Source organism: Physcomitrium patens, chromosome 21 (genome assembly GCF_059467195.1).
Source record: "Physcomitrium patens ecotype Gransden chromosome 21, ASM5946719v1, whole genome shotgun sequence".
Lineage (NCBI taxonomy): Eukaryota > Viridiplantae > Streptophyta > Bryopsida > Funariales > Funariaceae > Physcomitrium > Physcomitrium patens.
In genome coordinates, this window is record NC_143430.1 from 995,876 (window position 1) to 1,049,824 (window position 53,949).

Sequence of the window (53,949 nt, forward strand, 5' to 3'; positions counted from 1 at the left end):
GGTCTCTGGGAGCAGTACCATCCGCCGCATCTTCATCATCACTATCACCTTCATCATCGGTATTTTCTGTAGCTTCATCATCGTCCTCCTCATCATTCTGGACTTCACCTATTGTCAGGTCGATGGCAACCTCTGCCTGATTCTCAGCCGATCTTGCAATATCCTTAACACCTGCTTCAGCAGCTTCGACACCGCTGTGGGATCGACTGGTATCAAGATGTTGAGCACCATGAGGTTTAGCAGTTTTTTCAGCATCTTTACTGAGTTCACCGTCACCTCCGTCGTCGCTGACAACTTCACTTGCAGACACCTTTTTGACATCTTCAGCACGGGCCACGTTATCTGATGATAACCGAACTCCTGAAAGGTCCTCTTTCAGACCAGTAATGGTTTGGTAGTAGATCCCCTCAGTGTCCTGGCCGCTTTTCATTCGCTCCTGGTCTCTTTCGTAGTCTTCGACTTGGTCCAGAGATTTCGGAATGAACGACTGTACGAATAAGACAAATAGAAATTTTGTTAGCTAGATCTCCGAATACCCTGGAATGAAGACGTTTTGCACGTACTTGAGGCTTACTGAACAGAGCAGAAACAGAAGTAAATCATGAAATTCAGGTCTTAGTTAGTGCGAAGCTGATTAGTAATTGTAACAAAAGACGAACCTGAATAAAGACGGCCTCGGCAACCTGCTCCTCAGCTGTCTGTTCTGATGACCTGTTCTCAATTTTCTCTTGGATCTGCATATAAGCTAGAAGTTCAGCCACGCAACACGAAACAAATACCATACCAAGAAACTTGGAAATCACCGAAGCGAACTAGACTAGGAGTAAAGATTTGAGGAAAACCAAATTAAGAGTGTAGAAGCTGCACCTTCGCAAGATAATCATCAATTTGGTCTTCAGCAAGAGTTGGATCCACACAAAAGTCAAATAGCTCCCTAGTACTCATCACTCCGACACCGTTTTTCTTGAAAAAGTCCTATATAATCCGAAATATATCCTTGTCAGTACTGGATCACTACATAATTTTGAAACACATCGTCTTTCATTGAGTTTCCTAAACCACATAAAGAAAACAGCCGTATATCTCCAAACATCACATCCCAGACAAGTCAATCACGAAAATCATCCAACAAAGAATCTCCATATCATCGGTAAGTATTTCTAAAGCTGTAGCATGAGGTCCATTCCTAGCTAGCATTCCAAATGCGAACAACTCAGTGCATGTCATCGCTTAAGATAGAGAGGAGACATACCGATACGTGTAAGCAGTCTTCCCTTAGAAAATCCAAAGCACGGGGATGGTCCAATTCAACAGATTGTGAGACATCAATGATGTATAGATGACCCTGCAACAGTGCTCAATGATCAGGGCCCCATAGAGCGGAACGTGCATGCATATAATCAAATTAACAACAATTCAACAAGCAGACATGATAAAGTTGACTTAATTATAATAAGTGCACAAGCGCAACACATAGAGCCTCCTCAAATGTAAGGAGTGTTATGCTGGAAATACTATAATAAAATTAAGGCCATCTCCAGTCCGTACCGAGTACATAATAAGAAGCACCGAGTAGTACCTCATGATAAAGTATGTTGTATTCACTCAAGTCTCCATGTACGAGCTTACATACTTGATACATTTTACGCATCGTCAATACCATCTGCACATACACGTGTAATTAGTATATAGGGTAGGTCAAAAACATGTTTAAAGCTCTCAAAAATTCAACAGCTTCATTGAAAAATAAGCAGTGAAAGGCACGAGAGCTGCAAAAAAAACATAAGCTTGTTAGCAGGCATTCAAGTCCAGAAAGAATGGGAGCCAGGACGTTAGCGCTCGAGAACTGGAGAAAATGGATTCCGTACTTCAAAATAACATTCCCTCATTTTAGATTCAGACAGGACAGCGTCCTTCAGACGTGGAGCAGCCCAACCCTCTTTTCCTGTAAGCATTGCACAATCAACTGTCAACTTCCAATCCTTCGCCGCCTTGTGTTGCTTTATAAGTATTAAAACACCAAAAAAAAAAAAAAAAAAATCGTACATTTACTTTTCTCATCAACAAACACAATTGGATTACTAACATCATTCGAATTTGAGAGCCACAAGTCATGAGTACAGAAGTGAAACTAGATACGGACGTTGGAAGGAAAAGCAAGGATACCAATAAAGGTCATAACAAGCACGTGTAACCGAAGAAGAACGGGAGTTGGGCTCAAAATTCCAGCAGTATTTAATCTGCGTAGTTGTTTCATCCGGTCAGAATAAACCAAAGTTAGGCATAGAGATGGATTTATTAAAACTTGAAAAGTAATAAATAAGCAGTTTTAGCTCCAACCAGATTTGTAACTGAAGATTAACATTATAGAATCATAACCTCGATTATCTATATAATGCGCATCACATAAATCATACCGAAGTAAAACATTATATTATAATCCCGAATTGACAGTACAAAGTTGCAACTCTTGAGTAGGCAAAACCAGGGAATACATAAAAGATCGATCAAAGTACCTATTTAAATTACGCATCTCCTTCTCAGCCCAGGTCTTGACCATCTTTCGGGGATTGTGTTTGCTATACCCATGTCGAAATCTAAAATCTCCTTGCACATATCTCTCTCGATCCCTATTCAGGCCCAGTAACAAATGCCGTGAGAAAAAAGGGTGACGCTGCTTTCATCCTTTGTGGCAGACCACCCAAACAGAAGAAAAAAAACATCTACGAAAACAGAATGGCAAAAAAATTCATTACTTTAAATGAAAATCTAGAGAAACCTAAAATCCTAAGCCTTCAACACCAGCATTGGCTAAATGATAAGAACAGCGGGAAATACTGAAAATTGGAAAATAAAGACGGAAAATTTAGCAAAGAAAGCTTACTTAAAAACAAGGATAGAGGTTTTGTAGACTTTCACAGCTAGTTCCTCTCCTGAGGAGGTGGTTGCATGATAAACATTGGCCTGAGAGATAAACACATACAAATATTGGAAGTCCGCATCATTCAAACCCGCATGATTAACCACAAAACTATTCAATTCCTCAACCAAAGGCAAAACGGCGACCACAGAGCTCGACTCAACACATACACAAAGGTATCACTTATACCTCTTTTCCAGTCGAAATGCATCCATTAAGCTCCTTGAACACTCCACGATTCAGCATCTTAAATAAGACCATTCGCGTCCTAGGATCAAGGGCCTGTCAGCATGAAAAGCATGCAAAAGAGAATTCAACAATAGGTTCAATGAAAAGTCCACAGCGTAACACCTTCACGACTAGAATCTACAAATCCTAGAAAAGGAAATCAACTCACCTGTTCCACGGTGGCTCTGTCTTCTTTCCCCTTCACATGTATTTTGCCTTCGGCTTGTCGCCGCATACTGTCCCTAACCGAAGTTGAAACTGAGTTGGCAATTCCCATGCCGGAATGCTCCTTTAACATCGCAATCTCGGTCTCCTCCATCATCTCGATGGACCAGGATGTCGATGGACCAAGATCTGCATTAGGTGTCAAAATCTCAAAAATTTTGTTGAGACCATCAGAGCCATGCTAACAGAAGCGAATTCTGAACATAATATGTCAACGCCAAAGCACAACACAAAGCAGCTCTAAAGCTTTGATCACTGTTTCGTTCCCAACAATCGAGAGGCACTTTTCCATGAGTACTGGCAAGGTATACAAAAGTACACGGAAGGAGCACCAACCATTGCCTTCATCTTCATCACCGCTATCGTCTTCCAGGAAATCATCTCCGTCGACCTAGTCACAATCACTCTCCTCGATCAATAGATACCAACAAAGACAGCACCCCATTAAGTAATCCCCCTAAAAACGCGACACCGTCATGGAAAATGAGCTGAGAGTGCAATGATCCCAATCTAAACGGGAGAACGACACGACAATAAGAATACACAATTTTCCGAGGAATTGAACTTTCAGCCTTAGCACTCACAAGCTCCTCTCAGCACCAGTATTCTCTCACCCTTCCCGCAATCATTCTCTACCAATAACAGCACTTCTCCACGCCAGTATCAAGCGCAAACACGCAATTCTCTGTACCCCTCAATTAGGAACAACTTACCTCTTCGCCGATTTTTTTCTCGAGCTCCGTCACAGGTTCCTCATGCTGAACGTCCCCCATGGTTGCGAGCTACCTGAATCCAAAATGCGCTGAGCGTCAATCGCGATGCTCCAGACAGGGCAGCATCCCAGGCCAGGGTTTAGGGTTTTAGCTATCCAGCAAGTTGTGAGATCCGCGACAACACCACTCGCATCCCATTCTTCCCTCTCTCGCTCCCTTTAGGGCTGAGCTGGATGTATATTGAACGGATGAAGATATCACCATCCATATTTTCCACATTCATTTCCTCTACGAACTGTGTACGTTTCTGATACAATTTGTCCACTGTATTTTATACACTATAGATACGGTGTCCGAATTGTGTTTTGCTGGACCGAGAATCGTTCGTTCGCAAACGTTGTCTCAAATGCAAGCAATTAGGGCTTCTGTAGTTTTGCAGGAGCGTTCAAAGTCCTGCACCTTTCAGCCCTGCTCGTGGACAGCTTTTGATTTTTTTTCCTTGTAGAACTGCGGTGGTTTGTAGGGCGAAAGAGTGACAATCTGACAGGCTGCTGAAGGTGTTTATTGCGGGCGCAAACTCATCGGTAACAGGTTGCAATTACAGAAGGACAAAGAAGAAGAGGAAGCAGGAGGTGGGAGTGGAGGTGGTTAGAGATAGAGACTGTGTAGATTGTGAAGGAGGGGATTTGGTTGAAATATCCATGCGTGTCGAGAGTGTGCGATGAAGATGAAGAGGTTGTGTGTTTATCCGTAGGGCCAGTGATAGTGGCAGTGAAGAGAGCAGGCGTGTAAGTGATTGGGAAAGAACGGAGTGGGAAAGGGCAAGAGCGCGGGAAGAGATGGAGGCATCGACGTCCTCTGCGATGATAGCGCGCCAGACATGGGAGATAGAGAATAATATCGTTGCCACGGATTCGCCCGCAGCTACTTCAGATTCCGATGCCATCTTTGAGTACGACGAAGCGGCTCAGAGCAGCATTCAGCAGCAGAAGCCTTGGACTCGCGATCCCCACTACTTCAAAAATGTCAAGATATCTGCCCTCGCACTGCTCAAGGTTTGCCAGACTCCAATTTTCCCCCCTGTAAACATCTGTTGCTCCCGGTCTAACCCTAATATGTTGCTCCTCACGTGGAATTCGCTAGGTGTTTCTCTGTAGAGATTCGTTTCAGCTCTAATCTGATGTCGCGTTCGTAACTGGGATAAATGCCTTGGCTAGTGTCACACTCGAGTTTCTCAATCCAGAGTTTTGGAATATCTTGCATGTTTTGTTCAAGAAAACCAAGAACTCCGGCTTAAGACTCAATTTTATGAAGCTTATTTTAGTATCAACTTGAAGCAATCCAATTTGGTGATCTATCGTTCCAAGAAATTTATAACTGAGGCTTAGTGCTCCCAGTGGCATTTACACCTTTTTGTTCTACAGGCTGTAGCTGAGGTACTGTGCTTGTTAAAATTGTGGACTAGTTATTCTTGAGTTAGGTTCAACTTAGACCACATCATTATTGAATCGATAAGTTACTATGGCTCGCAATTCATGTCAAATTTGTGAGTGTACGATTACGACTGCAAGCTGCTATACTGCTAGCTCTATGGACAGGCGTCTGTCGGTATTGCTATCTAGCTAAAAAACGAAAGATTTGTAAGATGGAACTTGCTTACGTCATTGTTCTGTCGCTAATATTTATGTAGAAAATGTGATCTCAACGCCTACTTATTGTCTCTTCCTCTTGCGCAGATGGTGGTTCATGCACGATCTGGTGGCACGATTGAAGTCATGGGCTTGATGCAGGGAAAGACGGACGGGGATACCATTATAATCATGGATGCGTTTGCTTTGCCAGTAGAGGGCACAGAGACTCGGGTGAATGCTCAAGCGGATGCGTATGAGTACATGGTCCAGTACTCTCAAACGAATAAGCAGGTAGGTTTTGTCTGTCGTACACATCACCTTTCTACCTTGTTGCAATTCGATCAACTTTACTCACTTAGCTTGAATGTTGTTGGAGGACAATGGATGTAACCCATTCTGCTCCAATCGTGATGAGACTATATTAACATTGGATATTCACGCAGGTGGGGAGACTAGAAAATGTGGTAGGCTGGTATCACTCGCATCCTGGCTACGGTTGTTGGCTTTCGGGTATTGATGTGTCCACTCAGATGCTGAATCAGACTTACCAGGAACCCTTCTTAGCCGTGGTTATTGACCCAACGCGCACTGTGTCCGCTGGAAAAGTTGAGATTGGAGCATTCCGCACCTATCCTCAGGGTTACAAGCCGCCAGATGAGCCCCCATCTGAGTATCAAACAATTCCTTTAAATAAAATTGAGGACTTTGGTGTCCATTATAAACAGGTCATAGTCCACATTATCACGTCATTCTCCATAGGCTGACAAGGCATTTGCCAAATTTTAATACCTTTCCAGCACTAGTATGTTTTTCCATCTTATGTGCCTGGCAGTAGTTTGACGCTCTCGACTTCATATTGAAATTTCTTGAACTTCCACTTGTAATGCTCTGTGATTGTAATTTCAATTTGCTATTGGAGAAGAAGCTTATTTGTGCTTACTGTATGCGATTGCAGTATTATTCTCTTGATATAACCTATTTCAAGTCATCATTGGATTCGCACCTGCTGGATCTCCTCTGGAACAAATACTGGGTCAACACTCTTTCATCATCACCTTTGCTTGGCAATCGGGACTATGTCGCAGGGCAAGTGGCTGATCTTGGTAAGCCACTGTTGAAGTATCTGTTTTGCCAGGGTCCTCAATGTCGGAAAAGTTTTTGATTGTCGATTTTCTGGTTGTGGATTACGAAGGTTAGTTGTTTTCTGTGTTATTAATTTTGTCATCAAATTCAGACGATGCATTGCTTATTGAGCAGGTTGGTGCTAAAACTGGTTTGATATGTGGATGGTGATGGTTCGTATTTGACTAAAAGGTTGTCAATGAAGAGTACTAATTTCAACACCTTGAATTGGATCTTAAATCTAACAATGCGGTGTTTCTCAGCGGAGAAGCTGGAGCAAGCAGAGAGCCAGCTAGCTCATTCTGGGCGCATGGGAGGATTCTTCATGCCAGTACAAAAGAAGAAGGAGGTATGGGTTTTTATTTAAGCTCAATTACTCAATGTATTGATCAGATTGTTGATATTCTTTGAGCACCTGTAGGAGAGCTGGTCATTTCTGCCAGTACTTCTGATTTATTTGGGCCGAGATCTGAGGTCTTGCTGTCTGGTTATTCTAGTTTACATTGAGGAATTCTTGGTAATTCATTGTTCCCGTACTTCATGTTTATTTGTTATTTAAAATAATTGTTTGACTCGCTCTTGCAGGAAGAGTCCCAGCTTGCAAAAATCTCTCGCGACAGTTCCAAGATAACCGTGGAGCAGCTGCATGGGCTAATGTCACAGGTCATTAAGGATACTTTGTTCAACTCAGTGATGTCAAGTAGCAACGCGCCTGTGGCAATGTCAGCTGAAACATCTATTGTAGCCACAGATTCCTCTGGACCAGAACCTATGGTGGAGGCATAGTTCTGTGAACGAGTGTGTATTAGGGTTGTTATTCCATCTCAGGACAGGCTTCGTCTGAACTTTAGCCATGGCAATGAAGAATTGCCACATAAATGATGTCTCCGCACCATTGATGTTGACTTTGGCATTACGAAGAAAGAGGCATTATGATGTATCTGTCTTGAACGTGGAACGCTAACCATTACTTTACAGTCGAACTCTACTAGTCCTTGGCAGGAAATTGGAGACCTGATGTTGCTGGTATCATGACGTGTACACTTTGATTTCAGAATCTCTTCATTTCGATTTAAGTTGCTGTAGATATTTTCGACAATGGTCAAGTTCGATGACTTAACTAAAACCGTACATTTTTTATTTTTATTTTTATTTTTATTTTTGTCTCTTCGGTGCTTTCCAAAGCATAACCACTTTAACACTTGACTACATAACCCCTGTTGATCATGCTTCTGTCTAGGCAACCTCCTATTTTTTTAGCTAGGAAAACAAACCTATTGGCTCTAAGCTGGAGCCCTCGTTCCTTGTCGATTCAAAGCCATCTTGCTTGTTTTTCATATGAATTGGTATATCAGTTTCGATGGAATTGCATGGCCTTAGAAGCAACAGTAACAGACTGAAATTGTACACAAGTGGATTTGGAATCTTACAATATTACATTGGAAATGTCAAAATACATTTCAAGCATATGTAAGTTGTCCTATGGTTCATTTGTAGATGTGATGCATAATTTATTTATTTGTAAATTCTTTTGCTCTTAAGCAATTTACGTCATGTAGAAACTAAGGGTCTGAATGATTTTAGGTGCAAAACATCACCAAAGACAATGTTACAGAATAGATTTATCAATGCATTCAACAGTAGAACATTTTCAATTTACTCTCCTATTTTAATTCATTTGTGTGAGGGGTTAAAATACACTCTAGTACATACAAGTTTTTTCCTACGGTTTCTATTGTGGTTGGGGTTCGTAATTTATGCGTTTATTAATTCTTTTGCTTTTGAAAAATGTGCGTAGTTTAGCCACTAAATGTCTAAATACTCCAGATACAAACTAACACCCAAGAACAATGATTATAAAGTGAGTTATTTAGGCAACTAATATCATACCATTTTAAATTTATTACTATTTGTTTATCTCATGTGTGCAAGGCGTCAAAATGCACTTCAAGTACGTACAAGTTGGTCCTATGGTTCTTTCGAAGTTGTGATTCATGATTATTTATTTATTTATTTATTTTGCTCCTAAACAATGTTCATCTTTTAGCCACTGAAGATCTACGTGTTCTAGATGCAACCAAGAACAATGATACAAAGGAGAGTTATTAAAGTGACTGATATTAGACCATTTTAAATTTACTATTTTTAATACATAATTTGTGTGAGGAGTCAAAATACAGATCATAAACCCATATTCCCTTTTTTTTGGTTTTCCTAGAAAAGAACCCCATGAGAGTCATAAACATCATATACATGTAAGACATTATATAAATCAAAATAAATATTGTAAAAATAATGTTATCAATTATGATTATTACATCATACGTACATATATAATAACTCTAACATCTCTTGAGTCACACGACGACACATCGTTAAAATAATCTATGGTCCAGATCGGCTTCAGGTGTGAAAAGGGAGTAACTACCTTAGGGGCCAATACGAGCGGTACCTCGAATATAGTCACCTGAATTAAGAGATCTCGAAAGCACAAGATCTCAATTTTCGAGACCTGGATGGCAAGGGGCTACCGTGGTCTCCGCCGCTGAGCGGAGACAAGGTGGGGTGAGGGAGAGGGGGGGGGAGCGGGGCTACCGCATCGAAATATAACTGCTTTGGACAAATCTCGGTGGCTTAATCCGCACTCCACTGTGCCCGAAGCCGAACCCACTTTGCCAGATTTTTATAACACTCTGTAGATTGCCGAAAAAGTGTCTTGCGTGATACTGAGGCGGAGTGCCGTAGACAGGGAGACGGAATCGGCTGGCGCGGAGACGGTCTGCATTGTGTGAACATTCTGGGTTTTTGGCAATGATTTGTAGCTATTCTGTGGTTGTGTCATGGTAATTTATCAGGGCAGGGAGTTTGGCGTGCTGCGTGGGTGTTGAGATAGAAGGTATGAGCTTAAGGGGGATTGCTATGTCATCTTTGACAGCGGCGCAGTCTCGTGGTAGTGCTGTTGCTGGTGCTGGGTCAGTGGTTTCGATGTCGTTCACACGAGCTTTGAGGAGTGGAGTGTCGTTGGCTAGCGTGAGGAGAACTGGGTTGTCGTCTTTGGGGTCGGTGGGGTGCTGTCGGTTGCGGATGCCGGTGCCAGTGGCGGTGAAGCAGTTGAGGACGTATTCTCAGGGTTCGAGGGTGGCGGCGATGGGGGGTTTCCAAGGGCACGAGGTGGAGCTGGACACCACGAACGAATTTCCGAGGCCCAGCAGTGTGCGGTGGTCGAAGGAGATGGCCAACACTGTGCAGTTGATTGGGAATGTGGGACGGGATATGGAGATCAAGTACTTGGACACCGGGAAAGTGGTGGCTAAGACTAGTTTGGCTGTTCAGAAATATGGTCTGAAGAAGGACGAGCCTCCTAGCTGGTAAATTCCGGTCTGCACAGCAATGGCAATTAGATTTGGCATTCATGAAAGCAAATGTTAGGGTTTAAGTTTAGAGTCGTTGAAATTAGGTTTGTATCTTTGGCATTGCCGAAATTCCTGAAAAAGATAGGATTATAACGACTAGCTACTATGTCAAAAATGTCTCATGCTTATTCAGTGTAGGCGAGAGGACATGTCAGTTATGGAGGTTGGAAGTATTTGACTTTCAGAATTGTTGTGGTGCAGGTTGGAGATGGAATTCTGGGACTCTCTTGCTGAAATTGCTGGCCATCATTTAAAGAAAGGAGACCAGGTGTATGTTGTGGGGAAATTGACGGTGGACCAATTCACGACAAATGGAGTGGTCAAAAAAACGGTTAAGGTGGGGAGTCGGTTTGTGATGATGTTTGTCATTCGCAGTTAGATGGTAACTCCTTTCTGACTTGCTCGCGTTTTAGGCCCCAGTTCATTAGGTCAACAACTTATCCATTCAGGAATATGTGGTATCCAGGTTGTAGCGACTGACGTCCATTTCGTAGAAGGTAGTCGAGCTTCAGCGACTGGCAATGCGCAAAGTGGTCGTAGCTTCTCATCACCTTCCTGGACACAAGCACCTCCAGCACCATCTCAATCTCAGTCACGTTCTGGTTCGCATCTCGAGAAACTCACTATTGATTTGATCCTGGAGTTTTGTGAGGATAAGAGCATTGTATTTTCTTTTCTTTTATTTCTTGTAGTTGACCATTGTTTTGTCTTAGTGGGGTTGACCGTATGAAGATGCTACTAGTTGGCTTCACTTAACTCTCTAGAGGACCTTCTGGGTACAGGAGCAGATATGTATGCTGCAGCTAATGCCGAAACAGAGAAGCTATGGAATGAATATTTTTCAGATCCTAATCAATGGTGGGATAATCGAGCTAAAAAGGTGAGATGGGAAGACGTGTCTGTCATTAATGCTGATATTTTGCTCCTTGTTGCTAGAGTGTGTCTTGTAGATGTATATCTTAACTCATTCTGTATGGAATTCTGAATTATGTGCATTGCTTTCTTTGTTGCCAATGTGGCAGCCCAGCCCAAAGACTCCGGATTTCAAACATAAGTCTACGAACGAGGCATTATGGATAGTGAGCAAGAAGACTCCATCGTGGGTACCAGGTCAGCTGGAGAAACTGGAAGCAGCAAAGCAGAAATTTATTGCGAGTGGTGGAGGGATGCCGCGTCAATCAAACAGTATTTCCGGGGTAGATTTCAAAGATTTCTGAAGATGGTGGATCTTTGATTGTGCAGTGTTTCTTTTGTCCTGGAAAGTTCTATACGGGTTTTTTTTTTTAATTTTAATTTTTAATTTTTTTTTTTGACTATCTAACCTGTGTTCTTGTGGTTACCGTCACAAGATCACTCCATGTTAGTGACCAGGATCAAATTTGGTGTTCACATGCTATTACCATAAAACTACTTAGCTATGGTACATGATGAAAGTTTTTAGGTCAAAATTGGTCACTTCTGGGTTTTCGGGATTGCATGTATTTAGAAAAGACACTATCTTTTTCTCCTCTTGGTAGATGTTTAAAGGTTGAAATTTCGATAATGATCTAATGCATGCATAAAAAGGTCTGTGACCAATTTTGATGATACGAATAGAAACTAATACGAACAAAAAAAACAAAAAACAAATCCATTACATCTCACAGTTTACGACTTTGTCCCAACTTGTGGTATGTGGCTCATAAAATTACAACTAATTTTTTGGTATTATGGCAATGGAGCCGATGTGGTGGAATGAGTACTCAAAAGCCACAAACTTGAATATGATAATTTCTCAAAATTATTACCTCAAATTAAACAATCGGATCAATATTTATAGTTTAGTCATTCGACCAGGTACTACAATGAAGGTTTAATATTTGATAATTTATAAACTAACTCGGATGTTCAGGGAAACAATATTCTTCCAAGAATGCAGTGAATTAAAGAATCCACCGCAAAGTGCATGTCTTCCAATCCTATATTATTTATCCTACAAATTACAAACATTATGGAGACAACTTGTATAAATGATTCCGTTTCATTATTCATTATTTGAATTTTGTCTTCAATTCATGTCTTCAAAGCAGAGCACTCCAAGACTAGCTGAATTACTCGACCAAATTTCTACCTCGGTTGGAAATCTAGTCCGTGTATACAACCACAGATGTCTGGAGACGTAAGAAATGCATTTGAAAGAATCCCCTGATAGAATTCTAACGGACGATGCAAATTCTAGAAGAGCCCATCTGTTACCTCTAATAAAAATAATAGGTTAATCCAGCGTTTGCATACCCTCTAATACCCATACTCATAATCAGTTCGTAGTGTTGAGGTGTCTTGTCCTTCAATTTAGTAAAAATATACATGGGTTTCATTAAGAGCTTCACAATCTCCATCTTCATCTAGGTATGGAAATGCTGCAAATGTGATCGACAGGAAAATTAGACCATGCAGGAACTTACCCATGCAATTTGCAACAGCTGTGAGAGAGGCTACCCATCCTTGAAAATTAGCAGTATGCACCACAGTATGAGCAGTGTTTAACTTGAGGAGATTGCAGTCAAAACGTGTCCGCTAGGGTATTCTCTCTGCTGCAGAGATGCTCCTCTACATCGATACCAATCTACATAGCTCGTCAGGCTTGTAAAGGATCACCGAGTCATCACTAAGAGATCAGTTGAAGAGGATGCTACATATCTATGCCCGTTACTACAAAACTTTAAACCACGTCAAAACCTTGACTCTAAATGTCACATGCGGATGTCATTCACCACCGCCGTGTTCGCTTTCTGTTGCTTGACTGCGGCTTGATGACGCTCTGGTTATCTCGTAGTATCAATCCAAAAGGCAGTGCCAGTATATCGAAGCCAAATGAGATGTCAACTAATTCTGCGTTCCAGCAGACGAAGTTTGAATATTTCTTGCTTCCGTTTGTGAAGTTGTAGATACTCCGGCAGGCAACCAACATGAAGGCTCTCTAGAATTCATACCTTGCACAAGCAAAATGGGTCCAGGTCGACATTACGGGCTCCTGCACCCTCGTCTTGCAATCTGGGCTAGGGTTTCATATCGGCATAACAAGATCACCAAATGATAGGAAGCGGTCACAGCACCCGCCTTTCGGTAATTCGAATGAATCAGATGAAAAAGATGAGCACACCGAGGACTACGGCAGCAATCACAGCGTACTTCAGCCCGGAGAGTGTGATGGCTGCTGCTACAAGTAACAGCTGCCAGCCTATCAACGCAGCGGCATAAAGAAACAGCCCTGTCAATACGACCGCCAGCACATTCTCCACACTAGGCTCCAACACATCCTTCCACTGCAAATCCCCTCTTCCATCCAAAAACAAATCAAGCTCCTCGAGCTCCCGCTGCCCCCTCGGATCCTCCTCCCACTCCTCACCGAACCCTAACCTCTTAAAGCCATATTCCCACGCTTTCTGCCAAATCGGCCTCCGTTTCGCACCCTCGGAGGGTTTCTCTCTCCCAACCTCGAGAGGCCTTGAATTCCCCTCATCTCCATCTCCTCGCATAGCACTCACGAAAATCCTCCTAGTCGCAGCCCCTTTACCCGAAATCCGCAAGCGCCTGCCATGGCTATCACGAATACCCTGACCGCGAAATTGACGAGAAATTAGCAACTCCTGCTTGGGCACGGAAGGTGAGGCAAATCCGCTGCTGATGTGCAAGGATTCCATAGCGAGCTCTCAACGAGATTGACGACTGATCACAGGACAAGATATCTGACATGCAACTGTCTCGATCAACGACAACCGCTACGCTTCATCTGTATCAGTTATCCAAAGACTAGGAGAAAGAAGGTTCCTTGAGTGCAAGAAACCAAGCAAATATGTTTCATTGTCACCCCCAAAATTCTCGGCCTCCCTGCTCACAATGTTATCAAATAAGTGCTCTGTGGTTGCCACGACAAACTTTGTGAGAGATTCTAACCTGGACCTACACCTCGATGAAATCTAAGACAATTCGTATCTTTACTCATTCATCGTCACTCATCCAACGACGATTGTCTCCGTGCAAAAACCGACGATAGAGCGAAAAAATAACATAAAATAAAATAAAATAAAATAATCCAGTTTGGTCATCTGAACAATCCGAAACTGCTGCGTCGAAGAGTTGCGTCAACACATTTAAAGCAAAATTATGATAAATTTTGTCAGATAACCTCGAGGACATCTTTCTATAAAACAAGTTTGGTATCTTGAGTACAAATCATTTACGTGTTGCGCAGCTCTCGCGCTTACCTCTCTGGCCTGTGCGAGTGCAGTATCTCGATGATAAATCCTGCAAGTGATTCATGTGGTTTGGAAGGACTGAATTTGAGCAGTTCATCGTCAGGTTTTCTCAAAACCACAAACGCATTATTTCCGTTACAATGCAGCGTTTGCACTGAACGCGTGGATTTTCTAGGAATTAAATAGACATAGCTAGAAGCTGACTTGAGCAAGCTAAGAGCGGGGAAGGTGAATCTCACGAACATGAACATCGCAACCGACAATGCGGATGCACATTTCGAAGAATCTGAAACCCTTCCCCCTGAGAGCAAGCTTGTAAATTACCGAAACAAATCCCACGACAAATACCCACCTAGATTTCTGTGAAGCAAATCATCGTACATGACAAGATTGTCGATTATCCCACTCGATTGGTGGGAGATTAAAAATGCGGACGAATGCGCGCCGAACGCTCTCGCCGACACTCGCTCCGACACGTTATCGATGCCGACAGTCGACGACGGTGTGTCCATGTATACCAAAACTGCATGTTATTTGTTCGTTTTTTATATTTTGTACTTTTTAACACGAACTGGTGTATGCAAGATGCTTTAAATTAATGAATTATTAAGCCAGACAGGTTCTTCTTAGGGCGGATTGAAGAGTAGCCAGATCAAAATTATGTATTCGTAATGCTTTTGGTTAATCAATTATTTTAGGGGAATGTTAAATAGACCTGCTTTTGATGAAGAATATGGTAATGAATGATGAATGTGGTTGGTTTTTATTGAAAATAGACCTGCTTTTGATGAAGAATATGGTAATCAATAATGAATGTGGTTGGTTTTTATTGGTTGCAGATCCAATAGTGGAGAAATGAATCTAGAAGTCATTTTTACTTTAATGGTTAGGATGGGTGGGTTGATTTAGTAAAAATTTGGGTCTATTTGACATTCTTTTTATTTTAAGGCATTCATGTCCTTCTTAGTGTGGATTAAGGAGTAGCAACATCAAAATGGTCTATGTTAGATACTTTAGAATAATCAATTGTTAATAAGTAACTAAGTTATTTTGAGGAGAGCTTAAGGAGTAGCAATATTAAAATGATGCATGTGTAATGCTTTGAATTAATCAATCATTATCAAATATCCAAGCATTTATTATTATTATTTTTTAGAGTGAATTGAAGAGTAATAAGATCATTATGATGTATGCCTAATGTTTTAGATAAATTAATTGCTATGAGACAATTGATTAATCTAAAGCATTATGTATAAACCATTTGAATTTGATATTACTATTCTTCAATTTGTCCTAAAAAAAATGTCTTGATGTTTTATAGCATTTGATTAATCTAAAGCATTAGGCATGTACAAATTTAATCTTGTTATTGCTTAATTGAAAATCTTGTTATTGCAAAATTATGTATTACCTATCAATTTTCCCTTTATAGTAATTAATTAAGCTATTGACATCTTAAAATAAAATAATAAAAATCTTCTAGCTGAAATTGTGTTTTAATAACTCATCATATTTATCTCATCTCTAAATAAGATTCTTCTATAAAATAATAATTTTTTCTTTGTAAATTCTATCATATTCCAATTATCCTTCTAGTGTCTATAATATATGACTAGATAACATATTAGCCAACTTATTCTACATTTGGGATTTTTTTTTTATACTTATGATATATATATAAGCAAAGTTGTCCACAAATAACACCTTTAAAGGTGATCTGTAATATAATTTTTCATAAATGCATCCACATTATTTACTAAAAGCTTAATGTAAGAGTCAAATAACATGTAAATCTTGTAATGTCTTAATACAATTAGGTCTACAAAATACCTCTGAAATACTAAAACCTATTCTAAACCACAAAATACTTCTAAATTCTTAAACTCTTATATTAAAAAGCTTTTGCTTTTTTGATAAATAAGATACCATATTTAGATTAAATACTATTGAAATAATTATTGAAGCTTATAATTTTGCATGTAATATTTAATTTATATATATTATAAAAAATAAAATGAAATATTATTTAAATATAAAGAATAAGAGTAATTAATCTTATATATCAACTTGTATCTCAGAAATAAAAAAATTCTCTCTATAATGACTATTATTCTATATGTCCCAAAGTTTAGAAACTATTAAAAATCCTAACATTGTTATAGTGTTGTTGTGATAATTTTAAATATAAATTATAATTATTTAAATTAAGAATTAATGAAAAGAAGAAAATTCAATCAAAAATAATTTATTACATGTAACTCTAGATTCTTTTTTAAAAGATTAGATGACTAGTATTTAGACCTTTTTTAACATTTATCTCAACTCCTTCAATGTGGCCTAATAGACAACCCTCTAAGTGACCTCTTTCTAGCATTTTTGTGCATCACTAGCCAAGAATCACTTCTAATAGTTGAGATGTAGATTCTTTGAAAATAAGGTTTTATTTGAATCAAGCATTCTATTAAAAAATTATATATATTATTTTGTATTGCAAAAATTGCTTAATATCTCAAACTTGCTTATAATTCCACTTCATGGCAATATCATTTGTTAGCATATCATGCTCATAAGTCAATAATCTTATATTTACTTATTCTTAATATCCATTTTTAATTTTCTTTGTACTTTACTTATGTATATTCATATTTGGTTATTATTTAATCTATATCTTATATATGAATGTGTCCTTGACACCAATTTAAGATAACCATTGTAAGATGTACTATTTATATTCTCTTATCAATATATTATTAGTCCAATTGGGACAAAAGAGCACATAGACTAGACTTTTATTAAGATGGATTCTATCTATACATAAGCTTAGTCTTGCCCTACCTTACTTGTCTATTTTGACTCACATTGCTCCCAAATTTCTAGCCTATTGTCAATTACCTATTGCCCTTCTTAATCCAAGTATGCCCTACTTTGTCCAAATAAGGTTCATTTTTTAACAAAATTTTAAAAGCTTGTCCTTACGTGCCTATCCTTGCCTATAAAAATTTGGTTGAAAGGAGTAGAGGCTAAGGTGGCTAAGACAAATTAAAAGAAATGGATAGAAGCAACTAAGAAGAAGAGTCAAAAAGTAAAAAAAGAATTGTAGCATAGGCAACCAAGTTTGAACCTGAGACAAACCTAATAATACTACAACCTACTATCATTGTACAAATCTTTCTAAGATATTTATATATTCCATACACTTTAAATTGATCTACATCTAATCAACATCATAAGCTATCTTTGGATTGGCCTCGCACGAGGAAATTGATAAGATATATATATAGATATAGATATATATATGCATGTGTGCAAGATAGCCAAAGGGCAATCGATGGGGACAAGCTAGAGGCAATTTATAGGACATAATAGGTGTAGATGGAGTGTATCAAGTTCATCCATCAAACAACCTTAGTAAACTCCATCAAGATCCTCTTTTGACAAAGCTAACTTAGTCATATAATAATTTTGCTATTATGATATCTTTATTATAGACCATTGTACAACCTGCATTTCTTGCTAATACAAAACTTCAATTATATGTAATTGTAAGATAGGGAAATAACCATTTTCAAAGGTGACAATGAATGTGCACTCAATGTACTCACCTAATCTAATGTGGTAAATGTTTTCATGATGTATGTATTTTTTTTTTTATAATTTTTATTGATATATTATAGGTGTTTTTATTTGCAAATTTGTTGGTTACTATTTCTTTACAAGCCTTGCCATAAATTAGATTAGACAATACTATATTATTAAGAAGCATCATTGGTAGTGCAAGACTACATTTGAGATGTCTATAAGGCAAACCTTTCCTTTGTTGATAGTATTTTGGAACAGCTCCAAATTAATTTTCCAACAATTATTCAAAAAAATAGAATGTGTAAAACCTGTAGAAAATTCTGGATACATCATTTATCATAATACTATGTGGGAACACAATAACAAGAATCCTATATAACTCCTTTCACAGTTAGTTGAATTACAGATTCCTGGTTGATTCCATGATTTGCATAATTTATATTTCAACTATTTTTTTATTTTTTTATTTGTTTAATATTAATTAGGGGATTAACTGGTGACATAATTTGAAGAATTGCCATCATTCTATCCAAATCATTGATTCAAAACTGTTACATGTGGAATTGATCATTCATTTCCAAAGGTCTTCTACTTTTTAAAAAGAACAGAAATTTTACATCCATAACCACACTCTCCCTTCAAATTGCAATGTGTATTAACTCTTGTTCTCCTCCGTCATAAAATAAAACGTCATAATCCAGCAATAAAAATGCCCTGGATCAAACGTTCCCAAAAAATTCGTATCTAAACAAGACTAGAAAGAGATATCAAAACTACACTGCTGCTAATAATGTCTTTTTGGACGGAGCTGTAATATTCCCATTTCTGTAAGGGAATTTATCTATTTAACCCAAAAGCTTAGATATAACGCCAGCACCAACTGTCCTTCCTCCTTCTCTAAGAGCAAAACGTTGTCCTAAAAGCAGTACCATGCATTAGGAAATCGGCAGTTAAGAGGATAACCAGAGCTAACACCATACAAAAACACGTAAGTAAAGTTCAGGCTGGATCATTGACACAATGAATTTCTGGTAAACGGCGACAAAAAAACTCACCAAGTTCAAGGGGGCAAGGAATGATCAGCTCAAATTGGGCAGTCAAGTTGTCTCCCGGCATGACCATCTTGATGTGGTCTGGAAGCTCCACCTTACCAGTCACATCAGCAGTACGCAGGTAAAACTGGGGTCTGTAGTTGGAGAAAAAAGCAGTGTGTCGACCTCCCTCTTCCTTCGTAAGAATGTAAACCTCTGCTTCAAACTTCGTGTTTGTCTTAACAGTGCCAGGCTTGCAAATAACCTTTAGTATTCCCACCACACACAAAAACCACAAGGAGAATCAGTGCACATTACATTAATAAGGGGGATCTCACTGCAGATTAATTAATGAAAATGGAGCCGATTCAAAAGTAATTAGAGGATTTTGGCCGTTGATATCAATTGTAGAAATGTGGAACTAATGTTGATGAAACAAAAACTCACCTGTCCACGCTGTACCTCATCACGCTTAAGACCCCGAATCAGAAGACCCACATTATCTCCTGCCTGTATCAACATAACATTTCAATTCGATTAGTGTTAAAGGTAAATCACTGCCACACCAAAAGGAAGTCATCAAATAAACCAAGCTGTCCAAGAAAGTAAACCTGCAGAAATATTAAATTATCCCCGTCCTACATACGCACCTCTTCAATCTTATTAAAAATTTCGACCGTATCCACTTAACAAAAAAACCGGAAGGGAGATTCCAGAATGGCATATAAATAGTACCTGACCCTGATCCAATTGCTTCTTAAACATCTCCACACCAGTTACAGTGGTTTTAAGGCTGGGACCCTACAATATATGAAGTCAGGGAATCTTAATTAGGAGAACTGAAAAGGGTAAGCTTACGGAGAAAAAAGGATTTAAGTCATAGAATTCAATAACAGAAATCTAATGGTCTTCCATACCGTGCGTAGTCCAACAACTTCCACCTCTTCTCCCACTTTGACCACACCTTGCTCAACCCGTCCCGTGACCACAGTTCCACGACCCTGATCACAAGATAAAATGTTGAAATAAATAGACTCATTTGAATAACGGCTACAATCACTGGTCTCACGGACTTACAAGGACCTTGGAAACTTCAGTGAGGTGTTCTTACTTTAGCCATGAGAACCACTAATGCACGTCTACACAAAGGGGTTTGAGAGGCTTGTGGGAGCTACATAGAAAAATTACCATTTAACGTATACATACAAACTAAGCTTGTGATTCAGGAGGGTCAGAAGTAGCAGTAACCGAAGCATCTAGTCAGCAATCAAAAAACTCGAGACTGATCTCACCTGTATGGAGAAAACATCCTCAATTGGCATAAGAAATGGCTTATCAAGATTGCGCTTAGGCTCAGGAATGTATGAGTCTACAGCCTCCATCAACTTCAAGATCGCATTCTTCCCGAGCTCTGGGTTAGTTCCCTGCAGAGCAGCGAGAGCGGAGCCTCTAACGATGGGAATATCATCACCTGGAAACTTATAAAAGGACAGGAGCTCTACACAAGAAGCGACCAACCAGTTATTGATCCATAAGTAAAGCAAACGAGAAAATTACTTCACGGTCAATGCTAAAATAAGATAAATACACTATGAAAACAATACCAACGAATCTAAAGAGAGTCTACCTCGCAACTCCATCTCCACAAGCTCCAACAACTCCTCATCTTCGACAACATCCACTTTGTTCAAAAAAACCACCAATGATGGAACCCCAACCTGTCACATTTTGCAAAATAACTCAGAAGCCATGGAACGGGCATGTTATCATGGGTAGGCTACCTGACCATCATGAATTATAAGAAAACTCGTGCAAAACAACTATAACATGATAATCCTACAAGACATCTCATTCCTTTTCCGTGTATTTAAACTGGTTACAAGAGCTATGTGATAACACATACCCGGCACCTTAAATATACTGACCTGTCGCGCGAGAAGAATGTGTTCTTTAGTCTGAGGCATAGGCCCATCCGGTGCCGAAACAACTAAAATGCCTCCATCCATTTGTGCAGCCCCTGTAATCATGTTCTACAAAAAGGGATTTCTGTACTTAGTACTTCACAAAGTTTTTCTCGTGCATCCTCTTTAGGATACCTAAAAGAGTTCATTAGATTACATTATATAGAAAAGACGTGCCCAGAGACAAAGGAATTGCAGGACCACTTAAAAGGCGCCATTCACCTTACCTTCACATAATCCGCATGTCCTGGGCAATCAACGTGGGCATAATGTCGGTTTTCTGTTTCGTACTCAACATGTGCCTGTAGCATAAAAACCATTTTGGTAAGAACACATTTAAACTAAACGATCTCTGTAAACTCAATTGCATAGCACACAGTGCTGTTGAAAAGAGAGTGCACATGCGTATGTTGAGAAACAATACTAAGATAAGCTTGTATAATTGGGAAATTCAGGGGAGTGGCTTACAGTGGCAATGGTGATACCCCGCTGCTTCTCCTCTGGGGCTTTGTCGATCTCGTCGAATGCAATCGATTTAGCCATACCCTCGTCAGCCAAAACCTGCCCAAGTTAATAATGTACGGACAGTAAGTCAAAAGATCTTTATGAATCTTGTTAAATCCGCAACCTCATAACATTAGATCATAAATGATGTGAACGAAAAGAACTCGAGACACATAAACTCTCAAGGCCGAGGAACACCTTGGTAATTGCCGCTGTAAGGGTAGTCTTCCCATGGTCCACATGTCCAATTGTTCCAATGTTCATGTGCGGCTTACTGCATGCATGTCAGAAAGGTTTGAAGTTTGAAGTCAGCGTGTGCAACGTTTAGAAAGCAATCTGCTTGCATAATTATCTCTTCCTTGACTACTGGCTTAACGAAAACTTGTATGAAATATAACCACCTCTAAGCACCAGATAGACTTAAACTCTACTGCTCGTTGACAACACCAGGTAGTCGAAATCTAATGTATTAATAAAGCTCAACTTCCACCTACTTGAGCTAAAAACAGAAAAAAATTAACCCTAATTTTTATGAACTGGTCAATTCTTATAGCGTCAACTCCTCACGTCCGATTACAGTGAATATGAACGGAAACATGTGAATTCTAATAACCCTAGTAAACCCTAAGGAAACCCCAATTCGATTGAATGTCAAACACGTTACGAGACAATAAGAGATGGTAATGTTGACGAGCCAGAAAAAGGTCAGCACGAGACATTGCCATAAAATCCTGAGGATCATTGTTACACAACAAAATTAAGCGCTCGAAATGCCTTCTCGGCTATCTTGGCATTCAAAATAGTTGTCATGCACGATTTTAGGGTTGCTCAAAATCTGCCGCAAATACAAAAAACCAGAGAACAGTAATAATGATATCAGGAAAAAAGGAAAAAGAAATTGTGGCTAAATGCAATCGCAAAAACTACTGAACCCACTCACTTTCGGTTGAATGTAGCCATTGAGCGGGCAGACATCAGTCCGTTCAAATAATTCCTCCATAAACTCAGTTCGAACAATCTAGCGGACGAATCGATTGCGCGGCGACCATCAAAGGCGCTCAACGACGCAAGACCGCACCGCTGGTACGTGCAGGGAGATCGTTGTGACAATACAAGCTTCAGCAGCGAATGCGACCGCCGAGCCCGCGCTAACGTTGCTGCCATCGTCAATTTCCAATACCTCCACGGTTTTCTCCTCAGAAATGCTTCAATCCACCAACCAACTCCGCGCTCACCTCAATAAAACAATGCTCATAGACCTAATTCCAGTGCCTCATCTCCGTCATGCATCGTACGAAACCACACCGAGCGGAAGATAAACATGCAAAATAAAAATAAAAAACTCCAAAACCCTGTCCGACGACCTTCAAATGGAATCGGCTGTCGCACCCTTCGCAGGCCCAGCTACACTAGCTTCGGCACCGATTCATAAATTTCGGTAGAAACTACAGATGCTAATGCTGCGTCTAGCGATCACGACGAGCACTCTAGTTGAAACCTTAAACCCTGAACCCTGAACCCCCGCTTTATTTCCGACGCGTAGCCTACTTCCGTGGTTCAAACACTAACCCTTGGATTTAGCCAATCGGTGGGCCTATCTTTAACCAGGACAGAGTATTTTAGAAAATGTTCATGGCTTGTAGTTTGTTATCCCATGAGAGAGTGACGATATTCAAATTGGGTCGATTTTAAAGATGTGCAGATTCATTGAGCGCAATTGGTGATCGGTCAAATCAGAAGATTGATTTAGGATACATATTTCTGTGGAGGGTACCAATGTTGCGAAGACGAAGGATCAGGTCTTTTCTGTTGCATTCAGCACAACACAGGGTTTACGATAGATATTTCTAATTGATTTCAAGCCTTGATTCCTTAAAGCAGGAGAAAACTTATTATCCCTTTCAGCAAGCTGTGGAGAAGGAGGAGCAGGGGCTGGAGTAGCTGTAGGAGACGGGGAAGCATAAGTGCGACGAATGAGGGAGCGACACAGTGTGACGAGAATTGCTACAAGCTCAAGAACGACGCAAACCATAGCCATGAACAGCCCAGCAAAGATGAACCTAAAAACTATGCAGCCTCCAATCTGGTCTGAAGTGAGGGACATGACACAGCTGGGTGCTAAGAAAAAAAAACCAATTTATCTCTGATCTGAATGTCATTAATATTTAGAAAGCATACTGCAGCATGGTAAACGCAAGTGATTCAAAACTACCAATCTGGCTCCGAATAAAGCTACACTCTGAGAATGAAGGTCATCTTATTAATAAACGTAAGCTTTGAAGGTATTCAGACGCTTGAGTGCTGGAGAGGTGAGTGAAGTGCAGGCGACATTACCTCCGCATGCTGAAACTGCATGCACACAAAAAAAAACTCATAAAACCATTGGAAATGAATACTATACACGACGAAACTGGACATCCTACGAACTGTTCATCTTCATGTTCTGCATATGGAAGTCTCACGAAATTTTTCTTAAAACGAGACAGGAGCAGCTGAAGCAAGAGACTTCCAAATTTCAGGTAAATAAATGCCATTCTTGGAAAGTGAACCCGTACCTAATGCTGACCTTGGTAGCAGCGAGATTGAGAAGTTCCAACAAGACGCTACCGCCTTGAAGGTTCCAATATGTGTGACCCAGAGGTATCTGTGCTGCGAAGCACTGTAGATCACAAAAACAATGAATGTCGGAATCTCCAGTTCATGGGTTGTGAGGTTCTCGATGTTACCAGCTGCAAGCACCGAACAGTGAACCCATCATGAGGGAATGCTCTATGTTCCTGATCTATCCCCTTCTAGAACTGCTGCTGCAGCTGGATGAAGAGAGCCGATTTTGATGGGTGACCGTTTTCTGCAATGCTGAAACGATTGCTTCAAAATTAGGCCGATCTTCCCACTTATGTGCCCAGCACTTCTCAATCAATGTCTTCATACCTCTCGGATAACGTGAAGCAGATTGTAGTGGAGGCCTATGCCCCATCAGAACCATTTTTGAGGCTTTTTTGTGCTTCCAGAAGGCTTGGGCTTTCTCGTGCTCCAGCAGCTCGTAGACAATCATTCCGAAGGAGAAGACGTCGCAGCTTGGGTGTAAGGAGAGGCCCTGGCGCTGCTCAGGAGCCCTTCGGTACCAGCGAGGTTGACAGTGCTTCTGCGGAGGAAGCCTAAAGCGTTGCATGCCAAAATCAGCAACCCTTACAGTCATGGTCTGCTCATCAATTACGATGCAATCAGGGGAGAGCTCACCATGCACCACCAAAACCTGCTCTCCGTGCAAGGACGCTATTCCAAGGGCAACTTGGAGCGCAATACTCACTGCATCTGAAGGCGACACCGTGGGTTTCTTGTTGAGGAAATTACGGAGCATCACTCCTGGAGCAAGTTGAGTGAGTACTACAAATTGCGCCTGTTTAGTTGCCCCAAGATAATGTACAAGATTTGGGTGCCGCAACCTCACGAGAAGCTCCACCTCGCGCTTAAAATTTGCAATGCTCTCCTCGTTGTCAATCAGAGTAGGCTCAATAAACTTGACCAGGACTTTCTCAGAGGTTTTTTTCCACTGGGCTATCCATACCGACGAAAATCCGCTGCTTGCACGTAGGGCTTCTCCAACACGAACAACGTCCTTGTAGTCTATTTCCCAGTCCCATTCATCTGCATCTGAGTGCCAAGACATTCAAGTTAATTACGTCATTACAAAGACGAGTAATTTCCATCATGATTTCGCTGCCCTCCCCCACACTCCACACATCACTTCACAGCCTAAAAATGAGAGGATATCTTTTTACCAACTGCATAATGCATGTGTATTTGATCTTGACGTAATGAGAGTTTGGTACAAACCTATTAATTCATCGTCGTCTATGGTTATAAGCTCCTCGACTATCCTCTCGCTTCCGAGAGCTTTACGCTCCCAACCAGAGTACGCATCAACCTTCAACAAATAATCTCGGAAATGACGAATTCGTTTGCATATGTTGACAAAGTCCGGACGTCTGCAAGGATCAGTATCCCAGCAAAGCTTAATGTAGTCGGAGAGTCCAGGAACTACCTTCAAAGACTCTTCCGGCAGCTCCGGTCTAATCCCACCCTTGACCTTAGCGTAGAATACACTGCGCGGCGTCAACGTCTCATTCGAGAACGGTATACTCCCGCACAAAATTTCGTAGCAGACCATACCGAAGCTGTATACGTCAGCTTTGAAAGGGTAATACTTGCGCTCCCTAGGAAGATTGTGCTTTGGGGAATCGGATGAGTACCACTTGAAGAGCTCGGGAGCTTTCCACGCAGGAGTCCCCACATTCATCGACTGAGCTGTGTACGTCGAGTGTTGAAGATTAGCCTTGGCCATTCCGAAGTCTGTCAACTTCACAGTCAAGTAGCCTTTGCTCTGAAGCTCACGATTCTCGCTCGGCTTCACGAGCACATTTAAACCCTTCAAATCCCGATGTGCCATCCCCTTGCTGTGTAAATACCGCATCCCCTTCGCTATTTGAAGCATGCAATCAAACGCTGCATGTAGAAAATGGGGGGACATCCGAACTTCTCTCCATTGATTTCCCATTACATGCGTACATAAATTTGATTCCATTAGTTCCATGATGAGATACAAAGTGCGTTCCTCTATGAAGTACCCGTAAAGCTGAATAATGTTGGGATGGTGCAGCTTCGATAAAATCCTAACCTCTTCGTCTACATCGGTTTTGTTCGGGATCTGTTTCACAGCACACAGCATGCCAAGCCACTGCACCTTATCCACTGTGCCGTAAGCTCCGCCTCCCAGAAAAACGCTGTTCCGCAGCAACTCCGATGACCTTAGGTTTACGTGCAAGGGCGCCCTGGCGTGAACAGACAGATCTGGATGTGCTAGTTTGCGAGCCAAATAGGTGCTCAGACATCGAACGTCTCTAGCATGATCACAATTTAGTTTCGTGAGCAGCACCCTCCGATCCTTGAGCAAACTCAGCTCCTTGCAATGCTCTTCCCAACTGTCATGTAATTTGACATACTCGGTCATGGCTCGATTTTGAAGGTCCCATACTTTATGCCGTGTCGACTCCCATGACGCTGTGCCGGTTGCAACCTCAATAGCAATACCCAGTGCATTCATGTACCAATTTAGATCAAGGATGATCTCCGCAAAGGCGGAAGTGTTCTCCACGAGCTCCACAGCGGCCTTGATCCAGTTGGCATCCATGCAATGTTTGTGAATAAAAAACTCAGCCTCCTTCACCGTGTGATGGAGTGCTGTTAATTCATTGAAACATTGCTCACCGTAGGTTTCAATTTCGTCTTTTCGACCCTCTAGCAAATCCCTAGCACGAAGTAAATAGTTGCCCATAAAAGTCTCGCAGAGAACATGGTTGAAGTGCAATGAGCCCTTGCAGCGCTCAATGCTGATAATGCATGATAGGATGCGCTTCAGGCATTCCTGTGGTGTTCGGCAGTCAGTTTCGGACGTCCATGTCAGGCTCTGATTGTCACATTAATTTCAAAGGCGATGTCAGTATCAATCGCTTATAGCTGCAGTCCCAGGGTTGTTTTAGATAAATGGAGCTGTACTAAGGATTGCAAATCTTTAAAAAGCTATTTGTCCTTAAAATTGAATGGAAGGCGTCAAGGACCAGCGGTTTTGATAAACCAGGCTGTAGTCTGAGAAGAGAGTATGAGGAAGCAGTTCTAAAGTGCAACTGGTAGAGTAGGAAAATCCAGGAGTTCGATATCGCTTGCACTCACCGGCTTCAGTTCTGTTATAAAACGAAAAGCCTTCAATATGTTCCCCATGAAGGCGAAACCCATATGCCCCCCGGACACCACCGAAAGCATGGTGCCTGCCCTGCACGTCGCTGCAATCCACCCTACAAACTAAAAGGCAGAGCATCAAGCTTGCCACAAGGAACCCAGAAACTCATATTTGAAAATCGATATTTAAGATTACCTCTACTCAACAAGCAACAGCACTCAGGAATCTCGAGCTACTGGAGACCGCAGCCCGTAGCCCAGGAGAACGAAACCCTGCAAAAAGCTCAGAGCATAACCGCCCTATTCTTATTTCTGTATCTAAAAAAATCGATGACCGTGGTGAAAAACTTCAAGCTGGAGTGAAAAGGACGCAAGCCAACACACTCGTGCCCAAACAAGCACGAATGTTTTCAGAGAAGTCTACATCTAGGAGCCTATCGCAAAGATTTCAGAACCTGCTTGAAAGATTCCCACAAACTGGGTGACTGCCTGTATGATATCCATCGTCCGGTGGCCAAAATTTACTTATCTCTAAGTACGCAAAGACAGAATGTCGAGCACCCCTGATCATGCCCTAAGCTCTAGCTACGACACATCCGTTTCACGTCCCCAAAGCAAACATCAGCTTCCACAAGCAGATCTCGCACACCTAAAATTCCAGGATCGATTCCATCTTCAGGAACAATCTCCCCCTCCGGCTTCAACAAATGAGTACAATTCCCTGTTTCCAAGATTCAAACCCACATCGCCAGTACAGAGTTGCAAGAATCCCCTGCAGCTTCATGATGGACTAAAACCCAAAACAACGGTTCCAAGGTTTGGACTCCACTTCTTAAGGGTTGGACATAATAACCGCACTCCCACACGACGTCAAGGTCAGAAAGCGAAACCACCCTGGATACCCAGACTAGGAATAGTCGAGAACCTTTGAGGGGAAAGCGTGTGAGGACTGCTCATATCAAAATCTGCGTTGAATTCCTACGCGTCACACACAAACGTAGAGCTGCCTTAGAGTGAAGATGCCCCCTACCCCTAGTCATCACCAGATGCAGCTGAATCCCGCAACCGGAAGGTGGGTCTCAAGGATATGAAGCACCAGAGAATTATGCACATGTGTTGATTCGCAGAGTGGTGGTAAAATGCACAATGCTCCCCCCTCCGTCCGCCCCTCCATCCGAAGTGCGGGCGAAGCATCGTTTCTCAAGGTGTGGGCCTGCCAGGCGAGTGTGTGTATGCGGGGTCTGATTGAGATCACTGCGGATCAGTGTGGCTTTGACATCCATTTTGTGTGTTTTCATGGCTTGTGTCAGTGCCATTCCCAACGTCTGTGTGGAGGAGAATACACTGAGCTCAGCTCTGCTGCTCTATACCATTATGCTCTAACCACATGCCAAGTTTTTTTTTCTTTTTTTTTTTTTTTTTTTTTAACAAGCAAATATTTAGATATTACAAAATCCTAACAAGCCCTAAAACACCCTAAACCTGGTACCTCCTTGTACTTATAATTAGATATTTCTTATATGCATAGCTATGATGGCATGAAGTTTTACACACATCTACCACACACAATTAATTATTCACTTAAGAAATTCCAACTATAGATGTTGTTTGGAATGCATAAACTATCTAATATACTAGTCCTTATTTTATTATATAAAATCCTAATCACTAATACAAACTTTGATTTTGAATAGTTCTTTCAAAGTCACTACAAAACCAAATGAAATAAGTCTTTTGCTTCTAGAACAAACTCAAAGTTAATTTGCCAATATTACATGCTAATCTTCCAATTCCTTTGTATTTTGTCGTACACAATCATTTTTGTAGATAGGGGTCTAATTTTGACTATGGTTTGCAAACAATTGTTTTCCAAATATCAATCCAATTAATCCTAGAATTCTTTTAGCACAATCCTATAATTAACTTTACCTTAGAATCAATCATATCAATTATTTATCTAATTTACTTTATTTTTATTATTTTATGGCTTTTTAATATGGTAGAAGCATTTTTACAATAAAACACAACTTGTAAGAAAAATTGCTAACTAACTTTAACCTATTAGATATTAAGACAATCAAAATAAAATAAGAAAATTTTATGAAGCCTTGTTTAAATGACTTAAATTCTTGTTGAACGAAGATGATGGAATAGTAAGTGAAAAAGTGGTTTTGTTCATATTTTTACTATATAATTATGTTACAACATGATAATGCCAAGTTTTTATTATTATAAAACAACCATTATGTGGCATGTGTCTTGTATTGTTGTTCATTCTTGTAGTAAGTTTACTTTCTATTTATTTCTTATCAATTATATTTGGATATATTTAGCTTGAAAAAACATTCTATAACAATTAAATACTTCTTTTTGTTTGTATAAAAAAACAAGAGGATATTTTAAAGAAAACTATTGATTTAGGTAGATTTACCTTTGAGATGTGATTTCTTGTTGTCAAATTCTATTATGTAAAATTCTTTGTACCTTATTTTATATAAGTTTAGATTCTATCAAAATCTTTTTTATTTTACAAAAGTATGTATATTTTTTGACACTACTTTATTACATTGTTATTTTGTATATTAGATTTTTTTTGCTTGTTGTAATTTTTTATTGTCTTTAATAATTGATAAATAAAATTAGATTACATAATATTTATCAATAATTCTAAATGCATCCAATACATTCAATTGATTGAATTATGCTAGAGCATTTGCTTGAATTTCAATACATGCTACATTACAATGGATGAAGTCTAATTTATATTTTAAAATTTTAAAAAAATTAGATTTATATTAGATTAATTTTTGTTAAAATTATCTATTTATTTATTAAATCTATCTATTTATTTATTAAAATTATCTACTTATTAATTAAATAATATATCTATTATTAATATATAATATATTTTTTTGAAATTTCAAAAACTAATATTTTGATACCATATTTAAGAATCATTTATATTCTCTTTCTTTCTAAAATTAATAAAAATACTATATCAATTATTTAAGAAAATAATATTTGGATAGCCCTTTTTAGTTTTTTTGGTACCTTCTTGAGTTACTCATTAGTTTTTTAAGGACAAAAAGACTAGTACAAGACAAAAAGAATGGTGGTAAAAATAAATTCAATAATTTCAAATGAAATAATAAGTAAACTTGACAATTATCAAAATAATTGGGACATGTTTCAAAATATATGTGTCCTTGTTTTATTAACTTGATAGCTACTTCAACTATTCTATTACAACTTTTTTTTTTAAAAAAAATTTGAAATTAAAAATAATAATAATTTTCAAAATAAAAACTTCAATAAATTAAAATTTAAAAAATAACTTTAAAAGATTCAAAATTGTTGGTTGAATGTAAATATGTCATCAATTGATCAAATTGCTCTATGGGTTTTTGTATTTTTGTATTTTTTATTTTTTACATTTTTACTTTCTATTTCATTTATTCATCACATATCAATCACTCTATACCATTAAATATTGGAGTTACCATTCTCCAAACATAGCTTCCATATGCAATTGTTTTAATCTTTTGTTGATTTTAATTCTAAAACATTTAAATCCTTATTTTCCTATTCTCCCCTTGAATGAAGTAGCAAAGAATTATTTCATCTCAAAATGTTACAAATAATGTGATGGATGATTGCTATTGCAATCATTCAATAAAAATTCTTTATATTGCACTTTAATTGATTATATATATATATATATGTATTGCTATTACCACCACATTTACCATCTACAACATGTCACTACAATTTTTGTTGGTGTTAGTACAACTTGCTATCCATCACATGCTACCTATACCTTTTGTTAATGCTAAATTAATAAGTAAAATTTATATCGAATTCCGTATTTATAGTATTTTAGAATTAAATATAATTAAATATTTTTAATACACACACATATATATTATTGAAATAAAAAATAAAAAACTAAAAATATATGTTGAATAAGTGGTAAGATTGTGGTGACAATAGCAAATAATATAATTAGATGTGATAGCATTGGCAATTATGTTTATATATGTCTATCTATCTATCTATCTCTCTCCCTCTCTCTATATATAATAATATTAAATAAATCCAAGTTTTTACTAAATCAACCCACCTATCCTAACCATCATTAAAAAAAATAATGATTTCTAGATGTATTTTCCATTATTGGGTTTGCAACAAATAAAAACCAACCACATTCATATTATTCATATGGTAATCATTATTGATGATTACCATATTCTTCATCAATATTCTTCATTAAGGCTGGAACTATTTAACATTCGCCAATGTATGTATGTATATATGTGTGTTTGTGGCATACTTTTGTTATTCCCTAAATCTGAAATTAACAAAGAAAGATTGAAACCTTCGGAAGAGTTGAGAAGACACAACCAACAGCAGGATTCGGGAACAGGAATCCAAATACCGACAAATGCAGAATCTTGAAATCGAGGAATCGTTTTGGTCTCGTGAACAGTCACAGTGTCATATCGACCAGGGTTGTCGGCAATGCTCTTTCAATGAGCATTTTTGGAGTTCGCGATCAATTTCTCAATTGCGGGAGAATGCATTGCAGCAACCGACCTCCGAAGTTCTGCACCAGCAATTTTGTGGTATTTTACTCTACTTATCGCCTTGTATCTGGCAAAACTTAATCACCCAGTGCAACTCTGGCAGTGTAAACACACCACAATAAGGTCGCCACAAGATCCGCCATGCTCTTCTCCATTATAGATCATTTGTCGCACACAATTCCGTTGCTTGAAGCCGGGTGTTGTCCAGTTATTCTCATGTGGGCCCAACCAGGCCGCATTATCGGCCGGTAACATCCCTTGGACAAGCGATGAAAATTGCAACTTGTGTTCCTCTCGCGGCCGAATGTGAAATTTTACAAACGAATCTACGGCCCCACTTTCTCACACCATGTTTCAGTCAGCATGTTGACCACCATCGTTCAGTTCTCCCTCCTGCGAGTTCCCGAGGCGACTGCCGCTTCTATTCAGATGGCATTGATTTCGCCGCTGTCAAATTTCCAAGGTAGATTCCACAAGAGGCGGTATTTCGCTGGTTGAACAACATCGATTAATTATAAAGAATCATCTGCTGGGAGGGAACCGCCTTGGTAGCATGGGGCGGCAAACTCGTGTCGAAGGGGCATAAGGGACATTTTCTGTGTGTGGCAACGGTATCGAGTGCTTGTATTAAGCTTGGTACTACATATGTGTGTTTAATTATAGTTTGACTTTGTGCTGCGTCTACGCTGTCTTTAGAATTTCTAAATTAACTAATTTTCCCTCCCAAATGCAAACAGTTGAGTTTGGTGATGTCTGCCTTTCCTACCTTTAGACGTCTTTGAATATGGAATATCAGAAATTTTAGATCGTTGTGGTTTTGAACGTTGTTTGGAGTTCACGAATGCGAACTCTAAACAACACTGTTCATCTTCATTGGAGACAAAAGTTCACCAATGTATGATACTGAATGAGCAGCTTCTCGCGAGAGAATGATAATTTCCAAATCGAAAGACAAACATATCCACCAGGAAGTTTTGTGCACTCATTTCATTGATCTGGTTCTGGCAGGTGGAATTGTTATGGCAAAGTTTGAAGCAGGAAGAAATAATCATTTGATCTTGATAGTGTTCTGATGCAGATAAAGGCTGCAACACAAAAAGAATGTGAATCATATGTTAAACCTCACAGGTCATCTGGATAGAATGAACCCACAGAACCTTGCTTCGTTGCACGTCTGTTTACACACGGCAGGTGATGTTCGCAGGATTAAAAAATCTTGAAGATTAAGAGCATTCTTTCCGATACACTTGGCATCTTTTTGCTGGGGTCACTAACTAGCAGTGCTCACCAGCTAAATCCGTTTCAGTGCTTTATGTGGGAAATACTCTGTCATCGGATGCAATGCTACTCCATTTTTCCTTCAGCTAGTTCACAAACACTGGCGGGACATCAAGAAACCACAAAGCGTCTAGCCCGTAAAATTCAGCTGCTATGAAATATATACCAAAATACAAGGTGACCCACTCTGTAAAATCAACTAAATCAAAATTGATAATTTCTAATCTATTCTCTTGAAGAAAGGCAACTCTCGCAACGCTACTCTTTGGAATCCACAATGACAGTCTTAGAAGCCCACTGCATACTCTGCCTCCTTCTTGTATAAGGTGGTTCCTGAACCATAAGTTTGCTAATGCTACAACAGGACAAATATAAAATCCGTCCAAACACCAATCACACGAAAGTACCCTCAAGCACATACGCAAAACTTGCTCTATGCTTAAGTACTGAAGTGAGGCTTTCGAAGTCAACTCCTCATACCAGAGTAGGCAATCAAGATTGCTACACATCCAGCCAGTACAACCTTGACAGTGTAAGTAATGGTAATGTTTTGATAGGCACTAGAAGTATCCATCGTTAAGCGGTGTCCAGTTACGCCGCTGACGCACCCTCATCACCATTGACAGAAAGAGCAAAAGGTCCGATCTTCACATCGAAGGTGGCTACTGACTTATCGGCGGGGTATTTCATCTGGTAGGTACCTTCCTGTAATACAAAAAAGAATAGGGATTGTTCACTCATTAGTTCTCAAGCTGGCAGCAACAGTAAAAGATTGACTTAGACGAATAGGTCATAGATGCCCAATACTTCAACGCACTAGGTGCAAACCATGATTCATAAAAGAATGCTACGGAAACAACACTGTTCATCTTCATTGGAGGCAAAAGGTCACAAGCCGCAGCTTGTCATATAAGCTCTTCAAAATCAAGTTGAGAAGGCATGGAAACTTTGTATGTAGATAACTTACCATTCGCCCTTTGGAGGTTCTCAACGGACACGCAGAGGTGTACTCAAAACTTGTTCCTGGCAGCAGCACTGGCTGCTCTCCTATAACTCCTAAACCTCTGAAAAAAAAAAATTAATCATGTTAAAAGCATCTCCTACATGAAGCTCACCACTTGACCTTTATTGAAAAGCAGCATGACCTATACTATTCCGTAAAATCTGTAGTGAGTCCGTGTAATCATCAAAAAATAATAGCTCATAGTGCATCGTGTCAATCAGCGACGAGCAGACCCCGACAGCGACAGCACATTACCTTGCTTCTTCAACCTTCCCATTTGCATCAGTTATGACCCAATGCCGACTTAGAAGCTGTACAGATTCCAGGGCTTCGTTGCTAATGCGGATTCGATAAGCAAAATAATATTGCTGCTTGAAAGGCCGGCTGCGATCGTTCACATACACACTTCGAACTCGAACTCTGATTCCCTGTAAGACAAAAAGGGGCAGCAGATGCAAAGACTGTGAGCGACTTGCCTTGCTGCTCGGTAACAAGAGATAGCAGAGATGGAATAATTCACCACACAATGGGAGCCCATCGATATCAGATACTATCAGATATGACCATAGAAGCCATTCATTCATTCTTGTATTGCATATGGCTAATATACCCTGGTAGTTGTATCGCTGTAGCATTGGAGGCCTAAATCTACTTTTGGTGGGGAGATTTTGTTCAACTCGTCTCTGTGCATAGCTGCTTCCTGAACAAAGCAACAGATGCAGTTAAGACAGCGCGCACTGTGAAATTGAGCCCCAGCGGAGTTCTAACTAATATCCACTCACAGGTACAGAATTTAATTGGTGATCTATGATTACCAACTGATGAATAAGCTATGAAAAGCACAACTTTAAGCTTATAATGAGAAGATTCTAAGTTCGGTACTTACGGCATATTGTTCTTCAGCAATAGCTTTCTCCATCAAGGTTTTGAGTCGCACAACAGGGTCTTCTCCCTGGAGGGATTTCACCATATCTCTCAAACGTGCAGCCTCCGCATAATCCTGAGACGAATTGACAGAATTAGTTAATAACATGGCAGATAGGTATGATAAGTACCCCACATAGCTCTCGACTTAACAGAAGGTTCTGCAGTTACGACTGGACATAGATTGCAAATCTCGCCAGAAAGATCCCATGAAAAGCCCAACATACATGATCAATCCAAAAGAGAATGACTGCACACTGAAAGATTGGGAAAGATGAAAGACCTCTCGAACTGTCGCAACCTGTAACTGGAGTTGCAATTCCAATAACATTTCTGACGAAGGGACTGACAGCTCCGAGTTTGTAGAAGTCTGACCTGGTGCTACTATTTGACCACCATCATCCAAACCTGAAATTGATAGCATCGAACTATTATAAAGCTGCGACTTGTAATATTCCATTCTGCAAGGATAAAATCCTAAACAAAACTTCGTCTGAACTGACTAATTGAACGAATTCTGATGACACCGACACATCATGATTGAAACAAAGCCAAATAGGTCATCCAAAAGGGACGCATTTTAGGCTGTTCTGCACCTGATTGAGCCACTCCTAACCCACGACGCAATCTAGACGATGCATCGCCACTGTGGCTTCGTCTCCAGGCAAACGATCGCCTTGAGCGCAACCATGAAAAATCATTACCAGCACTTGCTTTTGACGGAAACCGATTGGACCCCATCAATTTGCAGGTGCAGGGGGCATATGAGCGAGATCCACCGGTCTCCGAGGTCGAAAGGAAACCCTCGTCCATAGCGCATGACGCATTCGAAGCCCCTATAAGGGACGATGATGCTAACGTGGCCATGGTCGAAACCAAATACCCTTGATCCCACAAGCAGGAGGATGCGGCACCCTTTACTTCAAGAGATTATGAGAGAATAAGCATTCGTAAAACTCGACCTAGAAATGATGACACGATGAGCCGAATGTCAAGTGCACAGATATGGTGACCAGGAATTCCTACTGGGGAAACCCATCCGTTTCGAACGTGAGTTCAAATTCCAAGCGTCACCAAGACAAGAGGTCCTCAAAAATTCCGCCACAAAAAAAACCAAGTCTCTTGGTTTGCCTTCACACAAATGCGGCAACTCGGCAACCTCCTTGAAGAGTGCGGTCACCTATGTGAGCCGTTACTCAAATGAAGTGACCCACAGCGCAGTTACCGGGAACGAAACCAAAAATTCGGCTGACGAAGTCCATCAATGCACACAAAGGAAGGCCTTGGAATCACTTTCTATTCTACTCAACTGAGTGAAGGCACAACACGAGCAACCTAGCCGGGAAAGCATAAACACGTCGACGGACAAAAATATCTATTTGACGGGGGAAGATGAGGAACTGGGCCAGGATCTTTCTCCGCCATAGCTTTTTGCTTCCTCTTGGCCACTCAAGAAGAACTCATGACTGCGTTTTGCCGGTTGCCGCTTCTTTGTGGATCTGTTACGTCTTCGCTAAACGATGAATTTCTCACTTGCGCGTAAAGTGGCAAGTGGATAAGTGTGCCGGTGAACTCATGACCTACTGCGTTCGGTGGCACTTTCGAGCATCAGTCGAATCGGGATGATTCGTGCCCTCTCTCGCTTACACAAATCGCTCACAGGACGTAGTTAACGCAGTTCACAAATGAGCTTGATATAGTTGATTTTCAACGACTGCAGTAACAATTTTGCACTCATGACACTTCAGCTGGTTTTCTTTATTCATAGGTTGGAAGGGAAATTTTCAAAGATTTCAAGAATTTGATTTCAAGCAACTACGATAACAATTTGTTTAACAAAAGTGAAGCTACCAATCTACGCGACAATTGACGGCATGTGTAAATTACCACTTATCTACACACAAACACATTTTTGGTCAATTTCAGAATTTTTAATCCAACTAGTATGAAAAATGGCGAATGTCTGACCATAGGACAATTATGTGACTAAATACAGCCTTGTGAGGTTTATATGTAGCAGCATGCATAAATTTCAAATACTAGGAAGAACTACCGTTTCACATGGTGAGTTTGACGACCACTGATTAGACCTACATGTGCTTGATCTGCGAGGATTTTTGATAAAGCAGTTGGTCATATCACTTGCAGAACCTGATTGGGATCACTCAACCGAGACTATCACGAATTGTGGAGTCGCAGTTGTCACTTCAGTTGACACTTGCAGCCTAGAAACCACAATAACAGCACTTTGATGAACTGCTGTTTATAGGTCACACCGGTGACAAAGAGTAAGTGAAATTATTCTTCGGCTGCGACAAAAAAAATTGAAAAGCATACCAAGCGCAATAATCAAGAAGAGGGTTCCAGTATTGCCGAACAAAAATTAGTCATCTCAATATCCACAACCGCTGGCTCTCGACGTGGGAACTATTAAGCACAGGCGCTTTGAAGGAGTTATCTCCGAAACAGTGAGAAAAAAATGCGTGGTTTTTATATTATTTTATGTTACTTTGTTGTTTAATGAAAACCCAAGATCTGAAGATGGTAATCTGGTAGGCAGACCTTAGCATGAGCTTGTTAAGTTTCGTCTGAGAGACATAATTAAGATAACTCGGGCATGAAACCTAACAAAGAGCAACCCAGCAGATCTAATATATCTACTTCGATCACAGAATGCGTCTGGCAGAAAATACTCGAAGAAAAACAGAACAGAGTAACTCTGAAGCAACGAAGATCAGCATAACAAAAGGGATTCAATCACTCAAAAGCTCAAGTCTCCGTTGCCCTTCAAGTTCACAATCCCGATGAGACATCTTTAACCTTCGAATTGTCTGCTCTTAAGCCCTAAAGTCCCGGATAAAATTGCAACGTGCTGGGGCATGTACCCTAAACAAATCCAATAAATGAATTTTGAGAGCTCTCACGTACAAACTGCGATAAAGTTGGCACATGTAAAAGGATCTCTGTAGCTCGAAAGCTCTTCTTAGGAAGAAATGCTCCATAAGAAAGCAACATCCACGGTAAAATCCTAATTCCAAATGGGCTTTCCACGTCCATGAATTCTGATATCATTCTCGCTTCGTGGAAAAATTTAACCAATTTTTATTCATTATGTTATTTACTCCATTCGTTAATGTAAATAGCGTTGTTAAAGTAACACTGTAACGATGACAGTGATTTTTGTATTGGGACATTTTACTGCTTAAAAAAAATGCATACATGTTTCTTGATGGTAGTTTTTAGTTTTTTGTGAAAGATAAAGTAGGTCTTGGTTCTCTTCATTCCAAAACTAGTTGCGTTGCGACTTCCGACATATGTAATAATTTTTCAAAGTAGATTGCACTTCTCGATTTTATAAAGTAAATTCTACAATCAAGATCATAATAATAAAAATGCATCATCACTAGGCACCCCATGTAAGACCCATTGACCCACTTTCACAACTCCAAATTCACCATGCAAAAACGTAAGTGTTTGGCCAACATCGGAAACGTCGGATGTACTCAAATAAGGCTTATTCCAGCTTATCTGGAGTTGGTGACCCAAGAAAAGAGCTTCGGCAGTTCTAATTCAACTGCTTATTCAGTCGCACGCAGTTGTGTGGATGGCAAAATGGTTATTCTCTATCTGTACAACTAGCAGAAGCTCACTAACACCAGTAAATGAAGTGAGATGAGAAGCACATCAAATAGTACTTCAAACCAAACCACGACGCTCAATGTAAGAACCAGATAGCCCAGATGTTCCAAGTAGAGTAATCTGCACGGCAACCAACAAATCATTTCAGATGGATTGAAGGTTATCGATGGTAGCATCTCTAACTCCTGATGCCTACCAATCAATTTTTCTGTTGACAGTTATTTGAGAAGAGGAGGGTTCAATTCCATAATAATTATGTAAAGGTGGAGTTGATGACAACGAAAAGCTGACACAAGCATGGAAAAGGAGTGCCGACCTTAGACCACTTTGGATCCATGCCGGCAAGACGTTGCTTGATTTGTAGGAATAAACCACCAAGCTCATTCTCTACCTTCTTCTTGATATACATTTCATCCTCCTCGAAGGCATCAAGGTAAGCAATATACTTCTTGTAAGCAGTTTCAACTGCATTGTAAGTTGAATCGGGAATCGGCTTGACCTCCTGATCGAGCAATCATACGAACATAGCACCTAGTTAAGGGTCCGATGATAACAGCCCTGAAACTACAAAAGATTTCTAATATGCTTCAGTAAAACACAATAGACTTCACGAAGACTTTCAAACAAATCTTCTTGAGGTTTTGAATCATATACGAATGGATCCTTCCCGGCTAGTTTACGGTCCACGCCCATGTTGAATAAGAAGGTCTAAAATAAGAGCATCCATAACTGCTTGTGAAACCACAATAAGAAGCTACATCACTGTAGAGGATACGTGAGGACTGTGCACACAGTGACTCTGATGAAGTCACTGTAAATTACCATGATTCTTCCACTTGGACGTGGCCATCAATAATAGCATGCAGAAGGTGCTATTTCAAAGACAACTTTGAAAACTCCTTGAATTCTATTACACAGTTTAGGGTGGAGATGTTCAAAGCTTGATGAACACGCAACTAGGAGCACAGAACATTAAGAGATGGTGGGCAAATTTGAAAAAAACAATTTAGGGTTTAGTGTTAGGTGAAAAAGTTGATTAACGAGGAACAAAATACTGACCTCTCCGGTGCCTCCGCTCAAGTCAGTGATCTCGAGCAAGAGTTCTTGCAGCATGTTTCCACCAAACTTCTCAACTGCCTGGGCCGCCCGCCAAGCATCTGTAAGAGCTTCTTTGCCAACGATATCGTCATTGCTACTCTTGAGGCACTTTTCCACAGCATTTTCAACTGATGGTTCGATTTTAGTCCAACTAGTGCCCAACAACGCATGCAACGTCTTCAGAGTATCACCATCCTTGATGTCAGGTAAGGCACTCAGATCAGTGCTCATGTGCCGAACTTGGCTTGCGAAGCTGACGATGCTCGTCGACTTCCGAGAAAGTGGTTGGCCTGCACCAAAAGAGAATGTCCCTCAAATCGTTGCATGCATGTCACAAACCAGTGGTCTTTCCAACACATCGCTTGTTAACAAACTTCTAACCAAACATCGAGCTGATCATTAAAAGTGTGTTAGAATTGCAACATCCGCAGCCAACTCATAAGCGACATTGTGACAAGAACACAAAGGTGCACTGCAATTCCTACGTGAATCTGAGAAATTGCATGAAACTCGAAGCAAATATCCTTCAACATTACGAACGATTCCAGGAACATTAAATCACACAACCCCCTGCAGATGAAACTCAAAATCGAATGGAGCTTGAAAAGAGCCACACTTTCTTCTTGCGTCACTAAAATAGAACTAAATAGGCACAAAAATAAGCGCCCTCAACTTCAGAAACTCAAAATTCCACACCCAATGATTTTAGGGTTTGCAAATCGGCACAGACCCTAAACAAACCCATCAAAACGAGCGTACCAGTCTGCGGAATTCGGTGAGCTGGTGGCGAAGGAGTGCTGCAAGAGGAAATTGCTCGATATGACTGTGCGGTGCTACGCCGCAGAAGCCGCGCGGCCAATCTGCCTGCCATCGCCATTTCTCTTCAAAAAGCAAGACGATCAAACACTGCAGAGCAATAGGACGGTGCACTCCACCTTGCCTCTTGTCTTTCTTCTTTCTGTATCGGGAACTGGGTTCTATTGGAGTTCTAATACTGCATCCGGGCGGCACGAGCCGGTTTCCTGTTAACGGTGCGTGTATTATCTCGTAGAATTTAAGCCCACGAAATTTTATCGTAAAATCTTGGTAAGTATCGTTAATGAACAGCTCCGTGGGGAATTTATAAATCTGTTCACATTTTACCTATTTCTGGTTCCTTGCTTGTTCAAGGACCCTGGCCGTTGCACAGAGTTAAATATTCTCTGGACGTGCTTCATGTCGAAAGCCTGGCCCGGTGCCTACGCGGCCGCCTTACATGAACGGGCCTCGTGGACCTAAATAAATAATATGGCTAGCTCTTTCTTTTGACGTTTCTATTTTTTTTATATTTTCGACGCCGTGTTGATGAAGCGTATCAATACAGGCAGCAGCTCTACGAAGATTATAGGAGGGTGCTCTCCAATCGCCATTTCTCTACCCTGAGTGGTCCAAGTGTGCCCCATAAATGTTTTTCTGCTGACGACGGGTTACGCTGATGTGGGTTTGGTTTTGAAACCTAGTCAAAGCGCTCGCATTCTCGAAGCTGTGCGAGAACTTCGTGGAGGGAAGTGGAACGTTGTCGGGCGTGCTGACTGGTGAGGTCGGCCTCGGAATGGAAGGTGCAGTGAATCGCTGGCCATTGATGACAAGAGCGTCATGCCGCTTTCAATTGGAAGTTCCATAATCCATCCAAAACTATTGCTACCCCATTTGTAGACCCCGTAGTCGAAAGATCTCAGTACTTCACCTTTCTCTCAGCGTCGCTCCCCATATCGCATGCACTTCCTACTCAGCATTCTTATCACACTTCATAGAAGTGAACGATACGTGTTTTGTCTGACTGCTTCATCGCCTACGATCAGCGCTACAGTAGTCGGTTTCAGCTCCACAGTTCAAATTTCGGAGTGCGTGATAGTTTTTAGTTAACTTCCTTCTTTCTGGTCGCGGAGATGCGAGTGACACCGCGAATATGTTTTAGTTTGAACCCATAGTTAAGAATTCCAGATCCGAGAGAGAGAGAGAGAGAGAGAGAGAGAGAGGTTGCAGACGTGAGTGTCTGAGATTTGTAGTTAGGTGAGAATACTGTTCTCTCTGGTTGTAGTAGTTTTTTTGCACCGATAGTTTGGTTGACGATCTCTTAGGTCTGTTCTGCGGTGTCTTTTGGGTCGACGAACTGCCATTTCAGTTGGACTTAGTTGGCTTAGTTTGGTTACTCATTGTTGCACATCCAGGTTTCCCACTCTTCAACTCACGACGATTTTAGATTTCAAGTTTCGTATCAGAACAGGGGACGCGAGATTCAAGTTCCTTCACCAACAAGCAGAGATTTCTGAAGGGCTTTATTTGCGTAGTTTGGTTGGTGTTCACGAAGGCTTAACTTTGCAGAAACCGACGGTGTGGGTGCTAAGGACACCATGGTGCAAATCGTGGAATTGTATCCTCACCATTTTCTCTATATTGTTACTTGCAAGCATTGCGTTGTGATGTCCTCTGTACCCGCTCTTAAGGAATCGCCGAACTCTGCCCCGTAATAGCTGTGGACATTGTAACCGTGAAGTCTCTTCTGTTATCTAGACCCTTCGTTTATTTGCTTGTTTGATTTCTTTTCCCCTCAACGTTTCCTCAGTAATTTCGGAACCTTCTCAAAAGAGGAGCATGCCCTTCATGGTCGAATTTAAGACTAAACACATCAATCTAGGATCTATTTCATGTTGACCTCTTGACCTGCCTCCAGGCTGCTTTTCTCCTTGAGGTGGATTGTCGGACTCATTCTACACGGTTGAAAATTGAGCGAGGTTTTGAGTTAGATACATGTGATTAATTACAGCCCGAAATGAAAATGTTTACATCAATGTTGACCTCCTTGACTAGGACTGATTGTGGTTAAAGTCGAGTGATTATGCCGCTATTACTGGAGGAGGTGAGCTCTTGCACTACTATTGTGAGGATTCACTCATTCCTGTTGATTCAAGTGGCTCTAAAGGAAAATTACTCTTGGCGAATCATCTGTATAATACCTCATATATCTTAACATGGCCATCACGACCGAAATAAACATGCTATTTATGGCACTAACAGCCTGGTCAAGTCGTACATCTAGTACCAGTTTCAATAGCCACATGGGAATCTAGTGTCTGCTAGAGATACCTGGTATTGTGGGGATTGGATTGGGCAATTTGCAAGATCTGCGAAGGTCAACAATTCCGAAAGACTTTCAATTGTACTGATCTCACGGGTGTAATCATTTGCAGTATAGAGTAGCGCAAATGTACATGGTCAACAAAATCCAAGAGCAGCAGACAGGAGGAGGCGAAGGTGTGGAAGTGCTGATAAACAAACCTTTTGAGAATGAAGAATTTGGCCGAGGTCAATACACATCGAAAATATATCATTTGCAAAGGTGTAATTTGTTACTGATCCTCAATATTCTCTTCACAAGTTTCGCAAGTCTATGTCATTGCCTGATGCCTCTTGTGAGGAATGATTATTCCTATTTAATGAATTCATTGAAAGCAGCCGTCTGATGAAAATTCGTTTACTTGGTTTTGACTTGGCTGCAGCAAAATTCCTTCCTGGTTGTCAGCATTCGTTTCAACGAAGTTTATGTACATTGAGGAAGAGGCGTGGAATGCGTTTCCTAAATGCAAAACAGGTTATTTCCATGTTCTTATCTGTCAAAGTTTATAGTCATAGCACGTGGATTCCATCTTCTAATCAGCAGTAAAAGCTCTGAAACTGGCTTTTTTGGGCCCACGTTATTACATTTATAGCTTCTACAGCTTCTAGAAAATTTTGAATGAGAAATGAACACAATTATTGGTGTGTAAGAACTACATAGAGAATCTTGTCTAGCAACTTTTGCAGGCATTGATGAGCTGTGCGCTTCGTATATGTTAACCAACGAAGTTTTTTGACAATTCTGAATGAACACCCACCTTTGCGGATTAGGACGTGAAAATTGACTTGTGGTCAATCTTTCAATGCATGTCTGCGACTGAACGACTCGTTTGAATATCAGTACTCAAGGTTAGATACTCTTCTTTGCGAAACATGCTTAAGAAGATACGAGAGCCATATTAAGGATAAAGTGTAGTGATGACTTTTCACTATTTGCAGTCCTTTGTGATGCGATCTTGCATTGTATTGAATGAATTAATATAGCACGGGCACATTCGGTTCAGCTCTTTAAAAGCTTACGATCGTGCATGAATGACTGACTTTCAATCTTTTGCAGTGTCCATATCTGAACAGGTTTAAGCTTACTATTGAAACCATCCATGTAGCAGATAACGGCAACACTGTAAATGTGAGGCATGATCCCATGTGTCAGTGTCTTTTGAGTGTCCTTTCTCAACGCTTTTACTTGGTTGAGTTTGGTTGATTTCCTCCTGCCTAACAAATATTTAATTTAATGCTCGGATTGATGTTTATTTTCTAGCTCTTAGGTGCATGAGAATAATGTCAAGTTTCAACTGTGAGTTTTAATCGAACATGAAGCAACTGATAGATTTATTTAATCTCTTTCTATGATATATGAACACTGGCATTGTAGTACTACATATACATTGTGAAGTTGGATCAGTCAAAGCTTATGTGGTCATTTTTACAGGCACACAACTTGGATAAGGATGCGCTCGCTTTAAGGAAGGTAGAATATCTGGACATTGCGTCAAACGTTAAGGATTATTGGAACTACGTTATTGGTGGTCCAGAGATAGACCTTACCAAATTCAAATCTGAGATAACTGGGAGAGGACCTCTTGCACCTGGTTGGCAGGTACGCTTGCTGCCGAAACTAAAGCATGCAACAAGACTGTGATCGTAGACTGCGTGTGCACTGCAGTGATATATTTGATTTTCAGATGTAATATCTGTTGTAAGGTACTGGATTCCTATCTGAGGATTAAAATTGGAAAAATCGAGTGCGGTGATCATCCAACTTATATCTTAAAGTTTGAATATGATTTACGGGGTCTTGCGGCAAGCACACCAGACTATGTCTTCAAGGAAGTAGTGCGCCTTCGTGTCAGCTATTTATTCAGATGATTGTCCATATTGTGGACGATTTTCAATATTTTCCTTTGTTTCAATTTATCAAGATTATCCTGCATATCTGGTATATATTCGCAAATACGAGGCTCTGCCGTAGTGTGAGAAACCCAAGCTGCGTGTTGGGAGTGTTACAATAAACTCTTTATACACGCTGAATTGATAACGGAGGGTGCAGGCTGCATGTGACCCAGTGATGACTGCGTACAAACTGGTGACCGTCGACGTACCCTACTGGGGCTTCGGTTACAGATTGGAGCAGGCTCTTTTAGGGGTATGTTTGTCTTCAACTGAAGCTCTTTCCTAAGGGTTAGAGGGGGCTGCATGAAGGCTTCGATGGTTAATCATGGCCACTGGGATAGTTACTGAATAATCGCGGTAACATGCAGGCTGAGAGGGCATTGTTTTTGGAGAGTCACAAACAATGCTTTCACTGGATCGACGAGTGGTTCGGCCTTACTTATGAAGATGTGAGGCGGATGGAGATGGAAAATGATCTCGCACTGAATCAGGTAATACCTCACTCACCTAAATCTGGATAGATGTTTGATTGGGTGCAATTTGCCATGTTCTGAAAAGCAACAAATTTAAATTCCCATTCGATTTTTACACAATTGTGGTACATGAAGCTGTCTGATTTGCAGCCACTGGATTTGGAGTTTAACTCGTATGGCTGTTAGGTCATTGTTTGCTAAATTTATGCATCTTTTTGCAGAAATTAGGGAAACTCACGATTGTTTCAAATGCCTGCGAGAACGGCTCAAGTGCCGGAATCGCAGAATCTGCAAGTGAGCCAGTTAAGAAAGATGCTTCTCTTCCTAGCTCAGTTTCTGTACGTAGTTGATTGCACCAGTTAGATAGGAAAAGAATTTAATACGAAACACCAAATTGTACAATTGACATACCAGGCATAGCTAGCCCAGTCAGGCAGTGTATGAACAATATAGTCTGCACCATTTTGTGGACAAATCATTTTGAATGTTGGAATCCGTGCTGCCAGGGTTTGTTGCAGAATTGCCCAGTCATCTAAAACCTTGATTCTGTAGGTTCATGTCTGCATTTTTTTACCCCTCTATCGGTTTTAATCTTGACAAGTCAGATATTAAGGATTGATTCTTTGAATCTGCAAGCCGTTCCTCAGACTGAGCTGCTTCTTGTACTTCTATGGAATCAAGCCTCTTATTATATGCACATCACCTTTTAGTGTCGCTTACATAGTTTGTGGAGTAATGCTAGCCAAAGCATCATCCTTCTATAACAGGCATGCAAAGCGCAAGTAAGTCGGTTTAAGATATATCTGCGTGTATTTGTCTTACACTGCTGTACCAACCAACCCTTCTGCGGAAATTTTACTTCAGCAATTGGGAAGGGATTAAGAACACCGTCACTAAAGGTGCATGCACGCTTGTCCACAGAAAACTAAACGTCGTGAATCTAATACTCGTGCGATACCTGCAACGAACTGGAGAACAAACATTTGAGATCAACAGGGCCGACATGTCAACAGGGTTTGCAGATCAATTTCTTTAACAAAAAATAATTCTGTTTTATAAAAAAATACGACGAAGGTTAAATGTAAAGGTGTCTCCAGTTGAAACTTGAAGATGCGCATTCATTTCAATCCGTCAGACCAACTAGTTTGAAGACTTCACATCGCACAGCAGCAGTGTAAAAGTGCTTTATTTGGATCGTCGGTGAGGACCACATTTGACAAGGCGCGGTCGGAACGTAGCAGGGTGCACTTCAAGTTGGAGATGTGTCCACAATTGTCACCGTATGTTTCCCTGGTGCAGCACCCAGCTTCTTAGGGATATGCCTTGGTTTGGAAATTTGTGTCCCACTCTGTCTCTTGACAAGGATGTTTGAAACCTCAATCAAAGGTTCGGTAGCAGGACAGAATTTTGCAGCTTGACATTGCATTGCTCTGTCACTATCATGACGCCCTGCTTTGAGCTTTTAAAAAAGTTGACACCTATTTCTAATTGACTTCCTTCTCAAACGCTTCTTAAAACATTCTATAACTTCAGGGGAGTAATGAAACGTGAAGCCGCTCACACCTTCGTGCCATCTGCGGCCCTCGACTACCAGATACTTAGTTGAAGCGAGACCCAGTTTTCTTCATGGAAACTTGCAACAGATCTTCACACATCTAGATCTCAATTACATGATGTCTCCTCGATTTTCTTCTGCTAACCAAGGAGGATTATACTCAGGACCAGCCTAGATTTCAGAGTAACCCTGGCGCATCATCTTTTTCCCTCGGAAATGGAAACTGCAACATATGCTTTGCCATCCGCTATCACTACATTGCTCACATCTATTATGAATCGAGTTGATTCCACCTCTCAAGTTGATTTTTAGTGGGTACAAAGTTCACCCGAAGTGTGACAGTGCCAACCGTTGTAAGCTTGAAACAAGACAGACACAAAGTTACTTTATAGAGACCTGCACCAGCAAGACCTGTGCATGAAAAAAGGAAAATGTACATTACTAATATTATAAGAAAACTTAAAAACTTTAATACTGTTGAGATCATTAAATGTAGCCGACACTCTCCATAATATTTACTGTAGACTATAGTAATTACTATAGCTACAGTATTTAGAGTCTAGTGGAGAAGTATTATTCATCCTCTTATCTTCTCTCTTCTTGTGTACTAGACACAACCACATCAATAGATTTTTGTGTGTGTGAAGCTCTCTCTCCTTAGAAACCCTTGTGTGTGTATGACTTACACACTATCACAATTTTTTTTGCTCTAGTCTTTGACTCTTCAAAGCACTATTCTCTTCTACACACTATCACAATTTTTTTTGCTCTAGTCTTTGACTCTTCAAACCTGTTGCTACCCTTGCTTAGTGTGTGGGTCAGGATCCTGTTCTTCTTGCTGGCCCCTCACACATTAGCTGCTTGTTTAGAGCACTTGTTCCACTCTCTGCCTTGCTTGCTCTGAATACTTGATCCAGCCCAACTCCACCCTCTGCTTGCTCCCTGCTCCCTCCTGCGCCCCGAACTGCCGCCGAACAGACGCCAAATCCGCCGCTGCCGCTGCCGCCCGCCGCCGTCGCCGCCCTAACGCCGCTACCGCCGCCGTCGTCGCTGCCCGCCGCTGCCGCCCACCATTGCCCGCCGTTACCAGCCGCTGCTGTCCGCCGTTGCCCGCCGCCGCCCGCGGCTACTGCCCGCCACTGCCACCCTGCCGCCCTACCGCTACCTGCTGCCGCCATTTTATTGCTGTTCTGCTGCCTTAATCTACAACTCTTTCTCCTTAAATATATATATATATATATATATATATATTTTAGTTTTTTCAAGTTCAAGTTTATTATTTTATTTGACTTTATATTTTAAGGTACGTTTTACTCAACTTTTCTACTTGATCTTATATTTTCTTTACAGATTTATTTATAATGAGTGCTTCAACATCTTCAACTGCTTCTACTATGGTTCCTACTATTACCAATTCATCCCAACATTTTCAAGCTCTTTTATTTCTACCATTGATTGTGGATGGAAATAATTATCTATTATGGGCAAAAATAGTAAAAGCAAATTTATTTGCATAACAACTCTCGGATGCCATTATGTTTGAAGAATCTCCTACAACAAGTATTTCTATATCTCCTGCTATTCGTTGGAAAGCACTTCTTCTTTTTCGTCATCATCTTGTACCTGCATTACAACATCAATATTTAGAATTGGAAGACCCTGCAGAACTTTGGAAGAATCTTAAATCTAGGTTTGATCATCAAAAGACCATTTTTCTTCCATGTGTACGTCATAATTGGACACATTTACGTGTCTTGGATTTTCCAAATTTAAATGCTTTCAATAGTGAAATATATAGTATTGTCTCACAATTATGATTATGTGGACAAAGCATTTGTGAAGAAGAAATGATTGAGAAAACTCTCTCTACATTTCCTCCTACATCTGCTATGCTTGCACAACAATACAGGAACATGAAATTTCAAAGTCATTTTGATCTCATGTCCTATCTACTTCTTGCGGAGAAGCAAAATGAACTACTCTTGCGCAATGCGGAAGCTCGTCCTATTAGAACTACAGTTCTTGAATCTCATGCACTTAATATTTCAAAGTCTAAGAAGAAATTATATAAACATGGGAAACATACTCATAAGTATTAAGGTAGTCATAGTCAAGACCATTTCTATCTATATGGAAAGAATAAACGTTCTACTATTAATTATAATAGAAAACAAAAATCAGAGATGCATTCCTGCCATAAGTGTAGAATGATTGGACATTTAGCACATGCGTGCCGTATTTCAGAATATTTTATTAAAATGTTCTAAGAAAATAAGAAATTACGAGCTAAGGCTCGTGAAGTTCATACCATGGATGCGTCCATAGATTCAATTGGTGTTGATGACTTAGAGGCTTATATGACTGATAGAACCTCTAATGATGAATCAAATGATGCGCTCATTGATTCTGCAACAACACATACTATCTTGCAAGATAGACGATTTTTTATTGAAAAATCTTCAACTTGACAAACTAAAAATATGATGACCATGGCTGGAGCAAATGCATTTTGTTTCCAAGAGGGTACAACGATGGTAAAATTACCTAAGGGTTCTATCATAAAATATAAACATGCGATGTTTGTACCCTCAGCACCTCGGAGTCTGATCAGCTACCGAGATGTGCGTATTAATGGTTATCACCTCTCGACTCCCACTTTAAATAGAAAAGAAGTTTTGGTTCTTGCAAAGAACCATAAAGTTGTTGAAAAAGCTTTTGCTATAGAAAATGGTTTATATCGAATTACAATTCGGCCTCTTATTATATTTAATTTTGCATCATATATCTCAGAGAGTCGTGTTTCTCTCTGGCATAGATGATTGGGACATCCAGGATCCACATTCTTTAGAAAGATCATTCCATGTATAACTGGGCACAATTTAAAGCTTGCAGATGTAGACTTTATGGAATTATGTCGTGCATGTGTGCAAGGTAAAATGATTACTCGGCCTTCAATTTGGAAACTTCGACAAGAATTACCACCAATGCTTGAAAGATTGCATGGTGATATTTGTGGTCCTATTAATCCAACATGAGGACTATTTCATTATTTTTTGGTCCTTGTTGATGCATCAAGTAAACAATCACATGTTTCATTATTATCAACTCGAAATATGGTGTTTGCCAATCTTATATCTATGCTTATTCACTTTCGAGCATATTTTCCTGATTATCCTATAAAAACATTGCATATGGATAATGCAAAAGAATTTGCATCAAAGTCTTTTGAAGACTATTGTACTACAACAAGAATCGAATTGACATATTGTGTTCCATATGAACATACTCAAAATGGACTTGCAGAGTCATTTATAAAGCGTATACAACTCATTACACGGCCACTCTTCCTTCATGCAAATCTACCTACATCTATGTGGGGTCATGCAGTTTTACATACTGCAGCATTAATATGCCTCTGCCCTTCTTCTCTTGAAACTGTTTCACCACATGAGCTCATTTTGGGTCATGTTCCAAATGTATCTCACTTATGAATATTTGGTTGCCGTGCTTGGATTCTAGTACCAGAACCTCAATGACGTACCATTGGAGCTCATCGACAAGAAGGCATATATGTTGGTTTTGATTCACCAAGCATTATTTGTATTGTTGATCCATCAACTGGCACATTATTACGTGCACATCTGTAAAATTGCCGTTTTGAAGAAATTATATTCCCATCTCTTCAAGGAGGAGTATCCAATCAACAAAGAAATAAAGTACTCATATTTGAAGCATCAAAAATATTTACAATGAATCTCGATCCTAGGACATCTTTGGCAGAAACTGAAGTTGTTAAGATTTTGCATTTAAAACGGATTGCAGATGAAACACTTGATGGCTTCAATGATGCACCTAGAATTACAAGAGTTCCTATTAATGAGGCTCAGAATGCACTTGCTCAAATTGCAGTGCCATTGACTGCAATACCTCAAGTTATAACAACAACAACTAAAAGAATCCGTGGACCAGATAAGCAACCACGTAAGAAGAAAACTATAAAATTAACTAATCCTCGTATTATTTCTCAAGAAATTGCCACTCATCTTGTAGGACTACTAATTCATGATGATATATCCATGCATAATGTACCTTCAATTCCTATGAAAAACAATCTTGGAATTGGAAGGAATAAGAACAAGTTGAGTAAAGAATTATCTATTCTGTATTGTGCTACAAATGATATTTGAGACAGACCATCTATTATGGTAGATGAATCATTTGCATATATGATTATAGAAGCCCTTCTTGTGAGGAAGATGATCGTGAACCTCAAACCATCGAAGAGGCAATGCATCGCTCTGATTGGTCAAAATAAAAAATTGCTATTGAGGAAGAGTATGCCTCTTTGTGTAAGAGGAAAGTCTTTGGTCGAATTGTAGACATTCTTACATCTCGCCCTGTGGGATATAAAATGGTATTAATACGCAAGCGAGATGCTCAAGGCCAAATAATCTGCTATAAAGCTCGTCTTGTTACTCAAGGATTTTCTCAACGATTTGGCATTGATTATGAATCCACATATTCTCCAGACATGGATTCAATTACATTTCGATATATTATTGGAATGACAGTTCATGCCACCCTTGAGATGCATCTGATGGATGTAGTTACTGCATATTTATATGGTTCTTTTGATGCAAATATTTATATGAAAGTTCGACCTGGCTTAGAAACAGGATCTCCAAATCAACCCGCTCCAGAAAAATATTGTGGTATTAAATTATGTAAGGCCTTGTATGGTTTAAAATAATCCGGATGAATGTGGTATCAACGTCTTCAAGATTATTTAATTAAAAATAATTTTATAAGTGATCCACTAATACCTTGTTTGTTTATCAAACGAGATAAAACTGGTTTTGTGATCATCACTGTATATGTTGATGATCTTAATGTAGTGGGCACTATATCTGCATGTGTTACAGCTACAAACCTACTTATACATGAATTTGAGATGAAAATGCTAGGAAAAACAACTTTCTGTATTGGTCTTCAGATTATGCATCTTATAGATGGTAGCATTTTTCTCTACCAACTAACGTATATTAGACGAATTTTGCAAAGATTTAATATGAATGATGCTTATCCATTGTCCATACCAATGGTTGGACGTGGTCGTGATGGTCATGATCCATACCGTCTATGCCAGGAGGAGGAGGAAGAAATATTGGGAGACCAATATCCATACCTCGCAGCGATTGGAGCACTTTTGTATTTAGCTACATCTACAAGACCAGATATTGCATTTGTAGTTAGTGTTCTTGCAAGACATAGTGCACGTCCAATACTATGACATTGAAATAGCATCAAACATTTATTACGTTATTTAAAAGATACTGAAGACTTGGGATTATATTACACAAAATCTACAGACCCAAAATTGCTTGGATATTGTGATGCATGATATAAATCTGATATTGCAACAACTAAATCTCAAACAGGATATGTATTTTTAAGACATAGAGGTGCAATATCATGGAAATCAGTGAAACAAACAATAACTGCAACTTCATTTAACCATGCAGAAATTATTGCCTTACATGAAGCATCTCGAGAATGTATTTGGTTGCAATCAATTGATAAATTCATTCAAACAATCTGTGGATTTTCATATGATGATTCTCCAACTATCTTACATGAAGATAATAGTGCTTGTATTACACACATGCAAGTTGGTTTCATTAAAGGCGACAGGACAATGCATATTGATCCAAAGTATTTTAGTTATACTCATGACTTGATTATTGATAAAGCACTTATAATTAAGAAAATTGAATCTACAAATAACCTTGCTGATCTCTTCACCAAAGCTCTCCCATTAAGCAATCATCGTTGACTTACTTATGGCATTGGTATGCGGCGACTTGCTTTTCTTGAATAAGAAAGTTAATAAGCTCTTTAAATGATTAAAGAAAATGATGTTGTACTCTTTTTCCTTCATCTATGGTTTTGTCCTTAAATAAAATAAGGTTTTCCTAGATAAGGTTTTAATGAGGCAACAATTCTTGATCTTACAAGATCACAGAAAAGTATAGATTATAAATCTATATAAATTTTATATTATGTAAATATTATGATGAGCGAGGAGGAGTGTTGAGATCATTAAATGTAGCCGACGCTCTCCATAATATTTACTGTAGACTATAGTAATTACTATAGCTATAGTATTTAGAGTCTAGTAGAGAAGTACTGTTCATCCTCTTATCTTCTCTCTTCTTGTGTATGAGACACAACTAGATCAATAGATTTTTGTGTGTGTGAAGCTCTCTCTCTTTAGAAACCCTTGTGTGTGTATGAGTTACTACTACTCTTGTGTGTGTATGACTTACTATTACTCTTGTGTCTTTCTAAACATCCTCAACAAATACAAAATGTTTTGAGTGTACTTGGTGACATACCAATTTTTTACATGTAAGAAATTTAAATAGGCTTGAAATATTTTATATTGTTTGATTTTAGAAAGTGTTACTTTTTACATTAAGGAGTTCTTGTTTTATTAATAAAAATTTTAAAATATAAAAACTAAGCTTTATAAAATTGAAGGAAAAAAAAATAATAATAAAAAAAAACAAAAAAAAAAGTTTAATATATCTTTTATAATTTTAGGTTAGATTCTTTAATAAATATAAATATATACATATGTACATATATAATGAAATTATAAATTTTATATTTAAATTATTTACCTCAATAGAGAGTTGAAAATAAACATTGGATTGGTTATTTTTTCAAGTATTCTTAATTTTTATAACAAGATAAATTTTCAATTTTTTTGGTTAAATCAAATTTAAGAGTTATACCTAATAGAAAATAAAAAAAATTTATGTTTTAATAAATTTTTACGTCCTTAAATTTCAATCTTAATCAATTGAGAGTTTTATTTAGATAAGCTCATTTGTTTCTAAAAAACTCATGAAAGATAAATAAATTTTATTTATAAAACCATTCTTTTATTTTTGATTAATTATGTTTACTTTAATAATATTTAATAAATACTACATATTTGTATAAATTGTATGGTCTTGAGCTTCTAAACTTGATTGCATATT

At 39.6% G+C, this 53,949-nt stretch overlaps 8 protein-coding genes across 8 annotated transcripts in view; 3 read left to right on the forward strand and 5 right to left on the reverse strand.

Annotated features, from left to right (window-relative positions):
• Positions 1 to 4,271, reverse strand: part of LOC112274192 (uncharacterized) — a 4,475-nt gene extending 204 nt beyond the window's left edge. The window contains exons 1-13 of the mRNA XM_024503438.3: positions 4,087 to 4,271; positions 3,710 to 3,764; positions 3,318 to 3,502; positions 3,110 to 3,202; positions 2,885 to 2,964; positions 2,517 to 2,630; positions 2,167 to 2,240; positions 1,869 to 1,945; positions 1,580 to 1,663; positions 1,253 to 1,345; positions 868 to 975; positions 660 to 734; positions 1 to 487 (exon numbers count right to left, since the gene is read on the reverse strand). The exon at positions 1 to 487 is cut by the window's left edge and continues 204 nt beyond it. Coding sequence (XP_024359206.1) covers positions 1 to 487; positions 660 to 734; positions 868 to 975; positions 1,253 to 1,345; positions 1,580 to 1,663; positions 1,869 to 1,945; positions 2,167 to 2,240; positions 2,517 to 2,630; positions 2,885 to 2,964; positions 3,110 to 3,202; positions 3,318 to 3,502; positions 3,710 to 3,764; positions 4,087 to 4,146 — 1,585 coding nt within the window. The 5' untranslated portion in view covers positions 4,147 to 4,271. The remainder of the gene's footprint in view (positions 488 to 659; positions 735 to 867; positions 976 to 1,252; positions 1,346 to 1,579; positions 1,664 to 1,868; positions 1,946 to 2,166; positions 2,241 to 2,516; positions 2,631 to 2,884; positions 2,965 to 3,109; positions 3,203 to 3,317; positions 3,503 to 3,709; positions 3,765 to 4,086) is intronic.
• A 184-nt stretch (positions 4,272 to 4,455) lies between these two features.
• Positions 4,456 to 7,822, forward strand: LOC112273840 (COP9 signalosome complex subunit 5). The gene is made up of 6 exons (XM_024502834.3): positions 4,456 to 5,141; positions 5,823 to 6,008; positions 6,161 to 6,442; positions 6,673 to 6,820; positions 7,103 to 7,188; positions 7,425 to 7,822. The coding sequence occupies exons 1-6, from the start codon at positions 4,926 to 4,928 to the stop codon at positions 7,623 to 7,625; spliced, it is 1,119 nt and encodes a 372-aa protein (XP_024358602.1). The 5' UTR covers positions 4,456 to 4,925; the 3' UTR covers positions 7,626 to 7,822.
• Positions 7,823 to 9,486: 1,664 nt separating this feature from the next.
• LOC112274276 (protein OSB1, mitochondrial) lies at positions 9,487 to 11,900 on the forward strand. The gene is made up of 5 exons (XM_024503598.3): positions 9,487 to 10,207; positions 10,454 to 10,589; positions 10,719 to 10,854; positions 11,035 to 11,132; positions 11,275 to 11,900. Exons 1-5 carry the CDS (start codon positions 9,738 to 9,740, stop codon positions 11,467 to 11,469), a joined length of 1,035 nt encoding a protein of 344 aa, XP_024359366.1. The 5' UTR covers positions 9,487 to 9,737; the 3' UTR covers positions 11,470 to 11,900.
• Positions 11,901 to 18,702: 6,802 nt separating this feature from the next.
• LOC112273922 (elongation factor Tu, mitochondrial) lies at positions 18,703 to 23,217 on the reverse strand. The gene is made up of 12 exons (XM_024502980.3): positions 22,506 to 23,217; positions 21,764 to 21,839; positions 21,530 to 21,622; positions 21,289 to 21,363; positions 21,026 to 21,130; positions 20,728 to 20,818; positions 20,393 to 20,598; positions 20,018 to 20,101; positions 19,836 to 19,901; positions 19,548 to 19,610; positions 19,125 to 19,365; positions 18,703 to 18,985 (listed from the first exon to the last, which is right to left on the reverse strand). Exons 1-12 carry the CDS (start codon positions 22,727 to 22,729, stop codon positions 18,915 to 18,917), a joined length of 1,395 nt encoding a protein of 464 aa, XP_024358748.1. The 5' UTR covers positions 22,730 to 23,217; the 3' UTR covers positions 18,703 to 18,914.
• Positions 23,218 to 23,681: 464 nt separating this feature from the next.
• LOC141044405 (uncharacterized) lies at positions 23,682 to 28,480 on the reverse strand. The gene is made up of 4 exons (XM_073529759.2): positions 27,296 to 28,480; positions 25,403 to 27,032; positions 24,121 to 25,219; positions 23,682 to 23,914 (listed from the first exon to the last, which is right to left on the reverse strand). The coding sequence occupies exons 1-3, from the start codon at positions 27,383 to 27,385 to the stop codon at positions 24,348 to 24,350; spliced, it is 2,592 nt and encodes an 863-aa protein (XP_073385860.1). The 5' UTR covers positions 27,386 to 28,480; the 3' UTR covers positions 23,682 to 23,914; positions 24,121 to 24,347.
• A 4,813-nt stretch (positions 28,481 to 33,293) lies between these two features.
• Positions 33,294 to 36,402, reverse strand: LOC112274388 (uncharacterized). The gene is made up of 7 exons (XM_024503844.3): positions 35,686 to 36,402; positions 35,373 to 35,497; positions 35,052 to 35,165; positions 34,776 to 34,865; positions 34,421 to 34,593; positions 34,130 to 34,226; positions 33,294 to 33,867 (listed from the first exon to the last, which is right to left on the reverse strand). Exons 1-7 carry the CDS (start codon positions 35,954 to 35,956, stop codon positions 33,754 to 33,756), a joined length of 984 nt encoding a protein of 327 aa, XP_024359612.1. The 5' UTR covers positions 35,957 to 36,402; the 3' UTR covers positions 33,294 to 33,753.
• Positions 36,403 to 38,560: 2,158 nt separating this feature from the next.
• LOC112274390 (succinate dehydrogenase subunit 5, mitochondrial) lies at positions 38,561 to 40,775 on the reverse strand. Its single transcript, XM_024503846.3, has 4 exons — positions 40,586 to 40,775; positions 39,788 to 40,116; positions 39,045 to 39,230; positions 38,561 to 38,848 (listed from the first exon to the last, which is right to left on the reverse strand). The coding sequence occupies exons 1-4, from the start codon at positions 40,701 to 40,703 to the stop codon at positions 38,786 to 38,788; spliced, it is 696 nt and encodes a 231-aa protein (XP_024359614.1). The 5' UTR covers positions 40,704 to 40,775; the 3' UTR covers positions 38,561 to 38,785.
• A 719-nt stretch (positions 40,776 to 41,494) lies between these two features.
• LOC112274389 (uncharacterized) lies at positions 41,495 to 45,868 on the forward strand. Its single transcript, XM_090245962.1, has 10 exons — positions 41,495 to 42,239; positions 42,695 to 42,725; positions 43,057 to 43,205; positions 43,366 to 43,457; positions 43,670 to 43,710; positions 44,040 to 44,111; positions 44,415 to 44,582; positions 45,033 to 45,128; positions 45,244 to 45,366; positions 45,570 to 45,868. The coding sequence occupies exons 1-10, from the start codon at positions 42,220 to 42,222 to the stop codon at positions 45,696 to 45,698; spliced, it is 921 nt and encodes a 306-aa protein (XP_090102088.1). The 5' UTR covers positions 41,495 to 42,219; the 3' UTR covers positions 45,699 to 45,868.
• Positions 45,869 to 53,949: the final 8,081 nt, after the last annotated feature.

What these genes read in the sequence shown, in the direction of transcription:
- LOC112273840 (XM_024502834.3), top strand. Translation starts at nt 4,926, where the DNA reads ATGGAGGCATCGACGTCCTCTGCGATGATAGCGCGCCAGACATGGGAG. An exon ending in ACTCTCAAACGAATAAGCAG is followed by an intron (nt 6,009 to 6,160) that starts GTAGGTTTTGTC and finishes ATATTCACGCAG; the next exon opens with GTGGGGAGACTAGAAAATGT. An exon ending in AGGGCAAGTGGCTGATCTTG is followed by an intron (nt 6,821 to 7,102) that starts GTAAGCCACTGT and finishes GGTGTTTCTCAG; the next exon opens with CGGAGAAGCTGGAGCAAGCA.
- LOC112274276 (XM_024503598.3), top strand. Translation starts at nt 9,738, where the DNA reads ATGAGCTTAAGGGGGATTGCTATGTCATCTTTGACAGCGGCGCAGTCT. An exon ending in TGGTCAAAAAAACGGTTAAG is followed by an intron (nt 10,590 to 10,718) that starts GTGGGGAGTCGG and finishes TGTGGTATCCAG; the next exon opens with GTTGTAGCGACTGACGTCCA. An exon ending in GGGATAATCGAGCTAAAAAG is followed by an intron (nt 11,133 to 11,274) that starts GTGAGATGGGAA and finishes CCAATGTGGCAG; the next exon opens with CCCAGCCCAAAGACTCCGGA.
- LOC112273922 (XM_024502980.3), bottom strand. Translation starts at nt 22,729, where the DNA reads ATGGCAGCAACGTTAGCGCGGGCTCGGCGGTCGCATTCGCTGCTGAAG. An exon ending in AGGATGTTTTCTCCATACAG is followed by an intron (nt 20,102 to 20,392) that starts GTGAGATCAGTC and finishes TCTTGTGATCAG; the next exon opens with GGTCGTGGAACTGTGGTCAC. An exon ending in AAGTTGTTGGACTACGCACG is followed by an intron (nt 19,902 to 20,017) that starts GTATGGAAGACC and finishes CATATATTGTAG; the next exon opens with GGTCCCAGCCTTAAAACCAC.
- LOC141044405 (XM_073529759.2), bottom strand. Translation starts at nt 27,385, where the DNA reads ATGCTTTCGGTGGTGTCCGGGGGGCATATGGGTTTCGCCTTCATGGGG. An exon ending in TTATAACAGAACTGAAGCCG is followed by an intron (nt 27,033 to 27,295) that starts GTGAGTGCAAGC and finishes TGTGACAATCAG; the next exon opens with AGCCTGACATGGACGTCCGA. An exon ending in AGACGACGATGAATTAATAG is followed by an intron (nt 25,220 to 25,402) that starts GTTTGTACCAAA and finishes CTTGGCACTCAG; the next exon opens with ATGCAGATGAATGGGACTGG.
- LOC112274388 (XM_024503844.3), bottom strand. Translation starts at nt 35,956, where the DNA reads ATGGCCACGTTAGCATCATCGTCCCTTATAGGGGCTTCGAATGCGTCA. An exon ending in GTTAGGAGTGGCTCAATCAG is followed by an intron (nt 35,498 to 35,685) that starts GTGCAGAACAGC and finishes TATCAATTTCAG; the next exon opens with GTTTGGATGATGGTGGTCAA. An exon ending in ACAGCGATACAACTACCAGG is followed by an intron (nt 34,594 to 34,775) that starts GTATATTAGCCA and finishes TTTGTCTTACAG; the next exon opens with GGAATCAGAGTTCGAGTTCG.
- LOC112274390 (XM_024503846.3), bottom strand. Translation starts at nt 40,703, where the DNA reads ATGGCGATGGCAGGCAGATTGGCCGCGCGGCTTCTGCGGCGTAGCACC. An exon ending in TCACCGAATTCCGCAGACTG is followed by an intron (nt 40,117 to 40,585) that starts GTACGCTCGTTT and finishes CTTTTGGTGCAG; the next exon opens with GCCAACCACTTTCTCGGAAG. An exon ending in TGAGCGGAGGCACCGGAGAG is followed by an intron (nt 39,231 to 39,787) that starts GTCAGTATTTTG and finishes TTGCTCGATCAG; the next exon opens with GAGGTCAAGCCGATTCCCGA.
- LOC112274389 (XM_090245962.1), top strand. Translation starts at nt 42,220, where the DNA reads ATGGTGCAAATCGTGGAATT. An exon ending in ATAACGGCAACACTGTAAAT is followed by an intron (nt 44,112 to 44,414) that starts GTGAGGCATGAT and finishes TCATTTTTACAG; the next exon opens with GCACACAACTTGGATAAGGA. An exon ending in CTCTTGCACCTGGTTGGCAG is followed by an intron (nt 44,583 to 45,032) that starts GTACGCTTGCTG and finishes CGGAGGGTGCAG; the next exon opens with GCTGCATGTGACCCAGTGAT.